The following is a 72,089-nucleotide window of genomic DNA, read 5'->3' as shown; positions in this document are numbered from 1 at the left end:
TGTCTCTCTCTCTCCGTTTGTTTGGTGGATAAAGAATCATCGCCGTATCACCAGTTTTAGTTATTCTTATCATGTTTACCTATAATAGAGAGTCTTAATTACGAGGAAAGTTTCATCTTCCTCTCTGGTAAACTTTACTGTCGAAAGATCATCTTCTCCTTTATCTGTGGATCATTTTTAATATGCGGCGTGTGCTATTTCATTCAAGATAAGCCTGACATAATTTTTTGACTAATGACTTTCATAGAGAAAAACATGTGTATACATCTCTACCAGTTCCAATGTTATATTTCCTGCATTCTCGAATTCATGCTCTATAATTTTGTTTGCATGCTTTATGTAATAAATTAAAGCTTTTCATTTTGAAAACTGCTAGGAAACCACCTTGGAAGATGGGCCTGGTAAATCAAATGTGTCTGCATCAAGTCCATTGCAAGACAACATCTTTCAATACTCCTCTGGTTCATTTCGTTCTTTCTTTCTCCTTTATTGTTTATGTCTCCTCCTTGCAGTCTTGTTTCTACTAAGAACTTCTTGCCAGTAATAGTGTAAAGTGTGAACCCCATTGTTGAGTTGTTATAGGATAACTTAAGACATTTTTCGTTTAAAATCTTTGTTCACATGCACATTGTTTAAGAACTTATTGGTTGTATGTTCGAATTCTCCACTTCTTTTTACGGATGAACAAATTGGTAACGCGTCTTTTTCTGAAGGGTGAGTGTGATTCAGTGTAGTCACTTAACATCTAAATGAAATTAACCAACAATTAAAAGCAGTAGAAAACCCTTATTCAGGTCTCGAAAATTTACGAGCATATGCCAGTTGCCTGATGGTTTCGGGATTAACTCAACATTAAAAAAATACAGTGGAGAATGTGGATCTCATTTGCGTCCCACCTTCAACAACTGTTGTACCTCCTTTCTGATAATCTTGTCTTTCTCGGGCGTTAAGATTACTTGTCATCTCACGTCACGTTTATCCAATCATAATACTCAGAATTAGCTTAAGTATATCCTTGTCTTTGTATGTTTTAGAGAAATAGACAGGTTTGATGATTTTGTCTGTTCACATATTTAAACATTTTGACATGTTCTTACGGTCACAATTCCTTCTTTTTTAGGTACATAAGTTCAATATTTTAACGGGATTATGAGTAAATATAGATATATTGGATGTTCTCAGCATCTTATAATTGATTTGATCCATCAATTTCCAATATTCCAGAGGTTAAACGCAGAAAGCGTCATAGGAGAAAACAAGTTGAAAACCAAGAACCATGCATCATGCGAGGTGTCTATTTCAAGAATTCAAAATGGCAGGCTGCAATTAAAGTTGACAAGAAACAGATCCATTTGGGTACTGTTGGCTCTCAAGAAGAAGCTGCTCGGTTATACGACAGGTAACTTTACTGGTTTTCTAAATGAATTGAGAATTAATTAGAGTTTTATTTGACTTAAGTTTTTTCATTTGCCCATCAATATCTGGTCTCATTAACTACCACTTGCTGCTCCTCTCTGTTTTACAAAACTGAGTAACTCAGTTTGCTAATTAAGTCAAGTGAGATCACAGTTTGGTGCACAAACCCCCTTTTCGAAGGAAAAATTACATTTTAAGTTGCTCTTTAGCACCAAGCCCAATAAAATTTGTGTCTTCTGACTTCTGCTAATAATATTCGATATCATGTTAATTCTTAACTCTTGCCTTTGTTCCAATGTATACGCCTGTGTTTGTAATAACTTCCAGTCTCTTAGTCCAAATGTGACAGTTTTTTCCAAAACTCACAGGGCTGCATTCATGTGTGGAAGGGAACCCAACTTCGAGCTATCAGAGGAGGAAAAGCAACAGCTTAGAAAATTTAAATGGGATGAGTTTCTAGCTTTTACTCGTTTAACAATAACCAACAAGAGTGAGGAGTCTCAATCTTAAAAATCATATGCACACGTTTATTATCTTTTATTTGTTGACATGTTTTTACTTTATCTACAGAAAGTCAGAGAACTACCCCTGGCTCTCAAAGAAAGTTGCAAAACAACGAATTGGAGAGTGGTGAGCAAGGACACAGCAGTGTTTCTGCTTCGGATGATGATACATCAGTCCCTTGAATTTTGCTTCATTTTTTTCGCAAGTCACACGGGGCGGATACTCCTTTTTATTCAATTCATAAGTTATAAATGTCCCCTATTTGGGCAGATAATGTTCGAAAGGACAACCAAAATGGTATGTCTCATTCGGTGTTATAGACTTATAGTTAATTTGTTCGACCTTTCCATACTATTAAGATAATGCCACTTGTACATTTGAATCAGTTGTTTTTCAGAAGTGCCCAGAATGAGTTTGTCTCAGCCCCAAATGATCGTTATCTTTGTGTTGTTTCTCGAGACATTTGGCCTCAAAATGCCAACTTGAGTACAATTTTCAACTCTGTTCCGTTTATGACAAGTGCTTTCGGCACGCTCTTTCTACAAGAAAGCAATTTTTCATATTAAATGATATTGGTCGATAAAGGTGAAACTGAATTCTGTCAATCTCATGGGTTAAAGAAAAGGTAAAACTTAAAACTTGCATATTTATGGTGGTATAATTGCAGTGACACGAAAACCTGTAAAGCTTATCCAGGCATCTTATTTTTGAATAATAGGTGCCAGAAAGCACAACACCACCCCATGAAAAGTTGTTTAATAAAACAAATTCATTCAACTACATAGATACACCATAAAAATAAATAAGCACCAAGGGCCTTCTGTAGTTCAGTAGTTTCTACAGGACATGACTGAAACACAGAACAAGAACATCGTAGGAATAGCTTCTCATTGACTTGTTTCAGTTTCAAACTTGAGGTTACATCATACCGGGAACCACCTTTAAAGTTTTCGGGGAAAAAGCTCCGAAGACAAAAAGTCCCAGAATCTCCCCTACTACGGAACTACAAATCAGCAGCAAAATACTACAAATCGGGAATTAATAAAAAATAAAATAAACCGTCGACCAAAATTCTCGTTTGATCGCTTAACAGGAGAGAATCTCCATGCATGGCATATATTGCTGGAGTATGCTTCCCATTTACATTTTCTATCGGATCTACAAATATATTGTTACATCCAATCAAGCAAAAATAGTGATTGATATACACCATTTTGTAAGCTCTTCTTCAAACTCCGTAGCAAAATCCTCTTTGTATGCCAAGATAATCCAAACAATCCGAAGAAGCTAAAATTTCCACACTCAAATACTCCCTTTGTTCCACGTCTGACGCTGAACCTTTGGAAACAGAGTTAAACTACATTTGTTCATGCAACTTAATCACAGAGAGCAATATGGCGACAAAACAATACGACTACATCCTATTGTTTCTTCCTCTTTGAATGCAGTCTTGCGTGTCAAGCGCGTCATAGTCCATCAGTTGATTAATGTCTGCGTTATAACCAAAAGATCATACCAAAATGTGACAGATGGAAATATCAAGATATATTAAACTTTGGTCACTACAATAGACACAAAACTTAGACAATTACATCATATCGGTACACAAAAATCAGAAAATATAAACTTGAAAAATTATAAGATTGTGACACATACTCAATGCATACACAAGTGAGAGAACAATGGAATTATTTGACCATACGCGAATCCTTTTTTTTTACTTCAATTTTGTCACTGAAAGAAGCTTGATACACTTTTCTCTGCCACAATAAAGAAGATAGATAGGGAAATTTTTTTATCAAGTGAAAGAGGCAGAACATAGCAGAATGGACTCAAAACAGAGGAATATTACTGTTAAGATGCCCTTACGAATGCACCTTTTATCCATCTAGGCCGACCCAGACTTTGACCACACACAATCAGCTTTGACACAACAATTGTTTTATCAACACCAACATAACCACTTGAGCCAAATACAACCTGCTTTTTTGCATAGCATTTGTTGGGCAAATATATGTTATTGTAAGTTATCACTGAACTGTGCAATGGTCAATAAAAACTTTTGTGAAGGTGTGGAGTTAAAGATAACTGGAAGATTTCAGAAGCTGTAACCATGAATCATTATCAATATTTATCAGATCCAGTTAATAGAATAATCGGGAAGGAGCCACAGGGCCGAATAGAATCATGTTACAAAACTAAGAATCAAACTACAGACAGTTCCCGTTCAGGCTGTGTTATAGAAGTAATTCTTACCGATCAAAAGTACAAAAATTAAATAAATGTTCAAAAGAAATGGGGGAGACCATCCCCAATTTGATTAGTATCCTTAGTTAAAGTCCAATTAAACCCCTTCAAATAGAAGCCAAATTAAACCCTTTCAAATAGAAGAAGACACAAAGAGGTGAAAATTGAAAGCATACTTCAGATGTAATTAATGCTGTCAGTTTGGTCATATTCTTTCCCAATATTTGACAGAGGAAGAGGTGCGGAGGACAAAACTATCTCTGCTCTATGATGTGCATGACCGTGAAAATGTAGAACAAATCCAAAATGAAGAAATGGAATACAGTACGAATTCACAGTTTCATATCATCCATGAAACTGCAGATCATTGATTATGACTAAATTGACAGACTATGGACTCGGTTCCTAACTTGAGTTTAAACAAGGAATAGATTTGCAACCATAATGGCATAAATATTTTGGTATGAAAATATTAGACTCCAGTTTTAACAGAGCAAAACGAATCCCATAAAAAATTATCTAGTTTAAACCCCGCAAGAGTCAAGATGGTGCACCACTAAAATTAAACAAAAGATGTAGGATGCAATTCACATGGCAAATTTATAGATGAACATAAAAATATCTTCTAAACCGCAGTAGCTACAGTCTTCTAATTAGGCACTGAATACGAAATGTACTATAGTGTGCAGACAAACTGGGTGGCGTATTTTCCAAGCAGCTGAAAAACATCACATTGGGTAGAAGAGTCAGTTCTAAGTGTATGCAATGCACATGAAAAAGTACCAAATATTCGAATGTCACATGTTTGAATGGAAAATAAAATAAATATGTCATTGTTGTTAAATATTAAATCATTTTTTATATAAGAAATTGTACTAACCATTATAATTTATAATTATCATATGATTTTGCATTTTGTTATCTGCCTGGGCTCAGTTGGCACCTTCCTTGTTGCAAGTAAAGGAATATAATTCAAAGTTCAAACATTTTAAAGAGAGAAAACTTCCCATTACTGTGACTGTCACAACATACTTCAGAAAACATTAGTTGGTTGCGACCTTCTAACATGCTCCATATTGTCTACTATGTTATTGATAAGTCCAAATCTTATAGAGATTTTTGCTATTTGATTTTATAATATTTGTCCTTATCTAGAATTTTTATCCCTAATTATGTGTTTATCTGGATTAATTTTATAATGATTGTAGATTTAAATAAAAGAGGAAAAAAGCCTAATTTGGGAGATAAGATGATTTTACAAAATTTCAAAGAAAGGGAATAAAATATTTTTATATTTTATTCTTTGATAATATTGAAGTTTTGGAAAAAATCTATGTAGATCTTGACAAAAATAAAATATCACATTTGAAAATAAAATCTACAATTTTATCTACATTTGTTATCTTGACATGGGCTTAAAAGATTTGAAGGATGAGGCCCATTGGGGAGAATAAAAGGAGGCGTGAAGGCAGAATAGAGAGGAGGCGCAATAAAAAAGAGAAAACCAGCGCAGAAGAGAAGTAACATGAGAGGAGAGAAGAGAGAGACGTGAACAGTGAGAGAAAAGAAGAGAGAGGTAAAGGAGAGAGAAGAAAGGAGAGGGAAGGAAGAGAGCATAACAGAAGGTTGCAGTTAAGCAGCAACAGTGAGGAAGTGCAGAAGGGAGGAAGACAGAAGGCAAAAGCTAGAGGAATTACTCAACACATGCTGAGAATTCTTTTCATTCCTTCTTAATTACGTTTTCTTCATTGAATTTAAATATGGATGTGCACTTTGGTTTTGAACTTATGGGATAATTTTATTTAAACTAAGACCACGATAGGGCCAAACAACACATTGTTTGATAATTGGTTTATTTTCAATATATTATTTTCCTTGATTTTAATTATTGATTGATGTTGGTTTAATATTTTTTGTTAATAGTCTGATCAACTATTTACATGATTGTTGATTAATCACGAATCGAAAGATGATTGGTTAAATATAGCAACAAAGACGTCATCAACACATGGTTAAACTGACTAGAAATAGTATTCAGTTTCAGTGTGCGGTTTTAGGTGGAAACTGAAATTGCACAAAGATTTAATGCATTTAGATCTAATTAAATAAAATTAGAAATAATTGGACTGTTAGATTTAAATAGGTTTATTAACTCGAGGAATCGTTTAATAAATAAAAATGGGGATTTCACCGTGATTGTCAAGAATTAAATAATTAATTGAATTTTAATACGTGTCAACATAGTAGAGTTTGGTACCGTTGTGTGTCTTAGTTATTTATTTGAATTTGAATCCCTCCTTGATATTTGAATCTCTCGTTTTTAATTACAATTATTTTATTTAACAGTTTAGACAATAATCCATATATCATCTTTATATTTATGTTGTCTAGCTTAAGTTAAGTGATATAAATTCTAGTAATTAAATATTAGTCTCTGTGGGATCGATACTTGCACTCACCATCCATTTACTATAACTTGGCCTAATTCGCTTGCTAGATTTATACTCAACCGAAATCGTCGGTCAATCATGTAAGAACTATGATCAATTCGACTTTAAACAGAGTATATAAATCTAATAAACCCTGAAATAAAAACCCCTACATTTGATAAATCCCAAAAGAAATAGTGTTGCAAGAGGTCCAGAAAATTAAAATTGGGCTCACACATACAGACACCACCTTAGGCGAGAGATACCATGCCATGAAACTTAGTAATCACAGACATGCAAGCACGATAAATCAACATAATTGGCAGAGGGCGTGGATGTTTCAATCTCCTGAAATAAGATCCAAAGAAAACAATGCAATTTTGATACCTGGCCAACACCCACCTTCAATCTTCTCTATTCTCGACTTCTACACAAGAATCCCAATTTCTTGTCTTGTCCTACTCAGTGGAGAGGTGTCTAAAAGTGAGAATGGAGAATTCTATTTCCACTTTCCGATAGACTGTAATGAGGGTACTTACTTACAGACTGCCTAATTGGAGATATAAACAACTCCGGTACTAGGCAGAACTCTTCAGGAGTGAGAAGTACATGCATAACAGAATGTCTCATGTAATCAGAGTTAGCATTTACAGAATGTTTTTCCAATCATGAAGCTTGCGAAGACATAATACTCAACTCACAGGAATTCATAACAAGCTCGATTGTAGTGCAGCAGCAACATAAGACTCTTCTAATTCTTTCCATATGGAGAAATAACATCAATGGTTGATTGATAACTCAACAACTTGGCTATCCGGACTTTCAACTTAAATTTTTGAACATCCCTCTGGGAGCCTGTAAGAGTAAGGCCTTTAATAACAGCCCTTTTGTCTGATCTAAGTATTTGTAGACCAGCTTTAATGCAAGATAGCAAGAGTTCAGAAGCCAGTCGGTACCTCCTAGCCTTGCAAAGATTGTGTACCAAGGAAGAGTAGGTAAAGGAATCCTTTACATCCATTGAGTGAAAAACTTGCAGTGCATAATCTATGTGGCCAAGTTTACAAAGAGTATCAATAAAGCAATTAAAAGCTACCAAGCAATAGAATCCCATTGTTTTCAAATGGTTTAGATGCCTCTCAGCACCAGAAATATTTCCTGCCTTGCAAAGTCCGTCTATCAAGATGGTATGGGTATATATATCACATTCCAGACCACTCTCTTCTGCCGCATTCAATAAGTTGTAGGCATTTTCTAGTTTACCTGACTTACAATGCATATTAATTAAGGTGTTATATGATGCGATATCAAGCTGGTACCCGATCTTAATCATGAGAGCAACATACTTACTGGCTTCCTGGGTCCTGCCCCACTTTATCAAAGCCCCAACCACTGTACAATACGAAAATAAATCATATGCGTACCCTTTATTCTTCATTTCCGAAAAGATTTCAAGTCCTTCCCTGAGGTTCTTACGCTTAAAACAGCATTTCATCACTGTGGTATAGGTAATAGCATTAGGGGAACAACCTGATTGTCGAAGCTCCTCGAAAAGCTTCATTGTGTCTTTCCATTTTTCTGACTTGCATAGACCATTGATAAGAATATTGTATGTCATTATATCAGGAACACATCCACCATGCTCCAAATTCCTAAATAAAATTAGTGCATTCTTTATATAACCATTCCTGCATAGTCCATTTATCATAATGTTGAATGTAGTTTGACATGGATATATATTATGGAGGAGAATATCATGGAAAACCCTGTATGCTTCATCTGGTTTTCCGTATTTGAAAAGGCAGTGGATCAATGTGTTATAAGTCCATACATCAGGAATAATTCCCATTTCAAGCATCTCTTCAAACATATCAAAACATTTAGACACTGTGTGCCCCCTGGTGGCACCAGCCATCAATGAATTATATGTAACAACATTTGGAGACACCCCAGCTTCCTTCATTCTGTAAATAACAGAGTAACCAGCTTCAAACCCAACAATACGACAATACCCCATGATCAGAGTATTGTAAGTCACAACATCTGGTACCACTCCCAATCTAATGCCATCGATTATAGCAGCTTCTGCTTTCTCCAGTTGCTTTGTTCTACAGAGGGAAGCTATCGAAATGTTCAACAGCTTAGTTGATAATCTAAGAAACATTATCACGCCACATCACACCCAACATCAGAGACCCAAACCTAGCACCAGGAAAAAAAGTGGTGTCATCTTTCTAAGCTCTATCACATAATCTCAAGCTTCAAGATCATTATTACCTAATACACCAAAGTCGAAGACTTCCATTTTAGCAATATAAAAATCAGACTATTACGAAATCATTCCGAAATCCCACAAATAAATTATACTCATTATGCATTACGAAAATCAAAAGTGATGAAATTTCCACAATTCTATGTTCGTTTGAGTGAAACAAAAACAAAAATTAAATAAATCAGAATAAAAAAAACTCGCCTTTCATCCCAAAACCTGATTCAATGCTGCCCAACATAGCGCGGCCAAACTGTAGAAATGCGAGATGAAGTAGAACAGAAGTAATTGAAAGTCGCGTTGGAGAGCAAAATTACTTCTGTAAACACACATTCATTGCAGCACTGGCCTAGGGTTTTCTTAAAAAAACCCAAAATTTATGAAATAAAATCATTAGGGCACCTCATTTACAATTATTTTCCTAATGTAACCAAAGTTATATATTCATAAAATAAATAAATATATACACTAACAATAATATTTTTTGAAAATATGCAAACAAATAATTTGATTAAAAAATTAGTGTTTTTAAATTATCTTATTTAAAAAAAATATTTTTAGTGTCTAGGCTTTTTTATAAGATAATATGATTAATTATAAAAAAATATATTTCTTTTAATTTATGGAAAAGAAATAAGGAGATATCGGATAAAAATAAAAAATAAAAATAAAGCATCACTTGATTATTTTTAAAAAAATTTAAAAACTAAATATAGATTAGTATGGAATAAAAGTAAAATCTATAGATTAGTTGATAATTTTTAGACATTTTATTGAGTGTTTTTCTCTATTTATTACTATATTGTAAAGTAAATTAGTTTTAGACTAATTTTGTTGTCGTTGATGAACATATCTTATTCATCTTTAAAAAATTCTAAATCTATAAAAATGTTTATTTATCTATCCTTAAATTTTTAGATATCTTCATAATAAAAGAATATATAAAAATCGCAAAAAAAAAGTAATAATTATTCTAATTGTATAAACACACATTGTGTGCATTGAGACACTAATATTAATTAAAATTTTAGATTATTTATTAGAGATTTAGAATTATTAGGCTTCAAATAAAACTCACATAAAATAATTAGAAAAAATTTAATATTTCCTGGCAAAAAAATATTAATTCTATGTGCTATGTAGAGGGAAAATCTCCTGATTTATTTGGTCTACTATACTGTGTTACATTTTGCTCATTATTGAAAAATAAACGTACTAAACACTATACTTAAACAAAGAGTAAGTCTCATATTAGAAGGTCTCGTTGATCTATATCCATAAAACGAGACAATGCGGTCCATAACTACAAAGAAAAGGAATGTGTTTACAATAAATAATAATAATTTTTTTCATGGATCGGATCGAGTCGGGTCAGATACATCTCTCACACAATTGACCTGTGAGACCGTCTCATAAAAATTTTTATGATAAAAAATAAAATAAATTACAAACAAAACATTCGATTTTTTTTTAAAAGATGGAACAATAAATTATATCTCAATTGTTTGTAATTATATTAATTTCCATCACATATTCTATTTTTCTTTATTGTTATTAATTAATTTATGAAAACTGAATCTTCTTACTAGCATATATCTTATGAAACGTTTCTAAATCATTTTTTTTTAAAATATACTAGATTTATTTAAAAAAAATCTTATAGAGCTTCGGCCGAACTCTGTATATATATATATTTTTTGCACCATTAAAATAAACTCAACATTTATTTTACTCAAAACTCATAATTGTAATAAAATTCATAAAATCGTAAACGTCAAACAAACCTAAACTAGCACTTTTCAAAAATAGCATAACCGTCATCAATCCTCTCAAAAATAGTGAGGTAAGTATAGTTGCCCATGCAACAACTACAAGGTATGTTGTTGGGTGCACTGTCACGCCCCGGGAAGGGGTTGGTTGACACCGGCGTTGCTTTCAAATTTACAATCGAAAACAACAAGCCTTAGAAATACAAAATTCAGAAACCAGTCTTTTATTCATAATACTGAATAACTCAATGTCTGATACAAACTCAAATGTTTTACAGCGGAAATGTAAAACCGAACATAATACTGTCTTAACAGATGCAGCAGAAGCTAATTACATAAATCAGAACTGAGAAAAATAACAGTCTTCTTCACCAGCCCCAGAACTGATGATGTTCTTCTTCTTCTAACAATTCTTCCTCGCTCTTATCTGAGATGGATTTGGTGGGTGAGTGATATGGTTGTCACTCAGTAAGCGGGGGCGGGAATAACTCCCAGTTTTCGAAATCATTTTCATACAGAAACAGTAATATGAATAATATACAGAAATTCTTATTTTTATAACAGAAATCAGTATTCCGAAATCAGTAATCAGTAATCAGAAATTTAACAAGTAAGCACTGAGCACGTTCGTGAATTTCATGGCTAAACTGATATCAGTACCCTATATGTTCTCTCCTCTAAGGGGTGAGGCCAGTAATCAGTAATCAGTAATGTTCAGAATATATATTCCTACCATTAGTTCACTAAGCTTCAGTGCTTCAAAAATCAGATATCAGAAATCGAACATACAGAAACTTTGTTTTAAAACATAAATCATCAAACTGGATTCAAGATATTTATACATAAACCCACTTACCGTAATTTTCTAGGAATTTCGGTGGAAGTCTGAAATCTGGTTGCTCTTGCTACTGGATTTTCTGCTTGAACAAAGGTGCTCTCTTGACTCGAATTTTCAAGTGATACTCAAGATTTGTGTAACACCAATTCAGAGATTTGAGGGTGTTATTTATAGGTAAATTTCTGACTGTTAGCCTCCCAAATAAATGGCCATAATCTGCCATTATGTGTCATTACAGCATTTAATACATGATAAATGCTTCAATTACAGTCATAAGCAGAATCAGTAGCTATCTACTGGAATCTCGCTACTGAACTCTTCTGCTGCTGGATTCTGTATGCTGAAAAATACATGTCTGCTGGAAAAATACATGTCTGCTGGAAAAATATCAGCTTCTGAAATATTAGCATCTGCTGGAAATTCAGGTTTTCACATCCCTCCCCCTCCTTATGAAAAGTTTCGTCCTCGAAACTTGGTTATACATGGTCCTCAAAGAGATAAGGGTATTGTGCTTGCATCCTTTCTTCCAACTCTCAAGTAGCTTCTCTTTCGGTGTGGTTGGACCATTGTACTTTGACATATGGGATAGTTCGTCGCCTCAGTACTTGGTCTTTGTTATCGATAATTCGAATTGGAATCTCTTCATATTTCAGTTCTTCATTTAGATTTCCCTCAACCAGAAGTGGTCCAGCTTCCAGAATATGACTTGGATCGGAAATATATCTTCTCAGCTGCGAAGTGTGGAATACATTGTGAATTCTTGACATGTCGGGTGGAAGTGTTAATCTATAAGCAAGTGTTCCCACTTTCTCAAGAATTTCGAAGGGTCTGACGTATCTAGGATTCAATATCCCAGCCTTATTGAACCGAATTACACCTTTCATGGGTGACACTTTCACATACGCTTTTTCTCCAACTTCAAATTCAACGGATCTTCTTTTCATGTCAGCCCAGCTTTTCTATCAATCTTGTGCAGCTTTTAATCTTTCCTTGATCAAAGCGACTTTATCCACTGTTTCTTGGATCATTTCGGGTCCAACAATGGCTTTTTCCTCTACCTCATCCCAATACAGTGCTGATCGACACTTTCGTCCATACAGAGCTTCGTATGGTGTCATCCCAATGCTTCTGTGGTAACTATTATCGTACGCGAACTCGATTAAGGGCAGATGTTCGCTCCAATTACCACTGAAGTCTAGAGCACATGCTCTTATCATATCTTCTAGAGTTTGTATTGTCCTCTCAGTTTGACCATCATTCTGAGGGTGATATGCCGTATTAAGAGTAACTTTTGTCCCCATAGCTTGTTGAAAGCTCTTCCAAAATCGGGATGTAAACCTAGGATCTCTGTCGGATAGTATGCTATCTGGAACTCCATGCAATCGTACGATTTCATTCATGTAAAATGTGGCTAGCTTGTCCAAATTATAGTTCATGCGGACAGGTAAGAAATGCGCAGATTTTGTGAGTCTATCTACGATTACACAGATGCCGTCGTGACTTTGTCTAGACTTTGGTAACCAGACAACAAAGTCCATTGAGATATGTTCCCATTTCCATTCTGGAATTTCTAGAGGTTGCAGAAGTCCTCCAGGTCTTTGGTGCTCTGCATTGACTTGCTGGCACACGTGACACTTGGAAACAAACATTGCCACGTCTTTCTTCATTACACTCCACCAAAAATTTTTCTTCAAATCTCTGTACATCTTGGTACTGCCAGGATGGACTGAAAATTTTGACTTATGTGCCTCAGACATTACTTCTTATCGAAGGTTATCGATGTCTGGTACGCACAATCGTCCTTTCATCCACAAGATTCCTTTGTTATCCGTCTCGAAATCTGGTGATTTCCCTTCTTTAGCTTACTCTTTTAGCTTCACCAAAGCGGAATCTCTATCCTGACTTATCTTGATTGTCTCTCGAAGACATGGTTGTGCTGAAAGTGATGTCAGGATCACCTTAATCATATTCTTTCGACTTAAAGCATCTGCTACCTTGTTGGCTTTGCCTGGATGGTAGCTTATCATCAAGTCGTAATCTTTCATGAGTTCAATCCACTGTCTTTGTCTCATATTTAGTTCTTTTTGAGTAAACAAATATTTGAGACTTTGGTGATCAGTGAAAATCTCACATTTGGCTCCATAAAGATAATGTCTCCAAATTTTCAGTGCAAATACCACTGTTGCAAGCTCGAGGTCATGTGTTGGGTAATTCTGTTCATACGGCTTCAAGTGCCTTGACGCGTATGAAATCACCCTTCCCTCTTGCAAGAGTACACATCCTAAACCTCCTTGAGACGCATCGCTGTAGATGGTGAAGTCTTTGCCTTCCATAGGTAATACCAACACTGGCGTGGAGGTAAGCTTTTTCTTCAAAGTCTCGAAGCTCTTCTCACAATCTTCACTCCATTGAAATTTGGAGTTCTTCTGTGTGAGTTTGGTGAGAGGTACTGCTATTGAAGAGAATCATTCAACAAATTTTCGATAATAGCATGCTAGTCCCAAGAAGATTCGAATTTCTGTCACATTCTTTGGTCTAGGCCAATCTGAGTTGCCTCTAATTTCTTAGGGTCCACAGATACTCCTGCTGCTGATATTATGTGTCCCAAGAATGCGACGCTCTCTAGCCAGAATTCGCATTTCTTGAACTTGGCGTAAAGTTTTTTTTCTCTCAGCTTCTGGAGGGTGAGGCGAAGATGTTATTTGTGGTCTTCTTCATTTGACGAATACACTAGAATGTCGTCGATGAATACCACAACAAACTTGTCAAGAAACGGTTTAAACACTCTATTCATGAGATCCATGAATACTGCCAGAGCATTTGTTAATCCGAACGGCATCACCATGAATTCATAATGTCCATACCTTGTTCGGAAGGCTGTCTTCGGAATATCGTTCGTCTTGACCTTGAGTTGGTGGTAGCCAGACCTTAATTCGAGCTTGGAAAAGACCGTAGTTCCCTTGAGTTGGTCAAACAAGTCATCTATCCTTGGAAGTGGGTATTTATTCTTGATTGTGATCTTATTCAGTTCTCTGTAATCGATACACAATCTCATGCTTCCGTCCTTCTTTTAACGAATAGGACAGGAGCTCCCCACGGAGATGCGCTTGGTCATATTTTCTTCTTATCCAACAACTCTTGAAGTTGCTCTTTGAGTTCTTTCAACTCTGATGGAGCCATTCGGTATGGTGCTTTTGAGATTGGTGTAGCATTGGGCACTAAATAAATCTCAAATTCCACTTCGCGGTCGGGAAGTTCGCCAGGGAGTTCTTCAAGAAATACATCCGGAAATTCTTGTACTACCGGAATCTCTTCTAGGGTAAGTGTGGTTTCTCTCTTTACCTCGCTTAGCATGGCTAGGTAAACTTCTTCTCCATTTTTATGGCTTTCCAAGTCTGGCAAGCAGAAAGAAGAATCTTTCGTTCTTTGGTCTTGCCATGAAATAAAAGTTTCTCTTGGTGTGGAGCTTGGATGGTTACCGTTTTTCCATGACAGTCTACTAAACCATGATTCTTGGCTAACCAATCCATTCCAAGAATTACATCGAATTCCATCATGTTTAGTTGAATCAGGTTTGCCTGGAAATTCTGATCTTCTATGAGAACATTAATATCCCGATATAGGGTGCGAGTTTCTAAAATTCGATTTGCAGGAGTTGCTACTCTATATGGTTCTTCTAAATTATCATGCTTAGCTCCTAACTTCTTGGCAAATCTCTTAGACATGAATGAATGCGTAGCACCACAATCAAATAACACATAAGCAGGTAAATTATTGATTAGAATGGTACCAGCTACGACATCATTTGAGTTGTCAGCCTCTTCTTGAGTGATAGCATAGACTCGAGCATTTGGCTTGTTCTCTATAAGCTTGTTTGGAGTTGTTCCTCCTGCTGGACCACCCCTTGGATCCGGAAAAGGGCATTGAGCAATGCGGTGGCCCATCTTTCCACAACGGAAACAAGCTCCAGAATTCTTACGGCATTCACCAGTGTGAGTGAATCCACAATTTTGGCACTTGACTCCTTCTTTGCTTGATGGAGAAGAAGTGGTTCCTTTAGCTGGAGCACTGGTGAATTGATTGCTTGAAAACCTAGGCCTCTTGAATTGTTGGTCCGGTTGGTATTGACTTGACTGAGGACGTTTGAGTTTGTTCTCACCTTCACGCCTCTTGATGTCATTCTCAGCCTTGATGGCGGCTCCCATCAATTCATCAAAACTGTTGGGCTCGATAACTGCAAGGGCAGATTGAATATGGCTGTTCAATCCCTTTTTGAAGCGATGCATCTTCAAGGCCTCGTCTCCCATGATGGTTGGGGAGTAAGTTCCCAATGAGTGGAACTTGGATGAATACTCCACCACTGACATGTTTGGTTCTTGAACCAAGCTTTCAAATTCTGACAGCTTCTGTACTCGAACTGCTGTCGGGAAGTACTGCTTCAGAAATGCCTCTCGGAACATTTGCCAAGTGATAGGTCCTGCCCTTACCATAGCTGGTGAGACTCCTTCCCACCATTTGGGTGCTTTATCCACAAGAAAAGGTGTAATCACATCTACCTTGATTCCTTGTGGAATCTCAAGTAGTCTAAGATGATTCTCCACCTCTTTCATCCAATTCTGTCCGACTTCAGGATCGGAGCTTCCATCGAAGTTAGGGACTCTTGCTCTTCGGAGAGCCTCATAGTGCTGTTTCGTCCCATTCTGAGCTGGAGGTGGTGGCGGTGGCTGGTTAGCATTAGGGTTCACTAACCCTTGTAGCGTGGTTGCCACAATCGTGGCTATAGCCATCAAGTACACCCGACTGAGGCCAACTGCTGGTGGTGGTTGTGGTGGTTGTTCTGCATCTTCATCATTGCGGTTATTGTTGCGTTTATTGTAACGAGGATTGCGATTGTTTCTAACTGGTCGTCCGTCCATTTCCTACAATTATAAAAGTTCTAAGGTTGATGGCAGAATAGAGACTAAACAAAGGAATCACAATGATCGAGTAATTGCTCCAAAAATTAAATATGAAACCAATGGATATAAATAAATTTTTATTGATTTCTCAAAAAAGTGCAATTACAACGAAACATCGAAATTGAAAACATAAATGCAATTGGAACAAGTGATATTACAAAGAAAACTACTACTGATGTCCTAATCTACCACTTCTCTTAATCCCAAATCCATAGGATCCTCCTCGACTTCTTCATCTTCTTCGGGATCCTCCTCAGGTTCGTCTTCATGGTTGGCTATCACTGTTTTAAGATGTTCAATATGACCATGCAGAACTGCATTCTGATCGCTAAGAACTTCGACAATGTCCTGCAGCTCTTGAATCTGAGCATCAGTATGTTCTCTATACTGATTATGCTGGTGTACGAGTTGGTGATTTTGATCCTTAAGTATTTGGATCTTCTCAACTAATGTATCACGTAACTCGATGAATTCTGCAACAGTCTCTTGGGAGGTTTCAAACTCTTCTTGAGTTCTATTCCTCTCTTCTGCCTCATGCAGATAATGAGCATAACTTTGAATCACCTCTCAAGTGTTCTGCTCGACGCTCTAATTCATCTTTGTCCAGCTCTAGGCAGTAGTTATGTTCTTTTAGTTTCTCTAACTTCCTCTCTAAGCTCTTAATGTAGTTACTCTGGTCAGCCATATCCTACATCAAAAACATGGAAGAGAATGTTCAGAAATGATCTCAAAAATACAGGTTAAGTTATAAACGAATACTGGAATTACAAAATCAGTACTGTCTATGCATTTAATAGAAGAAATAGCTCAAAATTTTTCGATCTTAGAATTGCGTGAAAAATTTACTAAAAATCCTTCACATTAGGAACATTAAGTGTACCAAGTTTGGTGCAAAAATGCTAAACCGTTTGGAAATGAAAATTCCTCAAAGTTTGCAAAAATGCTAAACCGTTTGGAAATGAAAATTCCTCAAAGTTTCGAAAATTTGAAAAATTTTACGAAAATGATGATATCACTATCTTAACGAAGGATTTTGGGGTTTGTCGGCGGTGCTAGAACAAAAGTTTGGTTCTAGGTTAGGTTCTCCTCGTCGAGAGCTTTCCAACGCATACTTTTAATAGTAAAAATTCCTCCTGGATCAAAAATTATGGCCGTTTGAAGTTTGCGCGAAAAACACTTCAACTCCCATGCCATTTGCAAGGTCTACTGCATTCGCTTGCTGGAATTCACTGTCTACTGCACTTCTGATGTTTCTACAATCAGTCTACTGCTGTTCCAGCACTGTCTACTGCTTTCCAGCACTGTTAGAACCAGTCTGCTGCATTTCGAGTCTACTGACCCAGTCTTCTGCATTCAGATCTACTGGTTTCCATCTACTGATTCTGGTTTTGGGCTACTGGTTTTGGGTCTACTGAAATTTTTTTTTCTGCTTATTTCAGACATGCTGCTGAAACACTCAGAGCTCTACTGTATTCTGATTTGTTTCCCTTACTGATTTTTCCCAACTGTACGTAGTTAGTCTATATTTTCAGTAGCCTATTACAGTAGTTAATTTTCAGAAGTCTATTACAGTAGCTTATTTTCAGTAGTCTATTATAGTAGTTAATCTCAGTAACTTTCAGGACTTATTTTCAGAAGTCTATCAAAACTTATTATTTCTAGTTCCTCCTCCCCAGTTTATGAAACCTGGTTTGCTCTGATACCACTTTAATATCACGCCCCGAGAAGGGGGTTGGTTGACACCGGCGTTGCTCTCAAATTTACATTCGAAAACAACAAGCCTTAGAAGTACAAAATTCAGAAACCAGTCTTTTATTCATAATACTGAATAACTCAATGTCTGATACAAACTCAAATGTTTTACAACGGAAATGTAAAACCGAACATAATATTGTCTTAACAGATGCAGCGGAAGCTAATTACATAAATCAGAACTGAGAAAAATAACAGCCTTCTTCACCAGCCCCAGAACTGATGTTGTTCTTCTTCTTCTAACAATTATTCCTCGCTCTTATCTGAGATGGATTTGGTGGGTGAGTGATATGGTTGTCACTCAGTAAGCAAGGGCGAGAATAACTCCCAATTTTCGAAATCATTTTCATACAGAAACAGTAATATGAATAATATACAGAAATTCTTATTTTCATAACCGAAATCAGTATTCCGAAATCAGTAATCAGTATTCAGTAATCAGTAATCAGAAATTTAACAAGTAAGCACTGAGCACATTCGTGAATTTCATGGCTAAACTGATATCAGTACCCTATATGTTCTCTCCTCTAAGGGGTGAGGCCAGTAATCAGTAATCAGTAATGTTCAGAATATATATTCCTACCATTAGTTCACTAAGTTTCAGTGCTTCAAAAATAAGATATCAGAAATCGAACATATAGAAACTTTGCTTTAAAACATAAATCATCAAACTGGATTCAAGATATTTATACATAAGCTCACTTACCGTAATTTTCTAGGAATTTCTGTGGAAGTCTGAAATCTGTTTGCTCTTGCTACTGGATTTTTCTGCTTGAACAAAGGTGCTCTCTTAACTCGAATTTTCAAGTGATAATCAAGATTTATGTAACGCCAATTCAGAGATTTGAGGGTGTTATTTATAGGTAAATTTCTGACTGTTAGCCTCCCAAATAAATGGCCATAATCTGCCATTATGTGTCATTACAGCCTTTAATACATGATAAATGCTTCAGTTACAAGTCATAAGCAGAATCAGTAGCTATCTACTGGAATCTCGCTACTGAACTCTTCTGCTGCTGGATTCTGTATGCTGAAAAATACCTGTCTGCTGAAAAAATACATGTCTGCTGGAAAAATATCAGCTTCTGAAATATTAGCATCTGCTGGAAATTCAGGTTCTCACATGCACTAATTGTCCCTACTTGGTAGAGCGATCGAACCGTGGTGCTTGAGCTGCTGTGCGGTTTAAAAAATTTGAGTTGCACCATTACCACTAGCTATATCTTTTGGTAAAGTGGCAAGCATTCGGTCCTACAATTGGTATCAGAGACAAGGTCGCGTGTTCGATGCCCATTGATTGCAAGGAGTGCAATTATTGAAAGGGAGATTATTAGGTGCAATAATTGTCCCTACTTGGTAGAGCGATCGAACCGTGGTGCTTAAGCTGTCGTGCAGTTTAAAAGATTTTAGTTTCACCATTACCACTAGCTATAGCTTTTGGTAAAGCGGGAAGTGTTCGGTCCTACATATGTCTTGCTTCCTTACCTTAGTTATATGTTGTTTTTTCCAAGAGTTTGAAGAACGAGTTGAAATACGATAGTTAAGTGGCATGATTTAAATTTATCTTTTGTTTCTTAGTTTTATGGAAGTGAGACTAGTGACAAATATCCTGCACCAAGTTTAAACATTGTTGATTTTAAGGATATGTCAAATTAATGAGATTTAGTAGCTATAACGATGTGTATGCATTGAGTTCAAATTTCTATGAGGTGTTAAAAGATTGCATGGATGGTACATTTTATGTGTCTTATTTGCATGATTGTTATTTTTTTGGTGAGAGTTGTGAAAAATGCATGGTAAATATGATAATTTATATGCTCATGATGAATATTTATTTAAAGAGAATAAATATTTCATTCTATATCCATTGCATAAACGACGACGTGTTATTGAGACAGATAGTTGTGATTTGATAATTGATGTGTTGCATGATCATATGTGTTGGTTACACATAAAAAGATATGTTGAGTGAGATTGTAAAACATGAAGTATACATAAGAAAATGACATCTAGACTAGATTATTATATATTGCATGAAATAATTATTCCTAGTGAGCAAAGGCCGTACACTAGCATGAATTTTGTTGTGGTGTTAATTAGGTCTAAGAAAAGAGGAATTTAATTTGGTGTCATTTGTTATTTATTGTCGGGTGTAATTGATGAAGACATGGTAAAGGCAACCATGAAGTTGGGTTTTATATGGTTGATGGAGCAAGTGGATGACAACGCCTACTGACTAAAGTTGAAAGGTAATCAAGTTGATAATATAATTCCTTATATTACTAAATTGCTTTGTTTTTTTATAGGTAGCAAAGATTTGAGGACAAATCTTTTTGAAGAAGGAGAGTAAGATATGAATTGACTGGGCATTACATGTGAATATTTGGAAAGAATTTCAAGAGACTTTGTTGTCTCAAACGTACAAGCTGGATGGTGATTGAAGATGAAGCATCAATCAAGCGATTAAAGGAGTCCAAGGGAGCACTTAGTGGTATCGTATCGAGCAACCAAGCATTCGAGTGCAATTTTACCTCAGAGAACAGCAGCTGGCGCGCACCCGCCCAACACGAACGCACATTCGCGCCCAGAAGAGGAAATGTGTGCATGAGCATAACCAAGCGATCAGCCTCGCGCCAATATGGCACAACTACGTGCACGAAGTTGACCAACACACGTCAAAAAAGAACCTTGTGTGCACCGGCTTAATTTAAGCGTACGCCCGCGAGCAACGACACAGATTTTAAGAAAGAAACCCTAACTTGTGATTTATATGAATTATTACCTTTATTATATATAAACAAAAGTTGTAACATTATTACAACATAATTATTGAGTTTATTATATATTTGAGAATATTTTTATCTCCAAAAAAGTTTTGACTTTATTTACATCTTTGTGTATTTCTAAAATAAAACTTTATATATTTTGTGGTATTTGTCGATTGTTCTTCACGAAGATTGTCAAAGAAGAGTTCTTCGAAGGATCTCTTGAGATCAATGTTCTTATTTGTGTTATTTGTTACTAAGCCACGTCGTTTAGGGGTGAATATGATGTTTCTTTCGATGAATGTTCTTACCAACACCGGGTTATGAGAATTCTTTTTGTTCATTGAATAGAGGGCACGACTGCGTTTAGTTCGTATTTGCCTCTCATGCATAACCAGGTTTGCGTCAATGATTTTGTAGCCAAATCACTCACTACCAAGGCTGGTTCTTTCGATGAATTCACTATGGAACGATTCGAACAGATGGTGGTCATTTCAAAGGTATTCAGATCAACTGATTTATTATTCTCTACAAATTTTATCGTGATGATTTATACTCCAAAAAAGCAATTTCAAGGATTTTTTGTGCTTATCTGTCGGGTTCTAGTGAGGTCGAATGTTCAGATGGGTCAGTATTCAGCATTGCACATTCAAAAAGTGCTCAATGAAAAGTATATTTTAGCTTCTAATGCCAAGAACGTATTTATGTGGAAGATTTATTGACAGTTAAGAAGGAGATTGACAGGCTGGAGAATCATATCAAAAGAAGAAGAAACCGTCACCAAAGAAGAAGAAGTTTCCGAGTAAGGTGCCAGGCAAGAAAAAATTGATTGTATATCTATCTGAGTCACAAATTTCTGATGCTGAGCAAGAGTCATTGCCACTTACTCAAGTATTTTCTTCTCCTATTCCGGATTTAAAAAAAAAAGAGAATAAATTAGATCAAGTTGATCAAGAATTTTAATGAACCAATCATACCAACTCTTATTCCTACATATCCAATTTCTAAAGTGTTTTGTGGTATAGTTATCTCTAAACTAAACATTGTTTCCACCGTTTTTGGATTGTCTCATATTGACCCAAAGACCAAGAGCAAAGCATTCTGATTGAACCAACTAAACAAAATCTCCTAAGTTTTCAGACGGCCATTGATCAGACTATGCAAGCGGTTGAAAGGATGGTCCAGTTCAAGTTGAAGAAGTTTGACAAACGGGTAGATCATCAGATTGTTATTCATTTCTCACAGATAAAAACCCTGAAGAAAGAGACTATGACCAAACTTGAAAATCAATTTTTGGACTGGATTGAGACAAATTTAATATCTGAAGCATTGGAACGCAGAAATTTCCTAGCCATGATGGTGCGGGAAAGAAGTTTATGTACTTCGCATGTATGGTATCTAAGAAGGTCCGAAACATCATATCAGACTCTTTCATTGAAGAAGAAAACGCAGCTATCACTCGCAATGGTTTAATTTTTATAACAAAAACTCATTCAAATAAAGTTAAAAAAAATGAGATAAATAACATACCGCAAGAGAATAAACAGCCCAAAATTAAACTTAGGCCAATAAATTACTCATCCTTAGACCCAACTAAATTTCTTAAATCTATGCAACGGCCCAAGCTCGCAAAGTCCTCCAAGAGAAAGTAGTGTTTTTCAATTTGTGGATCACAAAGGGAATCCACTCATTAAATAAACAAAAAACTAGAACAGTAGTTCCACATTCTTCCTCTAAAAACATGACACGTATTACTTAAAAGATAATCATACAAACACAATAATACAGACTTTTTACAATAGACTTTTAGTCGTGTCATCCAGCTCATTATCCCATTATGCATTTAATAATGCAAAAATGTCATCATCTCCTTCATATGGATCTTGAGCATCTTGCTCTGGATTGTCTTGTTCTGTCATTGGAGTATCATCCTCAGTCTTTTCTTTTCCTTTGGAGGAGGTCGAGGTTGATGCTTGTGTAAATAAATTTGATTTTTCACCAAAGACTTCAGAAAACATAGAAGTAATGATATTTTTATCCAAATGTTGTAAAAGCTCTTTGAGTAATGTAGTTTGGTTTGAGATATCATGATTCAAATTTCTCATAGTCTCCCTGGCTGGTCCAAGAGCAATTATCCCATGTCGATCATAGATTTTACCTTCTGCAAAGAAGTCTTCTTTGCCCCACCATTTTATTAAAATTTTTCTGATTAAAATAGTAGGGGAGAATTTGATATCGAATTTTTCTTTAGCCATTTCTTGGAGTCCATATTCCCATCGTATAATCCATGGAACATTGTAATTTATGGCAAATTGGATTATGGCAGTCAATCCATCAAATTGGGTATTTGCTTGTTGAAATTTAATCAATATATTTTTAACATTTATAGCAGAAAAACTTTATATTTTTAAAATTTTATAAATTTATTGTTTTAAAACATTACGTATTTTAAAAAATTTATATATTTTGTATATACCGAAATTTTCAAACTTCATATCGTTAACGTACCGAAAAATTTGGTATTGTTACCATACCGTACCGAAATTATCGGTCTACCGAAAATTAGGTAAATTCGGTATTTTTTCGATACGCTAATCTCGGTATACCGAAAATTCGATATTTTTTCTCAGCTCTACTTCTGACAAATCTGTTTATTTTTTCTCCAATTGTTGTTTCAAAATAGTAAAAAAATAAAAAATTAATATAGTTGCTGTCCATTATTGTCCAATTAAACGTGAATGCGTTAGAACTAATTAGCTAATATGTATTTAGGATTAAGTAAACGAGGGAAAATAATAGTTATCGACACGTAAAAGCATATTATTATATTCTGTAAAAACATATTATTATATTCTTAAAGCTGTTATCGGTTGAAATTCACGGCCCAAAAAATAATAATAAATAGATATAAACTATAATTTTTTGCGTGTATCGAAGTACCAGGATCCAAATTATTTCACGAACTACTTGTATCCATATTATTTCTATAATGTAATGGTAAAACATGTTCTTCGACTCGTTGACTAAACTTGATCGATTTTATAAAATCTTAACATAAAATAATTTGTGAGTAATGGCTGACCTCATAGCAAGATATTGTTGGAACACAATGTTGTGGGCTGGCATATTTAATTAAATGTATTTATTAATTATTATGATCTACTTGAGTTATATTTATTGGGTTTCGAGCATCAAATTTAAATATGAATATTATCTCGTGTAGAGACTTATCTTCTTGTTTATTAATTTATGGTGGGCTAATTTAGAAATTAGGTAAGTTTATAACTTTTCCAGTTATAAACACAGGTCGAGGTCCACATTTCATATACAACTCTGAATTTATTGACATTTCATCATCATAAAATTCTAAAAGAATGCATATTGATCGGGAAGATTTCAACGCTTGTATCTTCATCAAATATATATTATTATGGATTCTGGTAAGCTTAAGTTATATTGTTATTTTATTATTATCTTCACCAGAAGGTTCTTGTTTAGATTTTGATAGAATTTCTTCTATCGTAAGAGTTTGATTTCTTAAAGAATGTAAAGTAAGATTAGTGAAATTATTTTGTTGAATTATATGGTCAAAATTATCATTTCCTAACTCAGATTTTATTGGGACATCATAAATATTCTTTATTACCCTTTTAATTTGTAAAGTAGTAAAAAGTAGATGAACCTCAAGGGATTCTTCTCCTGTTTCATGAATATATATTTTATGTGTTGATTCAAGAATATTTATAAAAGCTTTATCAGAAAAATTTGGATTACTTATTTCTAGTTGAGAAATATAACTTCTTCATCCATTTGAAAAAATCTACATTTGATTTAGTTTCTTCTACCTACTCTTTATATCTTAAAGAATATAAAAATTGATGTTTTGGTTTTAAAAAACTTAAAAACCATTTTTTCGTGTTATGATTTTTAATTTTATCGAAACTATTATGAGTAAGAATGTCATTACTAATGACCATAACATTATAACACATATCAGAAAAGGTAGGAGAACAAGAAGTTCTATTATTAACAGAATAACTTCTTTGGAATCTAGAATTACTGGACTCAGGCAGATCAACCTTATATTCAGGTTGAGAAATGTTTTCATTGGTTTTTTGAATACCAGAAATACTTATTTTTTCAAAATCAGATATAGAAGAAATATAATTTCTACTTTCTTCGGGTAACTTTATATGTAGATGTCTTTGGGATGAGAATTTTATTTCAACATCACCATCAACATACTCAATAATACTTTTTAATTTTCTATTCTCTTTAAGAGAAGGAGTGATAATTTCCATTTTTCAGATTTATGAAAGAGTGACTTGACTCCAATTAATTGTTTTAGTAATCATGATATTACTTTTATTAATATCGGTTATAAAAAGAGTAGTTTATCCTCTCTTAGAACTAATTTGATTAACATCAATTCTAAAATTATAAATGATTGAATTCACTACTTTATAACAAATTCTATATAATAGAGCAAAATTTTCTGTTTCATCCATCATATCAATACTCTCAATCTTTTTATTTAAAGTGAGTGCTTTTATGATATTTGAATCAGAAAACGAAATAAGAAAATTAGGGAAGCAATTAAAATGTATTGGTCCGTCACCTATTGAATATTCTACTATTCCTAATAAGAAATCTTGAAATTTATTTGTCTTTGATCTATGACGATAATTAAGGCTGAAGTATTTAAACATAATCTTGTATGAGGCTTTAAACCTACTTGGATAATTCCTAAATGCATAAATTTATAAGATTGCTTATGAATATTAACAAGATTTTGTTATAACAAACTAAATGAATCATATCTTCCTTTTAGAGGAATCGCTTCTTATATTGTTTTTATGATATAATCAGATCTAAAATTAAAACTATCAGATCTATAGATCTTCATATTAGAAGATGCTGGTAATTTCCAATTTTGAATATTTTTCTCAAAAGTTTCAGAAATAATTAATTCTTTATTTTTGGTATTACCACTACTAGAAGATTTCTTCTTAGTAAATGATCTTATTATCTTGTCCATTAGGAATTCGAGTAGATATTGTCAAGGATTTATTCATACCTTACCCTTCAGGCTTTACAGGCTTTATGGATACCTGAATTAAGGATTACTCCCGGATAGAGCTACATTCTTTCCTTTTGAACAAGAGATTATTTCTTCGATAAATGGCTCTGATATCACTTACGCAGCAAGGATTGATCTTTATTTTTCAAAAGTTTTTAAAGATTGTATTAATCTTCTTAGGTTTGGTATAACAAACACACTTTTAAAGATTGGATTGATGTATGGATTTTTGAGTTGATTCTCAGCAAAAGAAATATGATCTTTTGTATATTTGATTTTTTTTTATTTTTTCAAATAATTTACTTCTTGAGGTATGATATAATCAATGGGAGGATTGAAGATATAATCAAATTCATAACTCATAAAATACTTACATGATTATGATTCTTGAAGACTGATGAAAAGCAAACAACCTCAGAGAGAGAGACAAGCTTTGAAGGAGAATGTAAAACTTTTATTGCGTAAAATGTTTAGTGTCAAATACAAGAGAATAAATCCCTTTAAATAGCAGTATATTATGTGACCTAAAGCTAAATCATTTACAAACCAAGACAAAACCAATACGTAACAATTATACATAATAATTTACATGACAATGACTTGGTGGATACATTCCACTTATCACAATATTCCATACACAAATATTTCACATCATATCCTACTACCACCCCATATTATGTGATGGTAATAGATAAACTATGCTGATAAGAAAAACTTTTTCAGGAATTTATTAAAGCAAATAGATCTTCATCTTCGTAAGGATCTTGGGCATCTTGAGTTTGATAATCCATACGAGTGTTTTCAATTATTTTATCTTTTCCTTTGTAGGAAGAAGCTTGAGAAGAAAATTGAAATATATCTCCAAATACTTATGTCCACACGTCAGTAATTGCTCTTTTGTCCATTTGTTGGAATAGTTCTTTTAGGAGTGTAGCATGTGTATGAGTCTCTGAATTTAAATTTTTCATGAACTCTTTTACAGGTCTTACTGCAATTATTACATGGCGAACATAGATTTTTCCTTCGGCGAAAAATCTTCTTTTTCCCACCATTTAATTAAAATTTTTCTAACAAGAATAGTATGAGTGAATTTTAATTCACATTTTTCTCTTACTTGGTCATATAGATCATGTTCCCATCTAATAATCCAGGGAACATTTTAATTAATGGAAAATTGTAATATAGCAGGAAGTGCTTCAAGCCGAGCTTGTTGGAATTTCTCCAAATATTTTTAACATTACGAGGTAATATGGTTGACACTAAACCCCATAAAAAGAAAATTGTTTTAAACCATGTTGGTATAAATTGATTAGTATCGTCTAATTGCATTTTAATTCACCGTGAATGTTTTCTTTGAGAATTTTCATATATAAGGATATTATTCCATGCCTTAAGATAATTATACATATTAGGTATATCTTGAAAAGTATTTAACTGTCGAGCTTGTCCTAAAGGAAAACCCCAATTAGCAGCCTGTATTAGTTTTTTAATAATCATTTTAAAAAATACATAGTCTCTAGCTCGATCCATATGTTGAATTTCAACATATCCAGTTTCAACTAGAATTGTTTCAAAGTAATCTCGTGTTTTTCTTCCATAAATTGGAAGTAAATCTTTATTTAAATAGCTTTGAGCTATATGAATTGGAGATAGACCTTTCATATCATTATCAACTAGATGCATAATTGACCGAGCCACGGTCGATTTCCAATGATATTTGTTGAGGCATATTGCCAGCCACAATGAGACGCCCATACCCCCTCTTAATTGTCCAGAATCACTTCTATATTGGCCGAACAAATCGCAAATTAGGGCTTTGCGCGATTTCACACATTATTTTGGCGATTCGGTTATTTTTTGGACAAATAAGGCCGCTAGATCGATGTTAAACATCAACTGCGGAAAAGCATGTGTCTGGGATATGGAGAATGGTGAATGGAACGACCACATCTGTCCAAAATTCAGGCCTGAAAAGTGTGCCCGAGAAGGTTTGCGTGAGGCAAAGAAACCGTGGGCAATTTTTGGCCGATTTATGGACAATCGATGGCCGGTGAATGACTGACGGTGGTCGCTGTTATGATCTGTCGATTTCCTGCATTGATCTAGTCGGAGAATAGATGGTGGCGATGGTTCAGATTCTTCCAGAAATATTTTTAACCCATGAAATTATATAACAATTCAAATATGAATGAAAAAAAAATAAACAATCTTAACAAGATAAATTAACCAACTCTGAAATAAAGACAAGAAAAGAACTCCACTAGCATTAAGTTCTGTAGATGTACATCAATATTCTTATGCTGCATAAAGTTCTTAGGCCACCCAGCTTACACTTCTTCTAATATGCACACCTTCCAATCAAATTTGAGGGATTAAGCAATATAAACTCACAGAGAAACAAGAACTCAATGCAAAAACTAAAATTTCTTTAATTAAATAACATATAAATAAAATCTTGGGTTGTCTCCCAAGTAGCACCTGATTTTTAGTCGTCAGCTTGACCCTCACAACCGCTTATCAAAGAGTGGTTGACGCCCAAAGTAAGTGTCATATGACACCACATCTGGATCTATGTTCCATATGGCCTTAAATATGGGTTGATATAAACTCTGTAAGCTCGTCACCTCAACAAAACACGACTTTGAGAAATAGGCACGGCATAAGAGAATAAGTGTTTTCACATATTTCTCATATAATTCTTTAAAAATATCTTCTGGCTGAGGTTCAACATCTATCACATATTCACACATCCCTATATTTCTGGTGTGCTCCAAATTACTCTCACCACTTTGGTTGTTTGAGTCATCATCATCAAACCAAACTGGATTGATCACCATTGGAGTATCTCGCTTCATTTCACATTCTTGGAGACTCGAAAACTGATGTTGTGAGATCTTCTTCAAACGATACTTCTTCAACCACTTTTCCCGACTAAATCTGATAATCTATCGATTCCCCAGACAATGCTACGTATTTGTCCACTATAACCCCGAGTTGATCCATAACTAATTCTAATATATCTTCATCCCCATCTTGATAATCAAACGGTTGGTTCATAAAGTTTGGGTAACTAAATTTGAGAAGAAGTTGGTGGCTCCAACTCTGCAGTGAAGGATATCAATGCTGATGATAGTCAAAGTCTGTCATATCAATTCATAAATGTATCATCATCTAAGCTAAAATATGGGACTACCACTTGCTAGCGCTCCATTGATCACCCGTCTTTGTGTTTCTGCATCCAAATCGTTGAAGAAATTTCGGTTTTAAAAATATTTAGAACAATCATGATACCTAGAAGTGTTTGTTAAACCATTGAATTTGTCCCATGCTGAGTAGAATGGCTCTTCGTGTTGTTGAGCAAAACTTGTGAATACTTTTTGATAGAACACCTCGAAGTATTGCACAAGAAAAATTCTTGCAAAGATATATATCAGAAAACGGGAATCACGTAGAAATGAAGTATAATAAACACTTAAATAAAATTAACTAAAAAAATAAGTAAAATAAAATTTTCCAATTTCAATCCCCGACAACGGCGCCAAAACTTGATCGAGCTTTTCTTGCATTATAAATCCTCAATAAAAATAAAATAAAAGTTTATGCTTGAATGAATCGCAAGTACATGAGTTAGTGTACGAAGTACGAGTATCGTTCCCACATAGATTGACTAGAAAAATTTTACTTAAATACAATTCTTTAGTTGACTAAAACGAAAGTTGGATCAAATATTAAATTAACTTGAAGGTCAAATAAAATAATTTATTAACAAGATATAAATAATATAAATCAAATTATTAAACAAACAATTGTTAGGATCTTGGTTCACTAACCCCTCAATATTTTCTAATGATTGAATTTCAGTTATTAAGTTATGATTTTGACGTAATTCTCTAGTCTATTAATATATTTTGTCGAGCCACATTGACCTAATCAACAAATTGTAGTAACCAAGTGTTCTTATATTATTTAACAATTGCAATCGCATTAACGAACAGTGAAATCCTCTAGCTTTCGATATATTGGACTATGGCTATCAACATATATTCAACCTCATATGTCTATGCAAGTTGTAAATTCATGAATCGGTTTCAATTATAGCACATAAAATCCTTTCGAAGGTGATCACTCTCCGAATTTGAAAGAAAATTCAATAACACAATCAAGTATAGTTAAACCAAATTCAATCTTCAATAAGAATTCACAACATAAATGTTTGGGGATAGGATCCAGCTGTTAATTCCAACGAAATAAAAGAGAAAGGACGAAAAACACTTATATGGTTCTTGTTCTTCGGTTGAGTTCTCTTGCTCCTCTACGTTCCCTAGCTTCCAGCCCTTTCCGCGTGTCTGCTTTTTTATGAATTCCCCTCTAAAACTGCTGATCCCCCTTACAAAATACGTGTGCTAAGGTTTCTATCTAGGTAATCTTCAGAAAACATGGAAGGAAATCGAGGGAAATTTTTTCCATATATATCGTACGGAGGTGGATGAAATTTTTCGCCGCAGCGCGAATCTTGTGCACAGAATTTCATCCGGGCGCGTTAAGGCGGGATTTTCTTGGGCCCCAAAATGCCTGCCTCACATTCTTTTCCCCCGTGAGCGCTAGGGTGGAAAAAATCTTCCGCCCCAGCACGCCTGCCTCGTCTCCGGTGCATTTTTCTTCATGTGCGCGCTGGGGCGGACATTTTCACCTGCCCTATCACGCATCTCTCGACTTTTGTCTTCCATCCCTTTTTTCTTTCCTCACATACCCTACAAATCAACCCACACTCATGCAAAACACTTATAAGACATAACAAATTAGAAAAAAAATGAAATATAAACGAAATCTCACGAAACATGCATCAATGTGACTCGAAATAACACAATAAAAACACGCAAGAATGACACCTATCATCTCACTTGGTGAGTGGATTTTGATACTACTACTCATATAAATGTGTCTTTGCAAAGTTGTATGAAATACCAAAAAATTGATGCTGAAAGATTCATCTATGCGAACGATGACAAATCTATTGAAGTTGAGGTCATGTGATGTTTTAGATTATTGATAAAGACTTGTTATTATTTGGATATGAAAGACAATTTTATCATGTCATCTTTTAGATGAGTTTGGTTTCTATTTCCACATTGGAAAATTTGGTTATTATTGTTCATTTGGAAATTGCAAGTTTAGTCTTTCTTTATTCAAATATTATTAGCATTGATTCTTTATCATCTCTTGATAATCAACGTTTGATACGGTTGCCTAATTTAATGAAACCTTGCATGTTGGTACTTATGTTTTAAAATGCAAATTAAATTATGAGAATTTTGCATCCTTATGACACAAGCAATTTTGTTAATTAAAGTTTTGTATATGATGCAATTCTCAGTTCCCTTGATTTTACAAATCATGATTTTATAGATTGATTGTATAAAGGAAAACGAACAAACTTAATAAAATGGTAAAAACTGAAGCTTGCATTCTAAGAGATATAGAGGGTATATGTTAGAGTAGATGCCATGTAAGCCAACTGTTGGCTACAGAATTTATTGACTCAGTTGTAATAAACAATCTTTATTTTAATATAATTCATTATTTCGTGGTTTGTTATTTCTTTATCTGTATACCTATGTGAACAATATAGATAAAGACCTTGATTATACTTTAATACAAATGAATCGTTATTCGATGTTGAAACTCATTTGTAAACAATGTATGATTTAAATTCGTTCCTAGTCGATTCAGTCGCCTAAAATATGGATAAAGGTCGCTTGAGCTTGAGACTAACATATGTGATGTTGTGTACCACATTTCTTGGTAAGGGCATAGAGATGTCCAAACATGCAGATGGGTAGTCATATGATGATTATACCGAACTACCCTCCCTCGGACTTTCCAAGTGGTTGTCATTCATCGAGAGGATAAGTCTGTGGTTATGATTGTACACCATTAGTTCTTACAACCTGGGACAACACTGAGGCTCTATATGCTAGGGTTGTACTTTGGCTCGTTTACCGACTCCAGGAAGGACATAAGGTGGCGAGATTGGGTACAGTTGCGACATATGTAGGAGCCAGTGCATTGTATTAGGGAATTCGCCGCTCACCTATGGGTGTGGATATCCTATGTGATCTGATGAAATAATAGTGTATGGAATATCTGGCCAGAGTATGAGATGTACGTCAGAGAAGGAGCTCTCCAATTGTCCATGCGATGCCACTATTTATTCTCGAAGATGTGTCACATAGTTATCGAATTATTATGCAACCCTCGATGAACCAATGGTTGCAGATTCGATCGGGATGTATGAGATGAAGGGACCGTACTGTACATTAATCGACTGGTTCTTGCAGGCACTATCAGTGATACCTAGGGAATCATGGGGCGATACTACTAGATGCTCTTACCATGATTCGATGGGTTTAATCAGAAATATGATTTCTGACATTCTCATGATCAATTGTAACAATATTCATAGCATATTATGAAGCATGGAATGATGGAATATGACTGCAAAATTTTGTCACAGGGCTATGGTTTACGGATAGTGTTGAAAGACCATAAGAAAATTTTGTGATAATAAAATGCATTCATGTTCTCCACAACAATAGGGATTTGTCAAAATTGAAGAGCTTTGCCAATAAATTCCTTGTTGTTAAAGAAGTATACACGGTGACTAGTTGTTATAGAGTATTTTGGAACAAACTCGATGATTATAGATATGGTCACTAAGTATGACATTCAAGGCCTTTCACGAGCATGTTGCTTGCTTGGATGATGTGTTTCTTCAAGATGTTCAGTTTCAGTGGGAGTTTGTATATTACAATACTCATGTGTTAAAGGTATACCTTCATTGTTTGGTTTGAAACTTTGATTAGGTAAAGCTTTGGTATATTTACACTATATTATGGTACTTTGATATCACTAAGGTTTAAGGGATGACTAATTGGAAATAGACATGTTAGATCACATTATATGTAATTTCCATGCTACTTGTCCATATTCGATCTATCTCATTCAATCATATAAATATATATATGTGACCATTAAAGGATTTAGTTTTGCTTTAATGCAAAGAAGGCCACTTTGATCCAATACCAGTATGATTGGATGGACGAGATTGTACATGATGCTCTGGTTCAAGATTGCAGAATATTGAGCTCTCTTTGGCATAAATACATTTCTGTATATGATATGCAGCCCAGTGGGAGATTGTTGGAACATAATTGTGCGGGCTAGAATATTTAATTAAATGTGTCTATTAATTGTTTTTTTAAGGTGAAACCCAATCAAGTGATTTCCTTTAGTTATACTTACCGGGTTTGTAGCATAAAATTTAAATATGGATATTATCTCGTGTAGAAACTTATCTTCTTATTCACTAATTTGTGAGAAACTAAATTAGAGATAAATGAAGTTTATAACTCTTTCAATTATACATATGAGTTGAAGTCTCCATTTCATATATAACTCTGAATTTATTGACATCCTATTATCATAAAATTCTAAAAAAATGTAAAAAGAAGAAAAGTGGAAGCCATTCTCTCATAAACTAGCTCGCTAGCAAGAAGGGCAGTTGAACTCATGGCGAGCCTTTTGATGTGGAAGATTTCAACGTTCGAATCTTCATCAAATATATATCGTTATAGATTCAAGTACGCTTAAGTTATATTGTTATCTATTGCGTTGATTTGATCTGGAAGATTCAGACTTTAGATTTGTATTCTGTAACATACCGTACTTTTTACTACTAAAATTTGCGGAAGAATTAAAAATTTTCTGGAATACGAAAATAAAAGCAATACGGTCGTCACTACATCGTCCATTCACCAATAAAAATTTGCTGACAAAATGCTTGTTTCAAACATCGTAACCCACATCAAATCAGAGTATTTTAAACTGCATAAAAATCGTAAAAATAACGTGGGCGGTCCTCGGGTTTAGCCTCCCGCTCAGTCCAAGCCTGCTCCTTGGTCCCCACCTCCTGTCTCCTCATAAACATCCTCACCTGCATCGATCAAGTCTAGTGAGTCTAAAGACTCAACACGTATAAACTGGAAATAACGAGTATTACGTAATAAAACCACATGCAACTTTAAAATAGGACATACATACTTGAAACTTGAACTAGCACTAAACTGAACATACGTACATTACATAAACGTGCCATAACATGAAAACTTTTCATAAACATGCTTGCATACTGGTACATACTTGAACATAAATGAACTTCATAATTTTGCGTAGAGAATGTTTCAAAGCAAGTGACCCATATCATAATCGCCTGATCAGACTAAACCACAGTACTGGGATGACAGGGACGTATCCACTCCCACATACATGAGATCCCCGTTCATAATTTAACGGGCTGATTGGTCCACGTTCATGATTTAACGCTTTCCAATCACGATCTAAACCCGTTAATGATTTAACGGGGTGGAGAGGTCCTCGGCCACGTTCACCGACTTCCAAACACATTAATAAATTGGTCACAAGACATTTAGCATATCTCAAAAATTTAAAAATATTTTCTTGCAAGTCAAACATACTTTCTTGGCGTTGAGGGATTCGGTGGACTTCGATCGGGGCCGTTGCTGCACATACTAATCATGAATTTACATGCTTAACTTGCATTGCTTAGACGTAGGTACACATGCTCACCATCAAACTCCATCAACACTTAAGGCGTTCTAAGACACTCGGGAATTGACCTCATTTAAATCAATGTACTAAACCATCACAAGAAATCCCAAAACAAACGATTAAGTTTTCCCCAATATATGAGGTACACGGACCCCGAAACTGGGTCTGTGTATGGGTCCGTGTATGTGCGCAAAGAAGGTACCAACAAAAGGAAAGGACACGGACCCCGTTCCCTGGTCCGTGTGGGGGTCCGTGTACTCTCGTAAAAAGGATGGTCAAGAAGAAACAACGACACGGACCCCGTACCAGGGTCCGTGTACTCTCGTTGGACGCGAACTCACGAAAATCATGTACATGTCCTGCTTACATTCTAGACTTGTTCGTACGGACCATGAACCGACACCTCGAGACACATCCTAACATGCCATAACATCAAACCAACTTCATACAAGCACCCAAGGCAGTGACGTCCACCTTACGACATATACAATTCAAAAACGTGGCAATTGACACCAAATCGGTTCCTACGACTTCTAGTGTATTCGAGTGCCTATCAACACCGAACGACATGTCAAATAACAACCCAACATCATACTGATCATACCTAGGCGCAGCAACAATCACCCGTCGATTCCCAAAGAAGCCTGCAACAATAAAATCTCAAACACGCAACAATACATAATTTTCTGAAAAACGCAGTTTGAGCAGTCCCACGAAAAACGTCATAACACACTCAATTTTTATCCAAATATTTCGAATTTACTGTCATATCGAAGGTATCGAAAAGTTCTACAATTTTTGTGTTGAAAGTTTTCTCAGAATCACGACCTAAAAGTCATATTATATAAAAATACAGTAAAAACAAGTTTTCAGATCTAGAAACTATTTCAAAACTGATCCAAACCAATTTCCGCTCAAACGACGAACGTCACACATAAAATTTTACGCATAAAAATAACACGACACATAATATGACGAGATCGATGCAGAAATAACAGAATATACGTGACTTTTGATGATAAACTTTACCGAAACGGCGATACCGAAGCGGAGAAAGAAGCGAGGTTGATCCGGGACAAGCGTGGAACTAATTGTTTGAAGAAAACTCGACTAAATCTCACAGGATTTCCAGAAGAAGGGGCGGCTTTTATTCTTCTCTTAGAACCCTAGTTTTGTTCTCTCAAACATAATAAAACTGATTTGCAAATATGTGTGTGTGTGTTTGAGGCGTGTGAAAACGTTTTTGTGTGTGTGTGTGTGTGTAGCTTGAGTTTTGAAATAATTAGGGACTAAAATTTGCTCATTTAGAAATTATCAATTTAATTAAAAACGATAATACACCTCTAACTATAACCAATTCCTTAATTAAAATTAAACACATACTCATTTATAAAATTCTTTAATATGCAAGATAAAATAAGCAATGCTAACTTAAAAGTTTTAAAACTCTAAATTCCTAAATTAATAATTTAGGCTTTAAAATACTAAAACTTAATAAATTATCTAAAACGCCCCATTCTTGACTAAAAATTAAAATACCCCCTTTTAAAGTACCCAAAATCGTCACCGGTCTTTTCCTCGATCCCGCCTCGAGTAATCGCCTGAATCATGAAACTCGAAAACATTTTAACGTGCATCTCATAAACATAATTAATTTAAAATAATTCATTTAAATAAATCATGCATGGCTAAAACTCAATTTAAACTTAAATAAATGCTTTAATAATTAAATAAATGCATGTGTTATACGTGTATTGAATTTGGGCACTACATATTCAAATTTCAATTATATTATGCAGATACATATAATATGGACATAATTATAAAAATATACATAAAAAATATATGACGTTTATCGTATCATATAAAAAGTTATACGATTCCAATTTTGTATTAACTAAATCACCAATAACATTTGCGCTAAATCCAAGTTTTGCAAGATTTAAACTCTTGGAATTGGATTTTTAAGTAAACATTTTCAAGTTTGCGTGACTTTAAAATTTATATTGTTACTATTTTGAAGCTGTAGTCGTTGTATCTTGGGAAACGAATTGTGAGGATCCAAAATTTCAAAGCAAAACAGGTAAGTAATAAAACTCAAAATGAAGTTCAAAACTTTAAGCTTAGTTATAAAACTCAATTATAAACTTAAACTTTTCAGCTAACATTGCTCGAGAACGTAACTTTAAAGCTCGAGACTAGCTAAGAAGGGGATCTATACTATAAGAAAACACAACAATGGAAGAGTCATCATCCGAGGAGTAAAACCCCAGCTCATGAACTCAAGATTTCAGCTCAAGGTAGGTCATCTTTCCTTGTCCTAAAATAACCAAAAATGGAGCTAGGAGAAGAGCTAAAGGATTAGACATATTTATGACCACTGAGTTAACCAAGAAGAAGGAGCTAAAGGAGCTAAAACTTTAGACAAACTTATTGTGCAAGAAATGACCATTGAGATAACCAAGAAAGGTTATAAAGGAGTTAAAGGTTTGGACAAACTTATGGTGCAAGAGAGGACCATTGAGTTAACCAAGAAAGGGAGCTAAAGGAGGAGCTAGGGGGCTTAGACAAATTTATGATGCAAGAAATGTCCCTTTAGAAAACCAAAGTGACTCTTGATTCTTGGAAGGCACTTTGACTACATTTAATCCTTTTCTTGTGCATCAAGGGGTCGGCCAAGGGGATTGAAAGGCCATATTTTTCCTCTATAATAAATAGCACTCAAAGGTTGAAGGAAAAACACACCAAAAAGCCACAAAAAGTTTCGGCTCCTTCCCTCCACAAAGCATCCAAAATTCGGCCAAGGCAAGGAAAGAAAAAAAAACAGGAAGAAGCTTCGTGCGGTTCGTGTGCTCAACAAATACGTCGAGGTGCTGCTGGATTAACGACATAATTTGCTCAAGTAATCCGTCGAAGTGCTGTCCAATTTTCGGGAGAAACTTCGTTTAAGAATCAAGCAAATTTTCGGACCACGTCTTCAAATTTCAGTAAGTGGGTTTTTGTTACGTATCTCATTTTATTTTAAACTTTTCATATAAGTTATATGACATGCTTGTCCTTATTTTCGAAAAATCAAGGTTTACATAATTTAAAATTTCGATCGATGATATGTTCTTTCTGGTTTTCGACATTCTTTGATTCCGCTGTATTCGTTCAAAAATCTGATAAGCTCTGTTTGATAAATTTGAATTCTATGATACAGTGTTACAAATCGATTTGAAATGAGACGATAATTGTAATTCTATCTGGCCCTCATCAGTGAGTATAAAACTGTGTTCTGTCTGGCCCCCATCACTGGGTATAAATCTGTGTTCTGTCTGGCCCCTTAGAGGACTAACATATTGTAGACAATTTGACCATAGAAATGAGATGAGTAACAGTGTTGTGTTTGTTTTGATTTTCTTCTGATTTGTTTCTGAATTACTCTGAATCGTCTGATAATCTTTGTCTCATATTTAATTCGGTTCTGTTATGATAAGTCAAAAGTAATAAGTTTTGAAAGTTTGTTAAAGAAATTCTTTAAAGATTAAGTTCTCTACGTATCTTTGGAAATCGATCGACCCCCCACTTACTGAGTGTTTCCCAAAACACTCACCCCTTACAACTTTCAGATAAGAATGAAGAGCAACTGAATGAAGAGGAACAAGAAGTTTTTTGGGGATGGTGATCAAACGAAAAGAACAAGGATCAAGATTTTTAAGCTTTCTTTTGTTTCGCTTCCGCAAACTATTGATTGTAATTTTATTCCGTTGTCAATTGTAAAGAAATATTCATTGATGAAAAAGACTGGTTTATTTGATACGAGGCTTATTGTTTTCAATGTAATTGTTAAACAATGTCGGATGTCACCGACGCTTCGGTCTCGAGGCATGACACGAATTGCCAACAACCATGAACATCGGGGCGGGGCAATATTGTTTTAAGGAAAAAGAATCAAACTCTTACCTCGATTATTTTCTCGTAGCCATTTGGTTCACCCATTTCTAAGATGTGGAAGATTTCAACGTTTGAATCTTCATCAAATATAAATCATTATGATTCAAGTACGCTTAAGTTATATTGTTATCTATTTCGTTGATTTGATATGGAAGATCCAGGCTTTAGATTTGTATTCAAATCTCAGTTATATTATGCAGATACATATACTATGGACTTAATTAAAAAAATATACATAAAAATTATATGACGTTTATCGTATCATATAAAAAGTTATATGATTCCAATTTTGTATTAACTAAATCACCAATATCATTTACGCTAAATCCAAGTTTTGCTAGATTTAAACTATTAGAATTGGATTTTTAAGTTCAACACTTAGAATTCGAAATTGAAAAGTTTGCATTATAAACATTTTCAAGTTCGTGTGGCTTTAAAATTTGTACTGTTAATATTTTGAAGCTGTAGTCGTTGTATCTTGGGAAACAGATTGTCAACAACCATGAGCACCGGAGCAATGCAATAATGTTTTAAGAAAAAAGAGTAAAACTCTTGCCTCAACTATTTTCTCGTAGCCATTTGGTTCACTTATTTATATCTCGTGATTTCCCAAAATAAAATAAAAGAATACCTACCAACAATATATATATATATACACACACACATATACACACGCACACACACATAATTTTTTTGATTCAATCTTTCCACTCGATAAAATTCTAACTCAATTAATTTTTCATTAACCCTAATTGGTAATCGAAAAATAATTTTCTTCGTTGCGTAGCTCGTTCGAATTATTTTATTGATTCTAAATGAGTACAAAAGTCATTTTTCTAACATTACTCAGTAGTGTGCACCGAAATTTAGCCGTTGCGGGTTTCATCATCATAACAAAAAGTTCATAATTTTATAAAAAAAATTAACTCACATTCTTAATATTAAATCGAGAATATAACACAACTAAATTTATATGTAAATTATAAGGGACGTGAGTACAAAAAAACTTGTATTTAAATACAATAATAAAGAGTTTTCATCTTTTGCATTTTCTTAAGAAAAGATTAAAAAAAATTCTAAAAAAAATTCCTTTTTAAGTTTTAATTTTTATTTTTATCATACGGATCTCCGACCCGACCCATAAAAATATTATTTTTCAATATAAGTATTGATCAGATTATGTTGTCTCACGGATATGTGTGAGACTGTATCATATGAGATATACTGTATGCATCATATTTTTTAAACTTGATATATATCTTTTTTGAAGAAGTAATTTCTTTTTGATTTGATATCTTGTCAAAAGATTTCATAAATTTTTTTATTTGAACAGATTTTTTACATAAAAAAAATATTATTTTTTATGAGTTAGAGTGGATATTTATGTAAAATTTAACCGTGATCATAAAAAAGCTTATCTTTAATGTGATTCCATCAATAATGATTGTCACATAATGCAAGAAAGTGTAAACGAAGAGTTGTTCAACAACTCCTCCTCCCAGAAAGTCAATAAATCCTATCGAATCTCATCAATCAATAAACTAATGGATGTGCCAACCATGTGTTCTAGTTTTCAATTCAACTCCATATTTTTTGCTGTTGAAATATTATCGAATGAAAAAGATGGTTGCTGCTCTATTCACCCTTTTCACCAATATTTCTGTAGCCGACCAAGTCAACCCCCGGTTTCGTGCGTTTACTTATTCTATCTTTCCATTTTCATGAAACCATTTATGATATGCTACAGATAAAACCTGCAGCCAACCCCTTCAACTGTAATTTTTTTAATCAAGAATTGGATTTTATTTGTGGAGTTGTGTAGGTATGTGTCCGTATTTTCTGCATTTGATTGACAATTCTTTTTGTACTTTCTTGTTTGTTTTGCACTGGACCAAATTTGTTTGATTGGAAGTAATGTAGTCTTTTGTTTCTTGTCTTATTGGTTTACTTTATTTGGATTTGTTTCAAATTGGTTTCTAGTCTCAATTGACAAATTTGTATTTTAGTTCCTGGCCGTGGGAAGGTTTTTGAGCTGTTAAGTTTGATGTCTGTCTAAATGTTATCTTAGGTTGGCTCAAAAGGTGTGAAATGATCGACAATCTTGGAAAAAAGTGTGTTCGTGGGATGCCCAAAGCTTGTAAAAATCAGGTGATCGTGCTTTTTTGCTGCTGGACTTTGTTGGTAATTGGTGCAGATAGTCAAAAAACTCATCCAACTGAAGGTAATTGTTTGATCCGGTATCTCATTTATTAACTGCGTTGATTTTTTTGAAGTTGTGATTTGTCATCGTTCAGATTCATTAAGTCTTTTTCTTCCTTGCCTTTTCTTTACTTTAGTCCATTTGGATGTCCCTGTATAAGATTTTTTGAATTAGTTTTTGGTTTACATTGGCCCATGGGGATGTACCTGTATAAGATTTTCTAATGGATTTTTTATTAATCTTAAATGCATTGTGCTTTAGCTAGCGTTTCCAAAAAATTTCTATTTCTTGAGTCAGCTGGTTTAAACTGAATTAGAAATTGGAGGGGGAAATCGATATGTAGATTATAAATGTCAGCATTTCATTACTTAAAAAGTTCTAGTCTCAACCTGAGAAGGTATCCTTTTTCAGGCTATTGCTCTTGTGATTTGAATTAGTCCAGATGCACTTCCCGAAATTTCCTGCTTCATGTACCTTTCAGTTAGTAAATCTTTTGAACACTCGGGAATTTGAAGTGATAGCTGGTTTGTTGTTTCCATTATCATTATATTCTAGCTTAGAAATGTTAATGTAGACTCGTTTTAAATGTGGCATGTGTTCTTGAAACTGGCTGAAAACAAGTCAATGTTCTTGAAATCAGCGCATGACTGCTATCCTGTGTGTTGTGTTAGATCAGACTAATTAGCTTAGGAGAGAACATTTGTAAACATTAGCTTTTTTCTTAGTTTTAGCTTTTAAAAAAGGATTGTGGAACTCTATGGAATGTTTTGACAAACAAAAGTTTTTCAAGATAGGATTTTTTGCATGCTGACCTATAAAGGTTAACAAGTTCAATACAGTGTTACTGTATCAGTGCAAAAATGGCCTCATGATGCACAAGAGGATCTTATGTGTATAGAAATTTGTTTTAGAGATGGTGTTTAATTTGAATAGATATTGATACTCTGGCTAAAACACAATGAGGACATCCAAGTCGACGAGTAGAGAATCTGTTTGTCTTGAAGTATTGGTCACAGATTTATTTTTCTTGTCTTAAATATCGGTTGCACATTTGATTTTTATATATTCTTATGTTCTTTGAATTTTTTATCCATGAGTTTGTTTTGATATAGACCTATGCTGCATGTTTAAATAAATTTGAACCACGTCTAACCGTCCTGGTAGTGTCCTTTTTTATATATCAGTTTTGAATTTATTTGCCTAAGGGATCTTATACTGATTTTATTCAATTTAGCTAGTACAAATACAATGAAAAGGAAATACAAAATGCTCTATTGCTTGAATTAATTTGAAATCATAACAACTTTCAATCTTTCGTGCAGTCAATGCATTATTATCCATCAAGAAAAGTCTGAACAATCACCCCAAAGAACTTCGCAGCTGGAATAGGGGGGATCCTTGTGCATCAAATTGGACGGGGATTATCTGCTATAACGATACAGCACTGGGTGATGGTTATTTTCATGTCAGAGAATTGTAAGAATTCAGCTCTGGGTGATTTTTTCTTCCTTGTATCATAAAATTACATACTCAGATTTTCTGCCATTATCTTTATTCTTGCCTTCCTTTCATTTTATGTTCCACTACATTATCGGAAGTATGCTCCCATACATGACTTGTGATATTTATATCACTTACTTTGATTGGTTTAAGTTGGACCAATTTGTCGAGATGGCAAAATTGAGATTTGCGTGTCTGCTATGTTTTTTTTACGCAGAAATGGCGTATCCGTTTTTATGAAATGAACATGAAGGATAAACACGTGCTGTAAAAGATATTTGATGGAGAGAGAAAACCATACCTATGAATTTTTATGAGCTATTCATCTTCTGTAATAGATGTTTTTGTATAGGATTCTTCTATACCCTGTTACGAGGTGTCGAATTTTGTGGACATCTTGGATGCTTCAACCAATATGTTGACTGTGTGTTAAATACATTTTTGCCTGGTTCTTGCAGTCCGGACGATGCCTTATCTATTTTAACTTTTCCAACCAGGTCATTTTTTAATATGAATCTTTCAGGAAGTTTAGCACCAGAAGTTGGCCTTCTATCTTATCTGAAAGTACTGTAAGTATCATACTTCATATTCTACTTTTTTTTTGTTTGACTCATATTCCACTTTATTATTTGATATTTAATAACTTAGCTTATAATTTTTTTATAGGGATATCATGTGGAATAACATCGGGGGAACTATCCCGAAGGAGATAGGAAACCTCACATCATTAGAGCTATTGTGAGTTGAAGGATCACTTTGTTCAATTTTCTTTCTTTCATTTTTACTCTTGTGTAACTTTTTTGTGTGCGATTTTATATAGAAGACCAAAACCCTAAATAACTTGGAAATATATTCGTGCTGGTTTTTTTTTAACCAAGTGTGAAATTGGAATTTCTAAATTTACCATTTCTAAGAAGAACCATTTTCTCTCTAAAAGGTGTGGTTGATTTTGCATTCCTTACCATGAATTTCTTTCTCTGGTTGCAGGCTTCTGAATGGCAATCAATTAACAGGTTCACTGCCTGATGAGCTTGGTAATCTTTCCAATTTGAACAGGATACAAATCGACCAGAACCAAATATCTGGACCAATACCCAAGTCATTCTCTAATTTGATCAACGGAAAACATTTGTATGTGGACTTCTTAATTACTAGATTAAATAAGCCTAATTCAGCTCACAAGTAATTTTTTTCTTTCTATGATTTTGTCTAATCCAGATATTTAGATTGATTGGTTGTTTGCCTAATCCTGCATTCACCTGATTTCTTCTTTGTATTGTGAGCAGTCACATGAATAATAATTCACTCAGTGGGCAAATACCCCGAGAGCTGTCCCAAATTCCGTTTCTTGTTCATTTGTGAGTCAGGGATCCTTTAGTTCTTATTTCCATTTCATGTTTAACATCTGATGGTTAGTAACTTGGTGTTTTTCCAGGTTGCTTGATAACAACAATTTATCTGGACCCCTTCCACCAGAACTGTCTGAAATGTCAAACTTACTGATACTGTATGCTATCATTGCCTTGTTATCGTTTTGCAAATTGAATATGTGGTCATACATTACTTATGACCTGCTTCCAGGATGTATTTCCCAGCAAAACTTAACTTATTCCTGCCCTTTTTTCTCAAATTACTTTCAGAGCTTCTTTATGAATGTGTTGCTTTTGTCCTACATACATGTTTGATCCTGGTATTAGGCCTTTTAGTGCATGTCTGAATTTAAAAAAATAACTCTGTTACGTGTTTCATTTACATTAGATAATAATTATAATATATTTTTATTAATTTGGCTGAAGTAAAAAAAGGCTGAGCATGTTTGGCTGGAAATTTGATGCACATACAACCAAGATGTTTCTTTTTCTAATTTCACATTTCCGTTTTCCAGTCAACTTGATAACAACAATTTGGAGGGGACAACAATCCCTCCCTCATATGGCAACATGTCTCGCCTTTTAAAACTGTAAGTCTATAATTGCACGTCTTATGATATTTTTGTGATATATAGCATAAATCTGTTTTCGGGGTTTGTGTCCCATCTTCTGTTAGAGTACATTTAGGGATCTTTTCTTGGCTTTACACTAACTTGGTCTTCCAAGCTCTGAAGTTTCACAAGAAAAATTATTCAGTATTTTTCCAGTACTGTTGGTTTTAATATGTTCTATTGGTGACATCAGGAGTCTAAGGAACTGTAGTTTGAAGGGGCCAATTCCTAATTGGAGCAACATGGCTGATATTGCTTACATGTAAGTATATGTATATTCTGTTGGATCAAGTGGATGTTTGGACATTTGATTTTCTTTGTTATTGACCTTTTGTCCACCAGGGGACGTGTGTATTTGGGATACAACATATATATATATATATGTTTTGACATTTTGACAGTCTTGTGTTATTGACATGTATGTGTGTGTGTGTGAAACGTCTGCCCTTTTTATTGCTTTAAAAGTACTAGAAATTTTTTTTTTAAAACACTCAATTTTCGGCCATGTACATTTACCACATGAAAATATTTTTATAATATATTTTATCCTTTTAATAAAAACATCATCCATCTAACATTTTTAAAAATCAAGTGCAATAATCATAAAAATGAAATCGTCAACTGCTTTACCAAGCCTAAAAATCAATAAGTTTGAAAAGTATAGCCCATACTAAACCTCTCAAAAATCTCTCAAAAGCATAAATAAATAGTCTTAAAATCTTTAACATAAATCATGATTCATAAATCGTAAATGCGGAAAAAGTAGAAGCGCTGGTCCTCGGGTTGTGTGCGCCTTCAGCCCAATCAAATCATCCGTCAAGGCCTCCCTCAACCTCACTTGCATCCATCACACCTAGTGAGTCTAAAGACTCAACACACCATCATCTTTATAGCAAGTAATACGTAATACAGTCAACATATAATAGTTAAAAATACTTGTACTTAAAATATCGTTTTCATGAAGATGCATAAACTTCAAACATGAACATTTTCGTAAACCTTTTATGATGCATGAACTTTAAATAGAAACATTTTCATAATGATGCATCAACCTTAAGCATAAACATTTTCATGACATTCATCACATAAACCTTAATCTTTTCCTTTCTTTTTCCTCAACATGACATAACATAAAACCTTTTTCATGATCATAAACATTTTTCCTTTTTCCTTTTTCCTTTTCCTTTTCCTTTTCCTTTGTTGAATTCAGATCGTTAATTGTGACTTTCCTTAAACCTCAAAAGTCGATGGATCTATCTACATGAAACCGCAGTATTGGGCGGCGGGGGATATCAGCAACACTCTCACCGGTCAACTGAGCCCTGGCCTATCCTCTTTCGAACAGAATACGATCGTCGGGGCTATCTCTGGGGCCTTTTCCCATAAATGGGCTCCCTCCGGGGCTTTTTCCCTTCACGATATTCCATTCTTACCTTTACCACATACCGTTACCTCATATTCGTAATAATGGAAATACGATCATCGGGCTCCCACTGGGACCGTCACCCTCACGATATCTCCATCATTATCGAATTAGTCACAATTACTTCACTTCCTTCAACGTTTACATTCTCATCACTTTATAAAATCATGTGTAACATAACATTTTTGTTTTTGAAACCAACCATGCAACATGTCTTTTAAATGTCAATCTTAAATCGTAAAAATTCATGGACATTTAAAAATCGTAATATAATCATGAACATTTCATAAACATTTAAGAACAATCATAATATCAATAAAACAGCATTTAGGGCACTGCCATGACGTTTACTAATTTTTTAGGTGTAAAAAGACCGTTTTACCCCTGGACGTAGAATTCCTCGAATTTGACTTTTTCTTGAACTCATTGACTCTCACATGTCCCAAATAATTATTTAAGCGTAAATTAATTTTCCCATAATTTTATTTAGCTTAAATATTAAGCTTTTTCATTTATCTTTAATTTCTTGTTTTGACGGTGTTTTAATCCCGAAAAATCCCAAACTTTAATATAAAATTCCTAAATTCAAAATTTAGTCTTTTTATATTATTTTAGCCCTTATGAACCACGACCCGACCCCCGTGAGCCGTTTTTCAATTTTTATTAGTTAGAAACCCTCCTATGACACCTAAACTTCGACCCCGAGCCAACTTCCGATTTTCACGAGTCACCCCTGAGCTAAGTTGATCCAAACCCTGACCATCACCCTAGAGTACCCTACTGGATCATACGTGCACTTAGAAACCATTCCTAAACCAAAATCGAAGCCCTTCACTTTCCCCCTAAGCTGGCCGAGAACTCCTATGTGGACAAGGACTCATGCTTAGGTGTCTAGGACTCTAGCCCATGACTTGGCTCTCTAACCAGCCTCTCCAGCACTCGCCTAGGACCCTTAGGACGCACCCTGACCGAACCCTTGAACCCCAGGCCGAGCCCCACGTCTCCTGTGCAAGCGCTGAAACCTGCGTGCGATAGGAAGGGCTCTCGGGTAGGAGTCTTGCTTGGCAAGGACTCCTCCCAGCCCACATGACTCGAGTCCTAGCATGGCTAGGACTCCTCCCTGACCCCTCACAGACCCTGGCTAAGCCCTGACTCAAGCCAAGACCAAGCCAACCCCTCCCTCGTGAAACCCGATGACCCCTAACCTTGACAGCAGAAATCGGTCTTCTCGCATGGTGCTTCTTTCCTTCAATTGTGAGGTGGATTAGGCGTGTGTGTGACTCATGAACAGGTGTAAACCACTCTTGATCTTACCTTATGTCATGGCAGCCTCTTAATCAAACAATAAAATCATGAATTTGCATCAAAATCTCATGTTTCCCCATGTGTGCATGCATTATTTCGAAAATACTGAAAAATTAATCCATGTTCTTCATGTATACAATAATTAAAATAATAATATGATATGATGGATGAGAAAAGGAGATGTATGGCGTGCCTTTGCGTTTAATACGCCCGAAATAACGTTGACGACGAAGAACGGAGTGAAACCTTTGGCTTGTTTTCCTTGGACCCTTCGAACTTCTCTTCCAAAAAGCCAAGACTATAGTGCCGTGTGTGTTGTGAGTTGGGAGAGAGTTTTTCAGAATTTAAAAGGGAGTGGCCGAGAGTTCTTTGTTGCAAAGTGAAGGGTTTTGGTGATTTAGCACTTTAAATACCAATTAAATACCAACAAGGCTTTTAGGCCTATTAAGCCTCTAAATTAAGCCCATTAGTTTTAATTAGGATTTAATAACATATTATCAAGGTTTTTGTTTAAATAAATTTGTGAATTTATTAGCTAGGTTGCCAAAAAGTTCGTATTTTAGTTGAAAAACCAACACCGATAAAATTTACGTCCCGGCGTATAAAATTACCTCAAAACCCCTTATTTTCAAAAATAATAAAAAGTATCACCCATATTTTAAATAATTAAAAACAATTATTTAATAAAAACATTTTCTATTTTTCAGCACTCGGTCTCCGTTCCTCGATCGCAACTCGAACAACTTTTAAAAATACAATATAATGCAACCATGTAGAAGAATATATTTTAAACATGCAAATATGCACAACATAATTAATTTTATGCAATTAAAACATTTAATTAAAATACAAGATACTTTAATAATTGCATGCATGTGGTTCGCGTGGACCTTTAAATTTTCGGGGCGTTACAGTGTGTATATCGTTTTGTATCGCTTACTCTTACCTGTTAACATTTTCAATTTCAGAGATTTGAGCCAGAACCAGCTTGACGGATCTATACCAACTGATGAACTTTCTCTGAACATCACTACAATGTGGGCAATCATTTAGAATGTTTAGTTTTTTATTACTCTGGCATGTGTTTTGTCGAGAATCACTTTGGCAAACATTCAGTAACTCTATTTTGCAGGGATCTTTCAAACAACAATCTAAATGGAACGATTCCTGACACTTTTACAAGGCTTCCCCATTTACAGAAATTGTAAGCTTTAAACTTCCTCCCATTTTTTCGGTTATTATTTCGGTTTTTGTTATGTAATGGTGCTGAGAAGTAGTTCTCTTGCTTGCTAATTCATGATTTAGTAGCTCACCAATTGTTCCTGGTTTAGCTTACATGAATATTTCTTTCAAAGATGTGAGATGTATTATGTAAATCTAATTCTGCGCATTCCCTTTGCAGGTCCCTAGCAAACAATTTGTTAAGTGGTTCTGTTTCATCCGTCCTTTGGCAAAATAGGAAGTTAAATGCATCTGAGGGACTTGTTCTGTAAGTCTGATTAAGGAAAAAAGTTTCTGCTTATTATAGAGCATATGATCAAGCTGACCTTGATTATAAATTAAAATTAGACTCTAATAAATGTTGTCTAATAAGAATGGAATTTAAGTATGCCCAATTATTTTGATATGCATGTGTGTACTTTTTGATATTGCAGAGATTTTGAGTACAATATGTTTTCAGATATAACGGGCAGTCTTTCCATCCAACCCAATGCCACCATCAGGTTTGCCATTTGATAATTTTCTTAACATTGGCAATAGCTTCCCTTTCTGATTTAGATATTTTCGTGGTTATTTATGATTCTCTCTCTCGTTCTTTGAATATCTACCTAAACAATTCAGGCTTAGAGGGAATCCGGTATGCTCAACTGGTAACTTGACTCGGTTCTGTGGGTCTCATGAGGGAGAATTCAGTTATAGGTTAAACTTTACAAGGGTCCATGGTTGTGATCCTAAATGCCGACCTCCTTATCAGTCCATCCTGGCAACTTCTGTTGCACGTTGCTTCTGTGCTGCACCTCTGTATATTGGATATCGCTTGAAGAGTCCTGGGTTCTCATATTTTCTTCCTTATGAAGATCAGTTCAAAGAGTACCTAAGTTCTGGACTCAAATTGGAGAAGTATCAGCTTGACATTGATTCCGCTGCGTGGCAAAAGGGACCACGTCTGAGAATGCACCTGAGGGTATTCCCAAAGTACAACAATGATACAAAAATTTCATTATTTAACAGTAGTGAAGTTTTTTGGATTCATGAGATGTTCAGTGTATGGGGAATTCACGAAACCCAAGTTTTTGGACCTTACGAGTTTCTCAATTTCACATATCCTTCCGATGGTATGTCTTCTTTTATCATAACACACATTTCACCAGACATTTACATCTATAGAAAGCAGTCGATGAAGTCATAATGTTTAAATTTCCAGAATTATGTTTGGCTCATCTATCTCCTACATTGTGATGTCAAAATGTCATTTTATGTTATTACTTTATGGCTAGGACTTTAATGTACTTTGCCTATAAGGCTGCAATAATAATTTTAGAATTTAATTCCAAAAATTAGGTACTCTAGTTTTTAGGTAAACTGAAGGCTTTCTCCCCTCTAACACGCTCTGATCTTTAAAAATTTAATTGCAAGAGCCCTCGTTCTTATTTCACGCTTGGAATATTCTTTCAATTCTTAGCTTCTATTTACAGGGTCACGTCCTGGTATAAGCAAGGGAGCTTTGGCAGGGATTTTACTTGGTACAATAGCTGGATCAGTTGCTCTAACTGCATTTGTGTCGATTCTCATAATGAAGCGGCACATCCAAAAGCGGTACAAGTCTTCAAAGAGACGCCATTGTGAGTGTCCAGTGTTCTTTTATTTTTTCTTTGCGAGTAGATCCTTTTTTTTTGCATTGGTGTTACATCTGATGTCGGGAATAAAATTTCACCCCTTTTTAGGCACCAGCCCATGTTGACACATGTGGACATAACCATGAGTGTGTGTGCCTTAGTTGATTGAATCCTTAGGAACTTTATTATATTTTTGGTATTTGGATCATTACCCATTTATCAATTAGAAACCCACGAGTGATAGCAAAGAGAAAAATGTGTTTTCAAAGTACAGAATAACCAACTCTCTCCTTTTTATTCACGTGTAAAATCTCACCCTATCTCACCTTCTCTCACCTTCTTAGATTCTCCTAGTTTGAACTTTTAATATAGTAGTATTTGTACTGTTTGGACCATTTTGTATCTCACTGTCTTGGCCCAACCAGCTAGAACCCCCTAAGCCAAAGTCTGTAATAGATTACTATTCTTGAATTAGCATTTCTGTGAGATATGTGTCATTAGGCATTTACGTCGAATTCAATATCTTTTTTTGAAGCAGTGGATTAGAATTGGACGATTTTACGTTATTTGAGATGTATCGTTACGTGATACTGCAGCATCTAGGATCAACCTCAGAATTGATGGTGTGAAAGATTTTTCATATGATGAAATGGCTCTGGCAACAAATAATTTTGACTGCACGAGCGTGGTTGGGCAAGGCGGCTACGGAAAAGTTTATAGAGGTACTCTGAATGATGGAACAGTTGTAGCTATAAAGCGTGCACTGGAGGGATCACTGCAAGGTGAAAAGGAGTTTCTCACAGAAATCGAACTCTTGTCTCGATTGCATCATAGGAACCTGGTTTCATTGATTGGATACTGTGATGAAGACGATGAGCAGGTAGCCTTCTTGTCCATGTGTGCAAACTTACATTTAGCCTGTCAATAAAAAAGTAATGGGTCATGCGGAGCATAATTGCTATCTAAAGTGTAGCAGTACAGTGAATTGAAAATATGCATTTGTGATTCTTTGATGATTTTTTTTTATTAACAAGTTACGTTGAATTATTACGTTTCTTCCCAAAAAAGTTGGATGCCCTTGTTTATTATGCATTTTCATGGCGCAGATGTTGATTTATGAATTCATGTCAAATGGCACCTTGAGAGATCATCTATCCGGTAATATTCAGAAGCGTTACACTCAAATGAGTTTCTCAAATTTTATTTGTATTTCTGTGTAATATTTTCCTAGTAATACAAGTGTGATACTACCTGCCAATGCAATTTGGGTGACAAATCTTATTGTTTGAGGTGTTGATACAACCATTTAGTTTTGGGTCCTTGGGCAATCATTTATTCTTTCATTACAATACAGGTAAGTCTAAAGGGCCTCTGCGTTTTGCAATGAGGGTGAAAACTGCATTGGGTGCAGCCAAAGGTGTACTTTACCTTCATACAGAAGCCCATCCTCCAATATTTCATCGGGATATCAAAGCAAGCAACATATTGTTGGACTCTAAGTTTAATTCCAAAGTTGCTGATTTTGGGTTATCACGTCTAGCTCCAGTGCCAGAGCTTGAAGGGGATGTACCTTCTCATGTATCTACTGTTGTCAAGGGCACCCCGGTGAGAATGATTAAAATATTAGCTCACTATGTAATAGTTTTGCTGTTTTTTAAGGCCAGGCTTATTTCCTAGACCCAAATATCTGGCTTCGTTTTGTGAAACTGAGTTAAGTTTCATTGTTAGTCTATCACTGAAAAATTGCTGACATCTTATTTTTGCAGGGATACCTTGATCCAGAGTACTTCCTTACGCATAAGCTTACAGACAAAAGTGATGTTTATAGTCTTGGAGTCGTATTTATGGAGCTACTAACTGGAATGCACCCTATTTCTCATGGCAAAAACATTGTTCGTGAGGTAACACACTATTACATAGATAGTGAAAGTAACCGCCTCCTAGTCTCTGAATAATGATCTTTTATGCATTTTCCCAACCCCCTCCCCCTCCAAAAAATTAAATTTTGAAGGGGGAAAAAGCAATGACAAGGAGAATCAGAAGGAAAAATCACTTTTTTTGCTGCATTTGTATTTATGTATAGGTCAACGTCGCATATCATTCTGGTACGATATTCTCTGTTATTGATGAGCGCATGGGATCTTATCCTTCTGAATGTGTCGAGAAGTTAATAAATCTAGCTCTTAAATGTTGCCAAGAGGTGAGAAATAACCGGCCCTGTATGAAAGAAGTGGTAAGCGAACTCGAAAGCATATGGCTTATGATGCCCGAGTCTGACCCCAAGACAACAGAATCTGTAGTCACTGATGATTCTGTAACTACTGTGACTCCATCATCTTCATCGTCCACGTTGCGAAACCAATGCGTTTCGCAGGACATCTCTGGTAGTGATCTTGTCAGTAATGTCATTCCCACGATTGCACCGAGGTGACGGTCTTGTTTTCCCTTTCTTGAATTTTGACTTGGTTGTGAACTGTATATAATGTATTCTATTGTAGATCATGGATAGTTTTTTTTGTTTTCTGTAGTTTAACCACAAATACAGAAATGCCATTGCTTTACACATTGAGAGGTCTTTATGTAGCATATGTAACCTCAAATTATTCCGTCTGTAGTTTTTATTTTCAGCTCTCAATACAATTGTTGTCTGAATGGACTGCTTTTTTCCTTGATCACGGGATCCTTCCTCAACTAGCCTCTATAATTTTTATTGATTTTTTTTCCCATTGTACTATTATACATGTGGGGATGGAGTTCGAAGTCTCGAGTCCCTCTCAGAAAAGCGACCGAAAAGAAATTCCGTTGTACCCCACGATAAATTTAGTCCATCAGAGTACAACAATTTCTACTAGCATATTGGAACCAGGCTATGGAGTAAAATCTGTTAGCACTGGGTTGACGCTAGATGGTAACTGTGACACCCTAAACTTAATTTAGATGCACGTAGCATTTTAGTTATGACATATGCCGAACAAATAATCAATATTTTAAAGGTGATGTATAAATTAAGAACACTTGAATAATTGAGATGTGTATTTAAAAATTTCGGAAGCATTTCCCCGGACTTGATGCAAACACCAATATTCACTCTAATATGAAATATTAAAGCTGCAGGTGGTAATTTTCATAAAAGCAGTAGATTATTCTCTTGTATCCAAACATCTACATATCCAAAGGTAGTGCTATTAGAAATTTACACACGACTGTAATCATACGCAAAAGAGCTTTTTTTCCATGAAGACTCCATCATTCCTATACTAGGAAATTATATTTCAAAACAATATTCATGAGCACATTTGTAAAGACTAATATCATGTCACTTTTATTCCTTTCCTATCACAACAACTTGGCATATGATCTTCCATCGCTTCATCAAACCTGTTTCGTACTGACCTTTTTTATGTGCACCACATGAAACTAACTGAATGAGTTTTATAAAACTCAGCAAACGAAACTCATGTACTAACAAAATGCATCTACAATAGCAATAGTAAATGACAACCTTCTCTTAAAATTATTTAAACCATCAAGACGTGAAAGAACATGATATCAACTATGATATTGATAGGATCAGTTGAAGTATTTAGAAAGGGTGTTGAATAAACACTTTCTAAAATTTATTTGTTCAAAAATAATTCAATCGGGTTAGAAACTGAACTTGATATTCTCGATTGTCAATGTCACTTGGTTAACAAAACATGTGCAAAGAAGCCAAACTGACATATTAGAACAATTTATATAATGATTTAACTATGTAAACTGAATGGTAAAAGAAAATAAAATGTACGCAAGTTTTTTTCCGGATGTTCGGAGACTTAGATCTTGTGTTGGGCTTCTCGTCTCTGCTAGAATGTGCAGCTTATGTCCCATCTCTCAATTCTTCACTTTGAGTTGGAGGGTGATGAGATCAGAATCCAGTAGAGACGAGCAGCCCAACACTAGATCTAAGTCTCCAGACATCCAGAAGATGCACATTCCAGTAGAGACGAGCAACCCAACCCCTGTTTCGATGCATCTGTGTAGACAACAAAATCCCTTTCTTGGAGTGCCAATATTTGAGCTATGGTCAGTTTATCTTTCAACATTTGAAAACCCTGATTAAAAGAATTAGTCCAACCAAACTTTACATATTTCCTCGTCAAGCTCGTGAGTTACAAGGCAATATTTGAAAAGTCAGCAATAAATCGACGATAATACCCTACCAATCCAAGGAAACTCAAGACTTCTGATACTGTAGTACGGATAGACCATTGTTTGGTTGCCTCTTTTTTATTCGGGTCCACTGCTATTTCGTTCTTTGAGATTATATGGCCTAAGAACATTACTTGCTCTAAACAGAATTCACACTTCTTCATCTTTGCATATAACTATTTTTCTCTCAACTTATGCAATACTGCAATTATGTGTTATCGATGTGCCTCTCTTGTCTCAGAGTAGATTAGAATATCATCAATAAACACTATGACAAACTTATCCTAGCAAGGCTTGAAAATTCAATTCATTATATCCATAAACGCTGCTGAAACGTTAGTTAAACTGAATGACATTACCAGAAATTCATAGTGCTCATACCTGGTCCAGAAAACAGTCATTGGAACATCGGCCTATTTGATTTTAAAATGATGATATTCTGAGAGTAGATCTATTTTTGAAAAGATTACAGCCTGCAATTGTTCAAATAATTCATGTATTCGAGGCAAATTATATTTATTTTTAATAGTGACCTTGTTTAACTTTTGGTAATCAATGCATAGTCTCAAAGATCCCTCATTTTTCTTTAGAAACAATATAGGTGCACCCAAATGAAAGAAACTTGGTTGAATAAAACCATTTTCTCACAAATCTTGTAGTTCTTTTAATTCTTTCATCTCCGTTGGGGACATTCTATACAGTGCCTTGGATATGAGAGCTGTATCGAGAACAATATCAATTACAAATTCAATTTCTCGATCAGGTGGGAGTCTCGGTGTACTCTTGTAACACATCAATGTCTACAAGTTTCATTTCAAATTCCCTGCTCACTGCTCATATCAACAACAGTAGCAAGGAATACCTAACATCTTTGTTGTAACATTTTGTTGTAACATTTCATGTTCGCAATCTTCATTTTGATGTTAACAAAACTTGTTATTTTGTTTCTAATTATTTATCTAAGTGAGCAGGAAGCTGGAACTGATCAGTTAAACGAACCAAAACTGAAGCTATCGAGATGCAAACTGAAAACATCAACTGATCGACCAAATTGAATCAGCTCAACTGATATCTAAAAGAACGGTTCAACTGATTGTCCAGCTGATAGGTGATTTAGCAGAAGACCTTCAGAAGCCCGACCAGCTGATGAAAAGTTTAACTGATGAAGAACCCAGCTGACCAGTTCAACTGAAAGAGTGAAATCAGTTCAACTGACGAGTCAACTGATTTCACCAGCCCAACTGAAGATCAGTTCAGATGACCAGTTAGAAACATCAGTTAGAAATCAATCAGTTTCAAATCAAGATAAGCTTATCTTAGTGGACTCCAGCTACGCATAAAGATACAAATACATGTACAATCAAAGATACAATAATGGACGTTGCAGCAAAGGTTAAAGCCGAGAGATTCTTGAAGGCATGTCAGAAAAGTCAAGACACATATACCAAGAAACGCATTCAAAGCTACAACGATCACATGTGATGAGTCTTGAAGTACGGTCTCAATGCCTCTATATATATAGACCAAGACCATCATCAAGAACAGAGAGTGAATGAGAATATGAAGAGAGAGCACATACTAGAGTGTGTGAAGATAAAAATAAAGGGCACGCATATTGCATATCTGCTTACAAGAAGCAATCAGCCCAGAGGGAACACTTCATCGTGTTATCAGCTTAGTTTAGAAGCATATTTCTCTCAGTGTGTGAGAACACTTTCGGGTAGTTTTCAGAGATCAGTTCTCATACACACACAACCCACCACTCAAATACAGTCTTGCACAAAGACAATAAAATTGTATATGTAGTCTTTCTCACATAGACGTTAAAGAAGTGTTGACTTGAAGGTGCTGCCTTCAGTCTAGTCTAGTCTAGGCAGTAGTGTAAGTCCTAAGCTGGGTGGGTTTGTACAAAGAGTTGTATAAATCAAAGTCTTCTAGTGAATCCTACCCGAGGGGTTAGAAGGGGTGACGTAGGAGCAGTTGAAGTCTCCGAACATCCATAAACATATCTTGTGTATTTTTCTGATTAACTGTTGTTTTCAAACTGTTTGGATCAGTTAGAGTATTCGTCAGTTCAATTGTCATCATAACTGAACTGATGAATGCAAAAACTAATATACCATTTTTCAGTTATTCAATTACACATGATATACAAAATATATCAGTGTTTCTTAACGAATGACTATTTCGAGTGTTTTCTACTTGGTTTTAACTCCAAACTCGATCTAATTCATCGGTGTATAAATTCTTAGAACAAGAGCTATTGCAGCTCTTGGAGAATATTTTGTTTGAAGCACCTCAAAGTGCTCTGCAAATTATCCTTCACATTTTATGTGCCTCCAATGAACACACAAAAGCAAATGCAAAATACATACATGAGATGGTAATGGGAATTGGCTCGCTCCTTTCTGTGAGAATTGCACCATTTTTTCTTTTGCAGTCAATAATGACATGATACTTAGTTAACCAATATATTCCCAAAATCACATCAAATGTAACCATTGGGATCACAATTAGATCGGAATATAAGTTCAAATCATATACTTGCACTGTACAAGCTCTAATCAATCGTGTTGGATAGATTTTTTCCTCCGGAGGCAACATAATAGTGTCCTGGAGAGGGTGGTACTCATATGCAATGACCAATGCCCTCATAAAATTTTCAGACATAAAGGAATGAATAGCTCATGTACCAATCAATGTAGTAGCTACTTTTCCTGAAATATTATCTATGACAATCAAAGAGTTGGGGTCACTCTCTTCCTTTGTCAGGTCAAAGATGCAGCCTTGTACTTTTCCCAATACTCTTGGAAAATCCTTGGCCAAATGCCCTGTTTCCTTGCACTTGAAACACCTGTTTGTTTCCTTCATTCATGCTCCTGAGTGCGGCTTGCTACAATTGGGACATAATATTTTTCTGCCCCAGTTGCTATTGTAGTGCTTTGGCATGTTGTTCTCCCTCTTTACTGCCCTTATATCCACCCCTTGATCTGTGCCCTGAACTTTGCCCTTTTGAGTGAATTTTTGTCTTCTATGTTGTATTTCTTGTTCTATTTCCTTTTCATCTTGCTCGGTCATCAATGCTTGTGCTATCTCTTTATATCCCTTGGCCTTAGACATATGAACATCTCTCTTGATTTATGCTCCTAGTCCTATTATAAAGTGTTCCCCGTCATTTTGTGCAATGTAAGAAACAAACTGACATTCTTCTCAAACATTAGAATATATCCATTCATTGTCATCCCACCTTGCTTTAGTTTGAGGAATTCCTTCACTTTTCTAGTTTTGACATCTCTTGTAAAGTATTTGTCGTAAAACATCATCTTGAATTCTTCTCATTTTAGCATTTGAACATTTATGGTCACCTTCATGGACTCTCACCATGTCCTAGCTATTTTATTCAATAAGAAGACTGCACAACTAACCCGGTCGGCATCATCGATGTGTAAATCTTCAAAGATGGTCTCAAAGGATTTTATCCATTCAAGCTCCAAGGATTTTATCCATTCAAGTTCCCCACCTTGTGCTTGAGCCTCTCGTTTTGCCTATGATTGCATTTGTAGGAGCTGTTATATCTGTTCACTATGGGTCCTAGCCTGTTGTTGCAGTAGGTTGCTAAATTAACCCACTACTCTAGACGAACTGCCCTCTCCCTCGTTTACATTCATCTTAGGAGGCATGTTCTTACAAGAGATTCTTTTAAAAACATGTTTAAAACATATATATACGTATCAACATATGAGGTCACCATTGTTTTATGTCATGAATAAAATGCAGGAACATACATACTGAATTTGTCGAAAGCTGATGGTGTCTTATGCTCTTTACTAGTCGATAAGAACGTTTGCTATGATACCACTAAGTGTGACACTCTAGACTTAATTTAGATACATGTAGCATTTTAATTATAATATATGCGGAACATAAAACTATATTTTAAAGGTGACATATAAATTAAGAACATATATGAATAACTGAGATGTATATTTAAAATTTTTTGCAGCATAATCAGGACTTACTCCTCTGTCACAAGCAAGTGCAAACACCAATACTCACTCACATATGAAGTATTAAAGCCGCATAAGGTAATTTCCATAAAATTGTCATTACTTACTTATATTCACACATCTACAAATCCAAAAGAAGTGAGTTCACACACACACACATATATATATATATATATATATATATATATGACACTATTAGAAACTTACAAATAACTGTAATCATACATAAAAGAGCCCTTTCTCCACGGAGACTCCATCATTCCCATACTATGAAATTATAGTCACATGTAAATGTGTAATAGTGTCATATATATGTGTGTGTGAAGTCACATGAGAACATTTATAAAGACTATATTAGGTTAAGCGTGCATGAATGAGAGTAGTACTGAGATGGATGACCTCCTGGGAGTTTTAATGCGTCAAGCTTCTGACGTTGTGCCACTTGCTCTGGTTGGCTAAGTGGGTCGACCTATTAGCACCCAAGTAGGTGTACTCTGTGCTTCCACAAGTATAAAGAAATAAAGTTATGTCTTTGCTAACAACAATAGCTTTTGGCCTAGTGGTAAGCGCTTGATCCTAAAATTTGATATCAGAGCGAGATCATAGGTTCAAGTCTCCCAAGTAGGTGCACTCTGCGTTACCACAAGTATAAGGAAATAAAATTGTGCATTGGCTAACAGTTATAGCTTTTGGCTTAGTGGTAAGCGCTTGATCCTAATAAACTAATATCATGTCACTTCCATTCATTTCCTCTCACAACGGCTTGGCATATGATCCTCCATCGCTTCAACAAACCGGTTTCTTACTAACCTTTCTTACCTGAACCACGTGAAAATAACTGAATGAGTTTTGGAAAAAATTAGCAAATGAAACTTATGTACTAGCAAAATAAATATACAATAGAAATAGAAAATGTAACCTTCTTTTAAAATTATTTAACGATGAAGACATGAAATAACATAATATCAAATATGACATTGATGGTTTATTTAGATTTTTTATATCGTGTTATGACACTCATATACATATTTTCATATTCTTGTATATTTATTTGGCCAACCGTTTACAGGTTGTGGCATTGAAAATACCATCATGTTTTGAATCGTGTGTTGTGTGTTTCCTATCATTCAAGTATTCACCAACATATTTCATGCGTTGTGCATTTCTTTTCATTTAAATACTTACCACCCCAATAACATATAATCACTTATAACATCATGCTCATTGAAGCATTTTATCAAATACATGGTTTGTATTTCATTAACTTGCATAACTCTTTAACATAAAATCCATATTTTCTTTCATATTAAAAAATTGATACATATCATTGCAACAAAAACGTAGCCACGGTTTAGAACCATTGCTAATTAGCGACGGTTTACACATAATCCGTCGCTAATTTTTTAAGTAAAATAAAAAAAATTACTTTTATAATTTAATAAATCTAACAAAAAAAACTTACTATTTTCCTAAGCAAATAAAATTCATAATCTCAACTAACACTTAGAAATTTATCAAGAATTGAATCGAAAAAACTTATCCTAAATCGAAACTAAAATCGTACAAGAGAGGAAAATGTATTGTAGATGTGGAAGATGTGGAGGAATGTGGACCGAAAATACGAGTATTTATAGATAATTTGCGACAGTTTTTGGTAAAACCGTCACTAGTGGCGACAATTTATTTATAGATAATTTGCGACAGTTTTTGGTAAAACCGTCACTAGTGGCGACAATTATATATTAAGTTAAGCGAAAACTGTATTAGCGATAGTTTTTTCTAAACCGTCGTTAATTTAAAAATTACGACGATTTAATAAAACTGATCCATGCTCTATCTCAACAGTATCAAAGAGCTTGTTCAGAAAGGGTTCTGAGAAATGGAAGCTGCATCCGAAAAACTTGCAGAACTCTTTCTAGCATTCTGAACATTTCAACATGGCATCATCTTTGATGGCAACATAGATGCAAAGTCGATCAGCGTTAATTTTTCCGCACTTACGTTTATGAGTTATGTTTACGACTTATGCTAAATGATTTGAGTTAATTTTAAGATTTTATGACTTATAATGATTTTGAGAGGTTTTTGAGATGATGCTATAGTTAATTTTAAGATTTTATGACTTATTATGATTTTGAGATGTTTTTGAAAGGATGTTAGAGTTAATTTATTTTTGAAAATGTTAAAATTATGTTTGATTGATGATTTACGATTTTGGGTCTCGAATTACTTTCTTTTGGCTTTTTAAATAATAGTCGGTTGATTTATTTTAAATGGTGTAAAAATATTTTTAAATGTGTTTATATATAAATATGGATTCGACTGAATGGATAGATAGAATATGAAAAAAAAAATTCTAGTATATTTGAAAAAAAAAAACGAATAGTGAACGTTTCAACAACAATGACATGATTGTGGAGTAATTGATGTAATTTTTATTTGACTTTGATCGTAACTCATCTACAAATACACATGGTATTTGTACTTATTTGGTTGAGTCATATATTTTATTTATTAAAAAGAACGCGACACCACTACTGTTGTTAAAATGACTCAATAATAAACATTGTCCAAAGAACCGGAAAAAAATGAATCTATAAATTTGAAGATTTTCATTCGATTAGCGAGGTCAAAGAACAAACTACAGAAAACACAATGTCTCAAATTCAAACATAGTTCAACAATGAAAATACTGGATACACATCATAGCAAAACATCCCAAAATGGGAATATCCAAAGAGACTGATCATATCCAAAACCGCTCGATGCAACCCTATTGATTTCTTTACTTCTAGGCTGCTGGACCCTCCGACAAAAACGCTCTTCCTGGTTGACGTTTGGCCAATGGTCCATGACATCCCAGGAACTGAAATTTAAATCAGTCAGTACTAGTTCCTCGCGCCAATGAAAATGCATAGCACACTAATACATCGAGTATGAGTAGCAAATATATTGCAAACTGTACTTAAGCAATCGACAAACCTTAGCATTGACACCGTCGGATGCAATCCTGTTCTCAGATTTCCATTTCACGTAATCAGTACGGTTGAATTTAGTAAAACCCCTGAAATACAGATGGAGAAAACACGTGATATATTTGTGTAAAATGTTTGAAGGAAACCAACGGTAAAATCAAGTAAAAATCACATTTCATAGTCTGCAAGCGTCTTTAGAAATCCCATCAAAACAAATATATCAAAGAAAATATTAGCAAACTGGCATACCACTTTCTGCTGACAATGATCTTTTGACGACCAGGGAATTTGAACTTCGCACGACGCAGAGCCTCCTGAGCATGGGGGCTGTTACCATCTTTGCAACGGACAGAAAGAAGAACCTGGCCAATGGCGACACGGGCACAAACGCCCTGAGGCTTGCCAAAAGCACCTCTCATTCCAGTTTGGAGCCTATCAGCCCCGGCACATGACAACATCTTGTTAATACGCAAGACATGGAAGGGATGTACCCTGACCCTCAAATGGAAAGCATCCTTTCCTGCAAACTTGGTCATGTACTTGTTGCATGCAATACGAGCAGCTTCAAGCGCCTCGCTGGATACGTTCTCCTTCTCCCAACTGACCAAATGAACACAGAATGGAAATTCATCCACTCCTTTCTTCTTCATTCCCACGTCATAGATCCTTATCTTGGGATCTGGCACACCGCGGCAGTACCGAGACTTAGGGTATGGCTTATTCTTGATTTGGCGATAACACCTTGCAGGTCCTACGGTGAAGATTCAGCTTGTTATAACAACACTATTTATTCAATGTTGTAAAACTACACATGCATTTGGTCCCAAGGTGGTTATATTTTAAGCCTTGTTAACATACTACATATGAAAATATAGGTACTCCCTAAAATAGAAACATCAAATTTGACTCCTTAAAGATCAAATTTGACATCTTGAAGGTTAAAGAAACTGGAAATTTTAGATGGATGACCTCCACAGAAGTTCCAACTTGAATTTCGTTAAAAACTTGTAACAGATATAAAAAAGACTATTATATCCATAAAGTCACCCACTTAGGAAGACACTTCTTCCCACTTGGCAATCAAAATATGTTCCCCATAGACCGAGCTCCGTGGAATAATCAATTGCAGCAATCAGAAATCAACAAAACTAGAATTGATCCAAATCATAAATAAATAAACTAATACTAACTTCATCAACAAAAAAAGAACAAGTATCCCACTAAATCATCACAACCTAAACTACCCAAGCAATTTCTTTGTAGGTAAACACAAATAAGTTATTCAAATTAACCAACATAACGTTCAGAACACTTGAATGAAATACCGATTAACTAAAAACAACAAAAACATCACACGTAGTCCAAGTGAACACCTTTATAAAAACTAAATCAATCTCACCTCAATCAATTGAACAACTTATGCAGAAGGAAGCTGACCACAGATCAAAGCTCTTACAGTAAACAAGCGTATAAACCTCTACAAAATAGAAACTTGTATACGCCCAATTCACGAATAAACTACAATCCGATCGTAAATATAAAAACTGGAAAAAAAATCATACATAAAAGCAAACAAAATATTCTCAAAGATCACCAGCAATTGAGATGGGACTGCTCCATCATAGCTCAAATTCATAACTCGATATGAAAAAGCAATATCAATCATTTATTAAATCGACAAATTATGGATCAATTTCGAAGAGAAAACTTACTTCTCCCCATTGTTGGTCTACGGCCAGCAGCCTGAAATGAACATAGAAACCCTAGATGATTTGGTAGCTCTTATATATAGCCTATTCTTTTTTTGCGCGTGGGCTTACGTATGGGCTTCCATCACAGACAAGAAGTTAGACCAAAAATTGGACTAAGTCCACATTAATAACGTAGGCCTCGTTGTGATCCAGTTTCTCGGGCTTCGGAGGATTTTAGGATTAAAAAAAAAAAAGAAGAAAAGAGGTAATTTTCAAATTTTATTTATACTATAAATTTTTTTATTACATATGCATAAACGTACGTACGGCGTAAGAATAACCGATACCACTGAGTTATTTGACCTCGTGGTTAACCATGTAACGAGTGGAGAGAGGATAGTACTTGGAGAGGCTAAAAGGAAGGGACAACGAGACATGGAGACGCAATTTTTGAACAATGAGATGCAACTTGTCATTATGGAAAAGAAATTAAGGTTCAAGAACCGACAAGAAGTTAGAGAACAAAGACCGTATGAGTTATATAAACAAACCAATAGACTTAGTAATAGAGCAATAAGAGGTGCCAAGAAAAGAGCTTATGATGATTTTTATGATATGCTATGGCCAAAAGAAGATAAAGATATTTTTAAGATAAGGAAAGCCAGAGATCGAAAAACTAAGTACTTGAGTCATTTCAGGTGTATCAAGCATGAAGATGATAGAGTTTTAATGTAAGATAAAGTTATCATAGATAGATGTAGAGATTACTTTAAAAACTTACTCAATGAGACAAGTATGGAGGAGTTAAGTGTGGGTTAGACATGAGATGCAGGATGTAAGACATCTAGCGTTTCATCGTAGAGCTAGTGCTAAAGAAGTAACAGAGATACTGAAGAGGATGAAATCGGAGAAGGTAATTGGACCGAATGAGATACCAATTAAGATATGGAAGTGTCTAGGGGAAGTTGGGATCCTATGGCTGACTAAGCTCATTAATAGGATTCTAGATACTAGAAAAAAGTCAGAATCTTTGAGACATAGTATTGTTGTACCAATTTATAAGAATAAAGAGATATACATGACTGCTCAAATTATAGAGAGATTAAGCATATGAGCCATACGATGATGCTATGAGAGCGAGTGATGTAGCAGAGACCTAGGAGTATCACTACTGTATCAGAGAACCAATTAGATTTTATGCCAGGTAGGTCTACAATGCAAGCTATGTTATTGATTAGAACAATGATACAGAAATATAGAGAATAACAGAAGATTATGCATATGATATTTATTGTCTTAGAGAAAGTCTATGATATAATGCCCAAAGAATTGATTTGGTGAGTACTTAGAAAGAGGCATATACCTTGATGCTAAATTGAGAACATTAAAGATATGTATGAAGGTGTTGTAACTACTGTTAGGTCTATTGGAGGGATGTCATATGAATTTCATGTGACAGTAGTACTTCATCAAGGATCGACTTTAAGCCTTTATCTCTTTGCTTTGCCAATTTGTGTGTAGGGAAGAATCTTCCTTCAATTTGAAAAGAAAATCGATGAGTTGTTGGCAATTTATGGAGAAAAGGAAGAAACCTAGGTTCCTTATTGTTTTTCTGGGCTGAGAGAACTTTGGGAATTAAGAAATGAGGTCAAATTCGATTTTATACATGTATCCATTCCTTTCATTCTCATTCTATGTTTATCTCAATATACACCATCTACTTTTCCAATCCATAGTCAGCCCTTAAACATTACCATTTTCTAGATCATTCTCCTCCCAACATCAATATCGTCATATCAACACGTACATGCTTGCATTTCTTAGAACTCAATATTCTTGAACTCATGTAACATTTACAACATATATTCACCATTCATATCCATATAATTGGTGAACATGGTCAAAATAATTAAAACATAAACCATAATTTGAAATAAATTTGATTCATGTAAATAACATATATAGCGTCATAATCATAAACGATAATTGCTAGAAATGCCGTGTATCATATATGGCATAGGGATGACAGGGCATTACGTCTTTATTCTCATCTGAGAGAGGGTGAGCGGGTGAGTGATATGATCGTTACTCAGTAAGTGAAAATAATCCTTCCGGTCTTTAAATTGGTTTTCACATAAATTTTAAATATAACAATAATATTCCGAATTTTCAGAAATAAACGGGTATCAAACTTATGTACTGATCATAAATGAATTTCATGGTTAACTGATGTCACTTCCTTATATTTTAATACTCCAAAGATAAGGTAGAAATCAGCACAACTGGTTCGTGTCATCGACTAATCGTTATGCAATGTAGTTATGCAATGTAAGTTGATGATATTGAGATGCTAGCTTGTAGTTGGGAAATTTATCATTAAAGCTATGCATGAATCAATGGATTTAAATACTCTGATCTAAGATTCACAAATATGCGAAATTGGATTACTATCTATGTTAGAGGTTTTAAAACTCGAGGGAAGCCGAATGATTCCTATTTAGAGAAGTAATTTATAGAATCACTCAAAACTAGGGATTGAGTTTTATAATTTAATATGGGTGTTGAAGATATCAAAGGTAAGTATAAATAAAAATCATTAATGATGAATAAAAGACAAAATAAAAAAGATTACAATACTTTTAGATCTGTAAACTCTTCTAGTCATTTTCTGCTTTACTTCAAATATCATTTGCTATACTTTTGTCATCGTCACTTGCATTTATATCAAACTTATTTTGCCAAAATCAGCTCGAAGGGTTCTTCCATTCTGTTATCACCGATATCTTTTACCTTTTTGGATTGAAACTGATTCCCAAATTGCCATTCATATTCTTCATTCTCGGAGGTGCCGATGACATCTAAATCACCTGATAACTCGAACATATCTCTTTCTAAGGGGTTGGCCGATGCATTTTTCTCACATTTACATTTAGGTAAATGTGGTGGCAGATCCGCTGCAGCGCTGGTGCATTATGGGCATGATCACAGGCGTTTTATGGTAGAGTTTGGGCCTTATTTACGTAGAAATATTTTAGTTTTGGCCGTTGCAATTGTTTTGGGCATCCTTATCTCTGCTTTGCGTTTGTCTAGGAAAAAATATAAATTATATATATCTATGTGTGTGTAATTTCTTGCAGTCAAAGGTCTCCATTCTCTCTATCTCTGCTCTTTTCGACTTTTGCTAGAGTCCTGGAGATTTTTTTATTGTCGTTTCATGATTGTGCTCATCAAGAGCGTGGGTCGGGTCAAAGACTCACGTTCCTTCTCTATCTTTTGGCGACTGTTTTTCTATGCTATTATAGTGTTGGAGTGTGGGTAGGTTCAAGCACCCACCTCCCTCAGCTTCCATTATGCTGATACCCATCTTCTTCTTATAATCTTGAGGTGCAGGTGGATTCAGACACTTACACTTCTGGTGATGTCTTTTGGGGGCGCGTATGATATCAGACAGTTACACACTGCCTCTCCCACCATCATTCTTCACAGGCATTTCCTGCCGCAGTTTGGGAGTATAGGTTGGTGCAGACGCCTGTCATCACCTGGGGATTTTTCCCGTCTTTCACCCCTTCCCAGTTTTTGGATTATGGATGGGACCAGGCAGTGGTTGGAGATACCGTCAGGCGTCATTGACACCTGGGCTTCAGGGCTCAATTTTTTTAAAAAAAATTGTGTAATTTTATATTAATATCATATTAGTTCGGATAAATTAATTTAAATATTAAAAGATTTTAGAGTTTAAATTTCTAGCACAGGTAGAGCCATATTCCTGACTTCACCACTACGAGCCTCTTTTTCTTGAGTTATTTTTTTATATGTGTTGGGTGATCTTCGCCCCATGTTTTTGCTGGGAAGCTATGGCTGTATAGTTAAATTCTGATTTGCAGCGATACCTACTTTGGCTTCCGTACAGTTCTTCCTTGACTCATTCGAATCGGGCATAGACACACAGTGCCTCCTATGCTTCTGCTTGCTCCGAGATTTTACTCATCATATTTGGCTTCTGCATGAAGACTGGTGGATTTCCTCAGAGTTTCAGTATTAACTTTCAGTTTAAGTAATTTTGGTTAACGTGTTTGTTCCGATTTAAAGGGATTTTTTTTAAAAAAAAAATAATTTTAAACGATCAGAATAAATAGCAGTACAATTTGTGAAATAGTCAAACTACTTAAATCTATTTAATAATAATTGTATTATTATAAATATTAATTATGTGTTGAAAATAAAAGTAAGAGTTAAATTTAATTTGTAAAAATCATGTTATCTTTATATGCGGCAGTATTTTTAAATTTATAGTTCTGAATAAAGTTTCACTTGATTTTGGTTCAGATTTTTATATTCAAGAACCAAAACCGAAATGATTTAAATTTGAAATTTTGAAAAATAAATTTGATTTCGGCGCAAATTTATTTGTATAATAATGTCTATACAATTGTATAGTCCATACATAAAATTAATTTGCCTGTCAAGAAAAACTGTATTTTGGGATTGAAAAAAATCATGCAAGTGTCGACAAGTGAACGATCGATTTGGTGGTAGATCGGATTTTTTTCCCTGAAAAATCATATGATCTATGAAGTTGATTTTGTTGAAAATAAGAGTTGAAATTATTGAATGTTGAAAAAAAGAATTGAAAATAATGAAAATTAGTGTGTGATGATGTATGTAATGATGTATTTATTTTTGGATTATTCCCAAAGAAATTCTATAAATAGGTATCTAAATTTATGAAGAAAAACACAATTTCCAGAAATCATCAGTCCTGACCACTACAAGAAAAATGATTTTCCGCAGCACATCATCAACAACGTGCATTAAAAGCACGCTGCGAATAGTACTTTTAACGGCGTGCACTCATATGTGCGCTGTTAATATTTTTGCACTTGATAGAAATAACGACGTGCATTAAAAGCACGCTGCAGATAGTAATATCTGCAGCATGCATTTATGTGTGCTGTTAATAACCTATGCAATTTTCGCAGCGCACAATAAAGGCACGCCGTTAATAGTATTATTAACAACTTGCATGTTTATGTGCGCTGTTAAAAGTAAATCATTTTTTTTAAAAAAATCGTGTTTAGACATTAACGGCGTATATTAATCGCACGCCGTCAATAGTATTATTCACGGCATGCTACTAGCACGCTGCGAAAAATTGATGCGAATTTTTAAATTAACGACGGGTTTGTGAAACCATCGCTAATTTGAAAGTTGCGACGGTTTAAATAACCGTCACTAAAACTAGCGACGATTTAAATCGGTGACGGTTTAATAAAAAAAAGCGACGGTTTTTAATAGACGTCGTTAATAACCGTAAATCAGCGACAATTTAATTAAAAACCGTCGATATTAGCGACGGTTATACAACAATCGTCGCTAATAGCGATGGTTTACTGGAAAACTGTCGCTAATACTGGAAAACTGTCACTAATTTTCCTCCACACCACTTCACAAGACTTAAAATTTTTCTCTCTTATACGATTTTAGTTTCAATTTAGGTACGTTTTTTTGTTTCAATTTTCGGTTAAATTTTTAAGTGTTAGTTAAGATCATGAGTATTGTTATCATAGTTGTATTGTAGTTTTTTTAAAAAATTATTGAATTATAAAAGTAAATTTTTTTATTTTTACGCAAAATTTAGCGACATGTTTTAAATCGTCGCGAAATGTAGCGATGGTTTTGTAACTGTCGCGAAATGTAAATACCGTTTTCAATTTTTGGTTAATTTTTTAAGTGTTAATTAAGATCATGAGTATTGTTATCATAGTTGTATTGTAGTTTTTTAAAAAAATTATTGAATTATAAAAGTAAATTTTTTTTATTTTTACGCAAAATTTAGCGACGGGTTTTAAACCGTCGCGAAATGTAGCGATGGTTTAATAACCGTCGCGAAATGTAAATATCGTTGCTAATTTAGCGACGGTGTCTTCGGTTTTTAACCGTCGCCGATTAGCGACGGTTTTGTCAAAAATTATCGCTAATATTTAGATGTTTTATGAATATTGACAGCGTCCATTGCACGCTGCGGATAGTTGCATTAACGGCGTACATATGCACGCCGTTGATAATAGTATTAACAGCGTGCACATGTACGCCGCAGATAATCTTGAACTTTCAACAGCTTGCAACTTTGCAGCGTGCAATGTGCGCCGCAGAAAGAGAATTTGCGCGCTGCGAAAAGCCATTTTTGTTGTAGTGGACCCACTGGATCAACAACATTTCCAGAAATAAATTTCGTAAGTAAAAATGAATTTAAATCCTGAAACCAAAATCAAAGTCAAAGACAAGGTTTTGGTCGAGGTCGAAATCGATATCGTGGTCGTGGACGTTAAAGTGGTCGTGGCCGTGGTTTTGAAAACAATCGAGATAGTTACTTCTATCACTCATCTCAAAAGGACGTCATAAACCACCCACTAAATTGATGCTGCAGATTTTCTGAATGATTTATCTGAAAATGATCAATATAATTGTGGAATAGAAATGTAAAATATTTTATTTTTCATGTGCTTATATGCTAATATTTTATTGTATAATTATGATATGCGTTATATTTTTCAATAAATTACATATATATTGTCAGTAAATTTTTTCATTGCATATTTTTTTTAAGTTCAAATATGAAAAATGCTATGAACAATGCTAAAGAGGGAACTAATCCCGTGGAAGTTTGCATACCTGATAGTGGTACAACGCACACTATTCTCCGAGATAAAAAAATATTCTTGAACTAAAACCAACAAAAACAATGGTGAATACAATATCAGGTCCTGTAGACTTGATTAAAGGTTGTGGTAAAGCACATTTTTTGTTACCTAATGGTACAAAATTTATAATAAATGATGCTTTGTATTCACCACAATCAAAAAGAAATTTGTTCAGTTTTAATGATATATATTCTCATGGGTATGATACTCAGACAATAAATCAAGGGAATGAAAAATATATATGTTTTACCACATATAAATCAGGAAACAAATATGTAGTTGAAAAACTATCAATGCTCCATGCTGGATTGCATTATACACATATAAGTCCAATTGAATCAAATATGGTAGTTGATAATTTTTCAATACTGATTAATTGACATGATCGATTAGGACATCTTGGTTCAACAATGATGCGAAAAATTATAGAAAATACACATGGTCATCCGCTGAAAGACCAGGAGATCTTTCAAAATAATAAGTTTCAATGCAAAGCGTGTTCTCTTGGAAAACTTATTATAAGATCATCACCAGCTAAAATCCAAATTGAATCACCCATGTTTCTTGAACGTATTCAGGGTGATATTTGTGGGCCAATTCATCCACCATGTGGACCATTTAGATATTTTATGGTATTGATCGATGCCTCCAGCAGATGGTTACATGTATGTTTATTATCAACTCGAAATGTTGCATTTGCAAGATTACTTGCTGAAATAATAAAATTGCGGAATCAATTTCGCGGTCATACAATCAAGAAAATTAGACTTGATAATGCTGGTGAATTTACTTCCCAAACTTTTAATAATTATTGTATGTCAGAGTGAATCACTGTTGAGCATCATGTTGCTCATGTACATACACAAAATAGATTAGCTGAATCATTGATTAAACGTCTACAACTGATTGTTAGACCGATGATTATGACAACAAACTCCCGGTTTCTATATGAGGACATGCAATTTTATATGTTGCTGCATTAATTCGCATCAGACCAAATGATCTTTTACAGCTTGCCTTTGGTAAAGAACCAGACATTTCTCATCTTAGAATTTTTGGATGTATGATATACGTACCTATTGCACCGCCTCAATGAACAAAAAAGAGACCTCAAAGAAAGATTGGAATTTATGTTAGTTATGATAGCCCATCAATAATTAGATATCTTGAACATCAGACAGGCGACGTGTTTACAGCACATTTTGTTGATTGTCATTTTAATGAGGAAATCTTCTCAATGTCAGGGGGAGAAAAAAAATATATCGAAAAAGAAATTACATGGTATACATCATCATTGTTACGTCTGGATCCAAGAACTAAACAATGTGATAAGGATGTACAACAAATTGTGCACTTGCAAAAAATAACAAATGAAATATCAGATGCATTTGCACACACAGATGGGGTAACTAAATCATATATACATGCTGTAAATTCCCCTGCTCGAATTGAAATTCCAAATAAGCAAATTGAAGACACTCACGATGCCATTAAACGCTTGAAACGTGGAAGATCAATCGGTTTCAAGGATAAAAATCATCGAAAAGAAAAGTATAGAGAAACACGATGATCACAAAATAGAGAATGATATTCCGACAGAAATACATGATGATTAAAATGTTCTGTTAGAACCACAAATTGATGAGAATCGTGAAATCTCTATCAATTATATTAATACTTGAAAAAAATGGAACCGAAAAGGTATAAAAAAAATTGATGAGATATTTTATTACAATATGACATTTGACATCATATATGACAATGTAGATCCATGAATCAAAATCTTTTGGTGAATTTAAAAATCGACATGAGTGGATAAAATGGAAAGATGTCATCCAGGTTGAATTGAATTCACTAAATAAACGTAACGTTTTTGGAACTATAGTCCTTACGCCTGAAGATGTAAAATCTGTTGGGTACAAATGAGTTTTTATTTGAAAGCGAAATGAAAAAAAATGAAATAGTAAGATATAAAGCTCGATTTGTTGCACAAGATTTTTCTCAAAGGCCATGAATTTATTATGAAGAAACGTATTCTCCTGTTATGGATGCAATTACGTTTCTGTATTTAATTAGTTTGACTGTATCTGAAAATTTAGAAATGCGTCTTATGGATATTGTCACAGCTTACTTTATATATATATATATATATATATATATATATATATATATATAAATCCATGAAGAATTTAAGATGCCTGAAGCACAAAGTTCAAAACCCAGATAATGTTATCATGTGAAATTGCAAATATCATTATATGAGTTAAAGCAAGACGGTCGAATGTGATATAATCAGCCAAGTGAACACTTAATGAAAAAAGGATATGCAAACAATTTAATATGCCCTTGCGTTTTCATTAAGAAAACAACATCCAGATGCATAATTATTGTTGTATATGTTGATGATTTAAATACCATTTGAACGAATAAGGAAATTCAAGAAGTTGTGTTGTACTTGAAGGAAGAATTTGAAATGAAGGACCTTGGAAAAACAAAGTATTGTTTGGGTTTGCAAATTAAACAAAAAGAATGTGGAATATTTGTTCACCAGTCAAATTATACAGAAAAGGTCCTTAAAAATTTTAATATGGATAAATCAAATCCTTTAAAAACTCCAATGGTTGTTAGATCATTAAACATAGAAAACGATCCATTCCGTCCATGCGAAGATGATGAAGTTATTCTTGGTT

General features: G+C 34.7%; 4 protein-coding genes across 22 annotated transcripts in view; 2 read left to right on the top strand and 2 right to left on the bottom strand.

Moving 5' to 3' along the window:
- Window positions 1-2,302, top strand: part of LOC142555124 (ethylene-responsive transcription factor-like protein At4g13040) — a 4,373-nt gene extending 2,071 nt beyond the window's left edge. For all 5 annotated transcript variants that reach the window (XM_075665813.1, XM_075665814.1, XM_075665811.1 and 2 more), the window contains exons 4-7: window positions 377-461; window positions 1,225-1,399; window positions 1,785-1,906; window positions 1,987-2,302. In XM_075665813.1, the coding sequence (XP_075521928.1) occupies window positions 377-461; window positions 1,225-1,399; window positions 1,785-1,906; window positions 1,987-2,102 (498 nt within the window). In that variant the 3' untranslated portion in view covers window positions 2,103-2,302. The remainder of the gene's footprint in view (window positions 1-376; window positions 462-1,224; window positions 1,400-1,784; window positions 1,907-1,986) is intronic.
- Window positions 2,303-2,969: 667 nt separating this feature from the next.
- LOC142555123 (uncharacterized) lies at window positions 2,970-9,255 on the bottom strand. Of its 12 annotated transcripts, none has more exons than XR_012822335.1 (4): window positions 9,067-9,255; window positions 3,790-8,795; window positions 3,577-3,680; window positions 2,970-3,411 (listed from the first exon to the last, which is right to left on the bottom strand). XR_012822335.1 is itself a non-coding variant. In XM_075665809.1 (2 exons), the coding sequence occupies exon 2, from the start codon at window positions 8,755-8,757 to the stop codon at window positions 7,348-7,350; it is 1,410 nt and encodes a 469-aa protein (XP_075521924.1). In that variant the 5' UTR covers window positions 8,758-8,795; window positions 9,067-9,255; the 3' UTR covers window positions 2,970-7,347. The 12 variants fall into 12 exon arrangements, 1 of the variants encoding a protein (XP_075521924.1); XR_012822336.1 differs by having other exon boundaries at window positions 2,970-3,680; window positions 3,790-3,900; window positions 6,984-8,795; XR_012822338.1 differs by having other exon boundaries at window positions 2,970-3,680; window positions 3,790-3,900; window positions 6,999-8,795.
- A 30,777-nt stretch (window positions 9,256-40,032) lies between these two features.
- On the top strand, window positions 40,033-52,506 carry LOC142555122 (putative LRR receptor-like serine/threonine-protein kinase At1g06840). Of its 4 annotated transcripts, none has more exons than XM_075665805.1 (21): window positions 40,033-40,278; window positions 40,657-40,809; window positions 42,111-42,264; window positions 42,786-42,857; window positions 42,955-43,026; window positions 43,276-43,419; window positions 43,575-43,646; window positions 43,724-43,795; window positions 44,174-44,248; window positions 44,463-44,531; window positions 47,966-48,034; window positions 48,130-48,201; window positions 48,400-48,486; window positions 48,653-48,721; window positions 48,840-49,333; window positions 49,694-49,840; window positions 50,431-50,714; window positions 50,941-50,992; window positions 51,189-51,439; window positions 51,601-51,735; window positions 51,918-52,506. In XM_075665805.1, the coding sequence occupies exons 1-21, from the start codon at window positions 40,137-40,139 to the stop codon at window positions 52,263-52,265; spliced, it is 3,033 nt and encodes a 1,010-aa protein (XP_075521920.1). In that variant the 5' UTR covers window positions 40,033-40,136; the 3' UTR covers window positions 52,266-52,506. The 4 variants fall into 4 exon arrangements, with proteins under 4 accessions (XP_075521920.1, XP_075521921.1, XP_075521922.1 ...); XM_075665806.1 differs by having other exon boundaries at window positions 40,034-40,410; XM_075665807.1 differs by lacking the exon at window positions 40,033-40,278 and adding an exon at window positions 40,446-40,499.
- An 8,115-nt stretch (window positions 52,507-60,621) lies between these two features.
- Window positions 60,622-62,858, bottom strand: LOC142555121 (large ribosomal subunit protein uL16-like). The gene is made up of 4 exons (XM_075665804.1): window positions 62,720-62,858; window positions 61,257-61,758; window positions 61,015-61,096; window positions 60,622-60,898 (listed from the first exon to the last, which is right to left on the bottom strand). Exons 1-4 carry the CDS (start codon window positions 62,727-62,729, stop codon window positions 60,824-60,826), a joined length of 669 nt encoding a protein of 222 aa, XP_075521919.1. The 5' UTR covers window positions 62,730-62,858; the 3' UTR covers window positions 60,622-60,823.
- Window positions 62,859-72,089: the final 9,231 nt, after the last annotated feature.

The sequence above is a fragment of the Primulina tabacum genome, chromosome 9 (genome assembly GCF_025594145.1).
Source record: "Primulina tabacum isolate GXHZ01 chromosome 9, ASM2559414v2, whole genome shotgun sequence".
In the NCBI taxonomy this organism is placed as follows: Eukaryota; Viridiplantae; Streptophyta; class Magnoliopsida; order Lamiales; family Gesneriaceae; genus Primulina; species Primulina tabacum.
Note: the sequence above shows the minus strand (reverse complement) of the source record. Positions and strands in the feature narration are given on the sequence as shown.

Coding starts and splice junctions, on each gene's coding strand:
- LOC142555123 (XM_075665809.1), bottom strand. CDS start 8,757: ATGTTTCTTAGATTATCAACTAAGCTGTTGAACATTTCGATAGCTTCC.
- LOC142555122 (XM_075665805.1), top strand. CDS start 40,137: ATGTGCCAACCATGTGTTCTAGTTTTCAATTCAACTCCATATTTTTTG. Junction 48,035..48,129: donor TCTCTGAACATCACTACAAT/GTGGGCAATCAT, acceptor TCTATTTTGCAG/GGATCTTTCAAACAACAATC. Junction 48,487..48,652: donor GCATCTGAGGGACTTGTTCT/GTAAGTCTGATT, acceptor TTGATATTGCAG/AGATTTTGAGTACAATATGT.
- LOC142555121 (XM_075665804.1), bottom strand. Junction 61,097..61,256: donor ATCATTGTCAGCAGAAAGTG/GTATGCCAGTTT, acceptor TCTGTATTTCAG/GGGTTTTACTAAATTCAACC. Junction 60,899..61,014: donor CCGACGGTGTCAATGCTAAG/GTTTGTCGATTG, acceptor TTTAAATTTCAG/TTCCTGGGATGTCATGGACC.